Source organism: Rattus rattus, chromosome 3 (assembly GCF_011064425.1).
Source record: "Rattus rattus isolate New Zealand chromosome 3, Rrattus_CSIRO_v1, whole genome shotgun sequence".
Classification (NCBI taxonomy): Eukaryota; Metazoa; Chordata; class Mammalia; order Rodentia; family Muridae; genus Rattus; species Rattus rattus.
Genome location: NC_046156.1, coordinates 47,434,343 through 47,506,431, shown reverse-complemented (window position 1 = coordinate 47,506,431; position 72,089 = coordinate 47,434,343). Strand labels below are relative to the sequence as shown.

Genomic DNA, 72,089 nt, shown 5'->3' with positions numbered 1-72,089 from the left:
TCTTGTTTTCTCCTTCTATGATGATTAAAATTTTTGCTAGATATAGCAGTCTAAGGTCCCTTAGAGTCTATAAGGTATCTGTTCAGGCCCTGAAGGCTTTTATGGTCTGCATTAGGAAGTCAGGTATCATTCTGATAGGTCTGCCATTGTATGTTATTTGTCCTTTTATATTTTCTTACTATCATTTTTCTTTGTTCTGTACATTAATGGTTTGATTATTATTATCCTGGAAGAATTTTTACTTTCTAGTTCATCCTACTTGGTGTTCTTTAAGCTTCATGCATGTTTTATGCATCTCTTTCTTTAGGTTGTGGATTTTTTCTTTTATGTTTTTGTTTAAAAGTACTTTCTGGGCCATGAACCTAGGGAGCCTTCTTTTGTTATCTCTATTATTCTTAGGTCCATCTTCTCATAGTATCTCAGATTTCATGGGTATTTTGTATCAGGAACTTTTTAGATTTAACATTTTCTTTGACTGATATACTAATTTCTTTATTCTAGTGTTTTATGCCTGAGATTCTCTCTTCTATCATTTGTATTTTCTTGCTGATGTTTGTATCTACAGTTCCTGTTCTCTTCCCTAGGTTTTTCATTTCCAGGATATCCTCAGTTTGTATATTCTTTATCGCTTATATTTCCGTTTTCATGTCTTGAATAGTTTTATTCATTTCCTTCACCTGTTTGTTTTTTCTGTATTTCTTTAAGTGCTTAATTCATTTACTCTTTTTTTTTTACTTTTTTTTTTTTATTAACTTGAATATTTCTTATATACATTTGAGTGTTATTCCCTTTCCGGTTTCCGGCAAACATCCCCTCCCCCCCCCCCTTCCTTATGGGTGTTCCCCTCCCCACACTCCCCCCATTGCCGCCCTCCCCCCAAAAGTCTAGTTCACTGGGGGTTCAGTATTAGCAGGACCCAGGGCTTCCCTTCCACTGGTGCTCTTACTAGGATATTCATTGCTACCTATGAGGTCAGAGTCCAGGGTCAGTCCATGTATAGTCTTTTAGGTAGTGGCTTAGTCCTGGAAGCTCTGGTGGCTTGGCATTGTTGTACATATGGGGTCTCGAGCCCCTTCAAGCTCTTCCAGTTCTTTCTCTGATTCCTTCAACGGGGGTCCTATTCTCAGTTCAGTGGTTTGCTGCTGACATTCGCCTCTGTATTTGCTGTATTCTGGCTGTGTCTCTCAGGAGCGATCTACACTTCTGCACTTCTTTACTTCATCCATCTTGTCTAATTGGGTGGCTGTATATATATGGGCCACATGTGGGGCAGGCTCTGAATGGATGTTCCTTCAGTCTCTGTTTTAATCTTTGCCTCTCTCTTCCCTGCCAAGGGTATTCATGTTCCCCTTTTAAAGAAGGAGTGAAGCATTCACATTTTGATCATCCGTCTTGAGTTTCATTTGTTCTAGGCATCTAGGGTAATTCGGGCATTTGGGCTAATAGCCACTTATCAATGAGTGCATACCATGTATGTCTTTCTGTGATTGGGTTAGCTCACTCAGGATGATATTTTCCAGTTCCAACCATTTGCCTACAAATTTCATAAACTCGTTGTTTTTTTGATAGCTGAGTAATATTCCATTGTGTAGATGTACCACATTTTCTGTATCCATTCCTCTGTTGAAGGGCATCTGGGTTCTTTCCAGCTTCTGGCTATTATAAATAAGGCTGCGATGAACATAGTGGAGCACGTGTCTTTTTTTTTTATATGTTGGGGCTTCTTTTGGGTATATGCCCAAGAGAGGTATAGCTGGATCCTCAGGCAGTTCAATGTCCAATTTTCTGAGGAACCTCCAGACTGATTTCCAGAATGGTTGTACCAGTCTGCAACTCCACCAACAATGGAGGAGTGTTCCTCTTTCTCCAAGATCCTCGCCAGCATTTGCTGTCACCTGAGTTTTTGATCTTAGCCATTCTCACTGGTGTGAGGTGAAATCTCAGGGTTGTTTTGATTTGCATTTCCCTGATGACTAAAGATGTTGAACATTTCTTTAGGTGTTTCTCAGCCATTCGGCATTCCTCAGCTGTGAATTCTTTGTTTAGCTCTGAACCCCATTTTTTAATAGGGTTATTTGTCTCCTGCGGTCTAACTTTTGAGTTCTTTGTATATTTTGGATATAAGGCCTCTATCTGTTGTAGGAATGGTAAAGATCTTTTCCCAATCTGTTGGTTGCCGTTTTGTCCTAACCACAGTGTCCTTTGCCTTACAGAAGATTTGCAGTTTTATGAGATCCCATTTGTCGATTCTTGATCTTAGAGCATAAGCCATTGGTGTTTTGTTCAGGAAATTTTTTCCAGTGCCCATGTGTTCCAGATGCTTCCCTAGTTTTTCTTCTATTAGTTTGAGTGTGTCTGATTTGATGTGGAGGTCCTTGATCCACTTGGACTTAAGCTTTGTACAGGGTGATAACCATGGATCGATCTGCATTCTTCTACATGTTGACCTCCAGTTGAACCAGCACCATTTGCTGAAAATGCTATCTTTTTTCCATTGGATGGATTTGGCTCCTTTGTCAAAAATCAAGTGACCATAGGTGTGTGGATTCATTTCTGGGTCTTCAATTCTGTTCCATTGGTCTATCTGTCTGTCTCTGTACCAATACCATGCAGTTTTTATCACTATTGCTCTGTAATACTGCTTGAGTTCAGGGATAGTGATTCCCCCTGAAGTCCTTTTATTGTTGAGGATAGTTTTAGCTATCCTGGTTTTTGTTATTCCAGATGAATTTGCAAATTGTTCTGTCTAACTCTTTGAAGAATTGATTGGTATTTTGATGGGGATTGCATTGAATCTGTAGATCGCTTTTTGGTAAAATGGCCATTTTTACTATATTAATCCTGCCAATCCATGAGCATGGGAGATCTTTCCACCTTCTGAGGTCTTCTTCAATTTCTTTCTTCAGTGTCTTAAAGTTCTTATTGTACAGATCTTTTACTTGCTTGGTTAAAGTCCCACCGAGGTATTTTATATTATTTGGGTCTATTATGAAGGGTGTCATTTCCCTAATTTCTTTTTCGGCTTGTTTCTCTTTTGTGTAGAGGAAGGCTACTGATTTATTTGAGTTAATTTTATACGCAGCCACTTTGCTGAAGTTGTTTATCAGCTTTAGTAGTTCTCTGGTGGAACTTTTGAGATCACTTAAATATACTATCATATCATCTGCAACTAGTGATATTTTGACTTCTTCTTTTTCCGATCTGTATCCCTTGATCTCCTTTTTTTGTCTGATTGCTCTGGCTAGAACTTCAAGAACTATATTGAATAAGTAGGGAGAGAGTGGGCAGCCTTGTCTAGTCCCTGATTTTAGTGGGATTGCTTCAAGTTTCTCTCCATTTAGTTTAATGTTAGCAACTGGTTTGCTGTATATGGCTTTTACTATGTTTAGGTATGGGCCTTGTATTCCTATTCTTTCCAGGACTTTTATCATGAAGGTGTGTTGAATTTTGTCAAATGCTTTCTCAGCATCTAATGAAATGATCATGTGGTTTTGTTCTTTCAGTTTGTTTATATAATGGATCACGTTGATGGTTTTCCGTATATTAAACCATCCCTGCATGCCTGGGATGAAGCCTACTTGATCATGGTGGATGATTGTTTTGATGTGCTCTTGGATTCGGTTTGCCAGAATTTTGTTGAGTATTTTTAGCGCCGATGTTCATAAGGAAATTGGTCTGAAGTTCTCTTTCTTTGTTGGGTCTTTGTGTGGTTTAGGTATAAGAAATTGTGGCTTCATAGAAGGAATTCGGTAGTGCTCCATCTGTTTCAATTTTGTGGAATAGTTTGGATAATATTGGTATGAGGTCTTCTATGAAGGTCTGATAGAATTCTGCAGTAAACCGTCTGGACCTGGGCTCTTTTTTGGTTGGGAGACCTTTAATGACTGCTTCTATTTCCTTAGGAGTTATGGGGTTGTTTAACTGGTTTATCTGTTCCTGATTTAACCGGTACCTGGTATCTGTCTAGGAAATTGTCCATTTCCTGTAGATTTTCAAGTTTTGTTGAATATAGGCTTTTATAGTAAGATCTGATGATTTTTGAATTTCCTCTGAATCTGTAGTTATGTCTCCCTTTTCATTTCTGATTTTGTTAATTTGGACACACTCTCTGTGTCCTCTCGTTAGTCTGACTAGGGGTTTATCTATCTTGTTGATTTTCTCAAAGAACCAACTTTTGGTTCTGTTGATTCTTTCTATGGTCCTTTTTGTTTCTACTTGGTTGATTTCAGCTCTGAGTTTGATTATTTCCTGCCTTCTACTCCTCCTGGGTGTATTTGCTTCTTTTTGTTCTAGAGCTTTTAGGTGTGCTGTCAAGCTGCTGACATATGCTCTTTCCTGTTTCTTTCTGCAGGCACTCAGCGCTATGAGTTTTCCTCTTAGCACAGCTTTCATTGTGTCCCATAAGTTTGGGTATGTTGTACCTTCATTTTCATTAAATTCTAAAAGTTTTAATTTCTTTTCTTTTATTTCTTCCTTGACCAGGTTATCATTGAGTAGAGCATTGTTCAATTTCCCGTATATGTGGGCATTCTTCCCTTATTGTTATTGAAGACCAGCTTTAGCCGTGGTGGTGCGAAAGCACGATGGGATTATTTCTATCTTTCTGTATCTGTTGAGGCCTGTTTTTTGACCAATTATATGGTCAATTTTGGAGAAAGTACCATGAGGAGCTGAGAAGAAGGTATATCCTTTTGCTTTAGGGTAGAACGTTCTATAAATATCCGTTAAGTCCATTTGGCTCATGACTTCTCTTAGTCTGTCTACGTCTCTGTTTAATTTCTGTTTCCATGATCTGTCCATTGATGAGAGTGGGGTGTTGAAATCTCCTACTATTATTGTGTGAGGTGCAATGTGTGTTTTGAGCTTTAGTAAGGTTTCTTTTACGTATGTAGGTGCCCTTATATTTGGGGCATAGATATTTAGGATTGAGAGTTCATCTTGGTGGATTTTTCCTTTGATGAATATAAAGTGTCCTTCCTTATCTTTTTTGATGACTTTTAGTTGGAAATTGATTTTATTTGATATTAGAATGGCTACTCCAGCTTGCTTCTTCTGACCATTTGCTTGGAAAGTTGTTTCCCAGCCTTTCACTCTGAGGTAGTGTCTGTCTTTGTCTCTGAGGTGTGTTTCCTGTAGGCAGCAGAATGCAGGGTCCTTGTTGCAGTATCCAGTTTGTTAATCTATGTCTTTTTTATTGGGGAGTTGAGGCCATTGATGTTGAGAGATATTAAGGAATAGTGATTATTGCTTCCTGTTATATTCATATTTGGATGTGAGGTTGTGTTTTGTGCTTTTCTTCTCTTTGTTTTGTTGCCAAGACGATTAGTTTCTTGCCTCTTCTTGGGTATAGCTTGCCTCCTTATGTTGGGCTTTACCATTTATTATCCTTTGTAGCGCTGGATTTGTAGAAAGATATTGTGTAAATTTGGTTTTGTCATGGAATATCTTGGTTTCTCCATCTATGTTAATTGAGAGTTTTGCAGGATACAGTAGCCTGGGCTGGCATTTGTGTTCTCTTAGGGTCTGTATGACATCAGTCCAGGATCTTCTGGCCTTCATAGTTTCTGGCGAGAAGTCTGGTGTGATTCTGATAGGTCTGCCTTTATATGTTACTTGACCTTTTTCCCTTACTGCTTTTAATATTCTTTCTTTATTTTGTGCGTTTAGTGTTTTGACTATTATGTGACGGGAGGTGTTTCTTTTCTGGTCCAATCTATTTGGAGTTCTGTAGGCTTCTTGTATGCCTATGGGTATCTCTTTTTTTAGGTTAGGAAGTTTTCTTCTATGATTTTGTTGAAGATATTTACTGGTCCTTTGAGCTGGGAGTCTTCACTCTCTTCTATACCTATTATCCTTAGGTTTGATCTTCTCATTGAGTCCTGGATTTCCTGTATGTTTTGGACCAGTAGCTTTTTCCGCTTTACATTATCTTTGACAGTTGAATCAATGATTTCTATGGAATCTTCTGCTCCTGAGATTCTCTCTTCCATCTCTTGTATTCTGTTGGTGAAGCTTGTATCTACAGCTCCTTGTCTCTTCTTTTGGTTTTCTATATGCAGGGTTATTTCCATGTGTTCTTTCTTGATTGCTTCTATTTCCATTTTTAATTCCTTCAACTGTTTGATTGTGTTTTCCTGGAATTCTTTCAGGGATTTTTGCGATTCCTCTCTGTAGGCTTCTACTTGGTCTCTAAGGGAGTTCTTCACGTCTTTCTTGAAGTCCTCCAGCATCATGATCAAATCTGATTTTGAAACTAGATCTTGCTTTTCTGGTGTGTTTGAATATTCCATGTTTGTTTTGGTGGGAGAATTGGGCTCCGATGATGCCATGTAGTCTTGGTTTCTGTTGCTTGTGTTCCTGTGCTTGCCTCTCGCCATCAGATTATCTCTAGTGTTACTTTGTTCTGCTAATTCTGACAGTGGCTAGACTGCCCTGTAAGCCTGTGTGTCAGGAGTGCTGTAGACCTGTTTTACTGTTTTCTTTCAGCCAGTTATGGGGACAGAGTGTTCTGCTTTCGTGTGTGTAGTTTTGTCCCTCTACAGGTCTTCAGCTGTTCCTGTGGGCCTGTGTCTTGAGTTCACCAGGCAGGTCACTTGCAGCAGAAAAGTTGGTCTTACCTGTGGTCCCAAGGCTCAAGTTCGCTCGCGGGGTGCTGCCCACGGGCTCTCTGCGGTGGCAGCAACCGGGAATATCTGTGCTGCCTCTTCCGGGAGCCTCCGTGCACCAGGGTTCCAGATGGAGTTTGGTGTTTTCCTCTGGAATCAGCAATGTGTGCAGAGAGCAGTCTCTTCTGGTTTTGCAGGCGTGTCTGCCTCTCTGAAGGTTTAGCTCTCCCTCCCACGGGATTTGGGTGCAGAGAACTGTTTATCTGGTCTGTTTCCTTCAGGTTCCGGCGGTGTCTCAGGCAGGGCTCCTGCCTCACCTGGGCCCTCTCCCACGGGAGCCCAGAGGCCTTATACAGTTTCCTCTTGGGCCAGGGATGTGGGCAGGGGTGGGCAGTGTTGGTGGTCTCTTCTGCTCTGCAGCCTCAGGGGTGCCCACCTGACCAGGCGGTGAGGTCTCTCTCCCACGAGTTTTGGGAGCGGAGAGCTGCTGCCAATTCATTTACTCTTTAAAGGCCTGTATCATCTTTATTGATTGTCTTTAAGGTAGTTTTATTTGTTCTGACCTTATTTAGACATCCAGGAATTGCTGTGGTACTAGCTGGGCTGGCGGTGTCCTATGGCCTTCTCACTTGTTGGTTGTGTTCTTACAGTGGCCTCTAGCTGGTTGTCCCTGGTGTTGGCTGGACCCTGATGCCAGCAGGACTCCTCAGGGAGGCAGGCAGAACCTTGGACTTGACAATGAATCTCAGGGAACAGGATTCTACTCACCTCTGCTGGCTGTGCCCCAGATGAAACCGACTGTTGCTGGGGTTCAACAGAGCTCCTTAGCAAGGGAGGTAGAGCCATGGGTCTGATGATGGTGATTAGAAGACAGATTGCAGCTTGCCTTTGTGGACTGTACCACAGATGTATCCTAGTAATCCCAGGGGATTATGAAATAGTCTAATTTGGATATTTTGGGGGCAAAATGCCTCCTTGTGTAGGGAGGTAATGGCGCTCAGGAAATTCACAAAGCTCTCTTCTGGTGGCTGAGCCCCAGTTTGTTTGTTGAAGGCAGGTATAGGTGGAGCAGGGTCTAACCTTGGTGTTGCTGGGGGCATGTAGACCTGAATGTTTGTAGGGGATGGTACGTCTTCTAAGGAGGGAAGGTGATAGAGCTGTGCATGGGGGACACAGCTCATCTCTGCTGGCTGCAAATGAACTCAACAGGCAGGGATTATATTAATTTTTAAAATAATATATATTTTTAAATATAAGTTAGAAGTCAGTATCTGTAGTTATATTACTTATGGCAAAAAGGTTAAGTAAGTGCTTTCCTAGGATGTGCATGGCACCAAACTCGACCCAGGTCTGCAAAGCAATAAAAATATGTGGCAAGAATGCTTTGCATGTATGTACAATTATCATTGCTAAAATATGATTTTCAAAATTGTGAAAGTTAGGTTCTTTATGCTAATATACTTCATACATTAATGGTATTTAAACTGCCTATTCTTTTCTACCCTGGTCATATTTTTATGAGATATGGTGTTAGTATTGTTTTTTTAATTTTGGCTATAGATTATAAAATCTTAAGTGAAAACTTAAGTGAAATTATAATTTAACTACATAACCTATTAAATCCACCCACTGATATGTATGGCAAATGTTGAGACTTTGTGGGTAAGAACAAGTTACTATATCTCAGGTATAATTTCATCATATATATCTAAAACAATTTTGTCATTACTGTCGCATATGTTGCATACTATAATATTGATAATATTTAAGCTTGGGTTTTGAGTGGTCTATTTTCTTTATACTTTCTTTCTAAATAATCATGATTCTGCTTTATTGTATGGTCTGGAAAAAAGGTGAGCTTTATATATCAGACTTACTTCCTAACTGGTTTCCTATAATATTCTTTCCATGCAAGGTAAAAAACAAACAAACAAACAAACAAACAAACAAACAAACAAAAAAGCCATGACCACAGGAACTATATGTGATGAGAAGAAGACACAGGATCTTTCTCCCAGGAGCATATTTATAGTAGTATTGATAGTAACAGCCGTTTGGTGGTACAGCTGGAGGGTATTCGTGGGTTCTTATCCAGGAGCAGCAGGTGTCACTTAAGGCACAGCAGCTGAAACAGCTGTAGACCGAAGTAATCTTAGAGCCTTGTACATGAAAAACAGAGATGTAGAATCTTTGTGGTCAGTAATTCTTCTAGTGCCAATGATAACAGAAATGACTGCCTCTCACAGTAGTGCTGTTTTCATTTTATGTTCTGGAGGTGGTAAGACACGTCTGAAGGTATGTATATTGGAGTCACCTCATCTTCTTAAAATCCCATCTTGAAACATTATAATAATTTTAAAAATAATTTTTACAAGTAAATGCTATGTATTTGTCATGCCCAGCAAATATAGTATGGCTGCATAAATCTACTACCTGTGGCCTTTATATTCATTCTGCTGTACAGTCTTCCACAATGACCCCAAGCCTTTGAGACATGGTTTATGACATAGATGTTTTGTTGAGAACTGAATAGTACTACCAGGCCTCTTATTCCAGCAACTTGCTGCTCACTGGTGAGGGCCTCTGTTTTAATACCAATCAACTTCAGAAAGAAGCTTCTCTGATGAGGGTTCAGAGATGCACTAAATTATGAATATAACAATAAGAATTTAGAATTTTTTTTTACTATTTCTATTTAAATATGTAATAGTATTATGCTGTCATCTAGGATGTAGATGCTATCCAGTGACTTATTTGCATAGTGGGTTATATCATGGGTAATTTGTACATTTTGGCTAATATTCACTTATCAGTGAGTATCATACATGTCCTTTAGGCTTTGATTACCTCCCTCAGGACTGTATTTTCTAGTTCTATTCATTTGCCTGCAAAATTCATGATGTCCTTGCTTTTAATAGCAGAATAGTATTCTATTGTTTAAATGAACTACAATTTCTGTATCAATTCTTCAGTTGAAGGACATCTGGATTGCTTCTAGTTTCTAGATATTATAAACCAATTTGCTATGAAAATAGTGGAGTGTGCATCTTTGTGGTATCGTGGAGTATCTTTTGGATATATGGACAAAAGCAGTACAGCTGAGTTTTCAAGTAGAATTACTCCCATTTTTTTTCTGAGAAACGGCAAAATTTCAGAGTGGTTGTACAAATTTACAATCACACCAGCAATGGAGGAGTATTCCCCTTCTCCACATTCTTGCTAGCATGGGCTGGTGCTTGCGCTTTCTATTTTAGTCATTGTGATTGATGTAAGGTAGAATCTCAGGGACATGTGATTTGCATTTCCCTGATGACTAAGGATGCTAAATATTTCTTTTAGTGCCTCTCATACATTTCCATTTACTCTGCTTTGACTTCTCTGTTTAACTCTGTACCCTATTTTTAAACTGGGGTTGTTTGGTGATTTTCTTGTTGTTGTTTGGTTATTTTTTGTTTTTGTTTTTGTTTTGACTTTTGTTTTTTGTCTTGTCTACCTTTTTAAGTTGTTAATTTATTTTGGATATTAGCCCTTTGTCAGATGTAGGGTTGGTGATGATATTTTCCCAATATATAGGCTGCCTATTTGTCCTCTTGACAGTGTCTTTTGCCTTACAAATGCTTTTAAGTTTCATGAGGTCCAGTTATCAGTTGTTGATATTAGAAATTGAGCCCCTGGAGTTTGTGTAAGCAATTTTCTCTTGTACTAATTCTTTTAAGGCCATTTCTCACTTTCTCTTCTATTAGATTCAGTGTATCTGGTTTTATTTTGAGCTCCTTGATCCACTTGGACTTGAGCATCTTGGAGGCAGATATAAGAGGATCTATTTGCATTTTTCTACAGGAAGACAGCCACTTAGACTAGCACTATTTGTTGAAGATGATTTCATTTTTCCATTGTATGGTTTTTGCTTCTGTTTTAAAAGTTCATAGGTTGTATGGGTTTATTTCTTGATCTTTAGTTCTACTTCATAGATCAAACTGTCTGTTATATACCAACACAATGCAGATTTTATGGCCATTACTCTGTTATACAGCTTGGGATCAGGGATGGTGATTCTTCCACATAATTTGGATTATTTTGGCTATCACGTTTTTGTTGTTGTTGCTGTTGTTCTTTCTTGTTTTTTTTTGTTTTGTTTAGTTTTGTTTTGTTTGCCATATGAAGTTTTTATTTGCTCTTTCGAGATATGTAAAAATATGTGTTGGAATTTTGATGGGAATTGAATTGAAACTGTAGATTTCTTTTGGTAAGATGCCCATTTTCACTATATTAATCTTACCAATCCCTAAGTATGGGAGATCTTTCCAACTTCTGAAATCTTCTTCCTTTTCTTTCTTCAGAGACATAAAGTTCTTGTCATGCAGGTCTTTAACATGCTTAGTTAGAGTTACACCAAGATAGTTTATATTATTTGTGGGTATTGTGAACAGCCTTGTTTCTCTGATTGCATTCTCGGCCTGTTTATTATCTCTATAAAGGAAGTCTACTAAATTATTTGAGTTAATTTTATATCAAGACCCTTGGTTGAAGTTGTTTATAAGCTAGGAGTTCTCTGATAAAATTTTGGATGTCACTTCTGTATATACTATCATATCATCTTCAAATAGTGATACTTTTATTTCTTCCTTCTCACTTTGTATGACCTTGATCTTTTCTTGTTGTCTTATTGCTCTAGCTAGAATTTCAAGTACTATATTGAATCAATAGGAAGAGAGTGGGCAGCCTTGTCTTGTGCTTGATTTTAGTAGGATTGCTTCAATCTCCTTCCCATTTAATTTGCTATTGACTATTGGCTTGCTCTATATTGCTTCTATTATATTTTCGTATGTGCCCTAAATACCTTATCTCTCCAAGACTTTTTACATGAAAGAATTTCTTTCATGTAAAATTATGGAATTTTGTCAGAGTTTCCAGCATCTAATGTCATGTCATTTGTCTTACTATTTTTATATTGTGGGTAATGTTGATGGATTTTTAAATGTTAATAAATTTTTGCATAACTCAGATGAAACCTACTTGAACATGCTGAATGATATGATGTGTTCGTGGATTTGGTTAAGAGAATGTGTATTTTTATGTTGCTGTTTATAAGTGAAATTGTTCTAAAGTCCTCTTTGTTGTATCTTCTTGTGGTTTAGGTATCAGGATAAATGTGATCTCATACAATGAATCAGGCAGTGTTACTTTTGTTTACATTTTGGTGACTAGTTTGAGGAATATTTGAATTGTTTCTTCTTTAGGGTAGAATTCTGCCCTAAAATCACATAGCCACAGATTTTTGGTTCATCATTTATTAATGAATGCTTCTATTTCCTTAGGGTTATGTGTCTGTTTGATGGTTTGCCCGATCTTGGTTTCACTTCATTATGTAATATCTATCTATAAAAGCACCCATTTTGTTTAGATTTTCCAGTTTGTTTTGAGCATAGGCTTTTGAAGTAAGACCTGATGATTTTTTGAATTTCCTTTGTTTCTTTTACTATGTTCCCCTTTTCATTTCTGTTTTTGTTAATATGGATGTCATCTCTATGCTTTTTAATAAGTTTGGCTAAGGGTTAGTTTAACTTGTTGATTTTCTCAAAGAGCCATCTCTTCGTTTTGTAGGTTCTTTGACTAGTTCTCTGTTTCTAATTGATTAATTTTGATTGTGAATTTGAATATTTCCTGCCATCTACTCTTTTTGGTTGTGTTTGCTTCTTATTAATCTAGAACATTTAGGTATGATGTTAAATTGCTCATTTGAGATCTCTCCAGATTCACTATGAAGGCACTTCGTGCTATGAATTTTCTTCTCGACACTACTTTCATTGTGTCTCATATATTTGGGTATATTGTACCTTCATTTTCATTCAATATTAGATAGAATTTCATTTCTTTATTTCTTTCCTGTCCAACTTATTGAGTAAAGAGTTGTTCAGTTTCCATGTGTATGTGGGCTGTCTGTTGTCTTTGTTATAGCTAAGTACAGCCTTAATACTTGGTGATCTGATTGAATGCCAGGAAATATTTCAATCCTTTTGTATCTGTTGAGGTATGTTTTTTGTCTGATTATATGATGACATTGGGAGAAGGTCCCATGCAGTGCAGACAAAAATGTATATTTTTTTGTTTGTGGGTAGAAAGTTCTATAGGTATCTTTTAAATTCATTGGGTTCATATCATTTATTAGTTTCATTCTGTCTCTGCTTAGTCTTGGTTTCAATGTCCTAGCGTAGATGAGTATGAGTTATTGGAGTCTCCTATTAGTATCGTGAGAAGTTCAATATGTATTTGAGGTCTAGTAAAGTTTCTTTTATGAAAGAGTGTTCTTGCATTGGGGCACAGATGTTCAGAATGAGACTTCATCTTGGTGTATTTTTCTTTTGATGAGTGTGAGTGTGAAGTGTTCTTTCTCATCTCTTTTGATTAGTTTTGTTTAAAGTCTATTTTATTTGGCATTAGAATGGCTACTCCAGCTTGTTTCCACTCATTAACCCTGAGGTAGTATTTCTTTTTTTAGCTGAGGTATGTTTCTAGTATGTAGCAGAATGAGGGATCTTGTTCACTTTTCCAGTCTGCTAGCCTGTTCTGTTTATTGCTAAATTGAGTCCATTGATGTTGAGAGAGATTAATGACCAATGGCTGTTAGTTCAGTTCCTATTATTTTTAGTTGGAGGTGTTTCTCTCTCTCTCTCTCTCTCTCTCTCTCTCTCTCTCTCTCTCTTCCCCCGCACACCCCCCGTGACTCTGGTTTTGCTGTGAATATGATTAATTTCTTGTTTCCTTGAGTGAAGATACCCTTCTTGTGTTAGAGTTTTTCTTCTGGTACTCTCTGTAGATTTATAGTAGAAGTTTATTGTTTAAATTTGGCTTTGTCATGAAATATCTTTGTTTCTTTATCTACGGTATTTAAGAATCTTTCTGGGAATAGCAGAATTATTTCTTAATTTTTAATGATGATCCAATAAGATTTCCTAAAATTATATTAGTAATTATTAAGTTATTTTATAATAGGACTTCTGTTAATATCCCTTCTGATATCAAACTACACTGAGAACTCTGACAGTCTTCAAGCATTTTGAGTTAATTGCTTCTGAGAAAGCAGGAATGCATCTTCCACTTAGAGAGCACATTATAAGTTGTTATAAAATTATTAACCAAAAATCATAAGAGAAACCTAATAATTTACTACAGGTATAAGGACAGAAGATAAATTATTGACTAAGCTTTTTTATACAAAACTTGACTAATATTTAGTCACAAAACTTATGATTTTTAACTCTCTGTGACCATGTAAAGCTGATAACAGAGGATGAATCTTACACAGATAATTATTTCTAATGGATATGCATGTAAACATTCTCTGTCGTAAACTTCTTATTCAATTTATGATTTGAATTAATGTGCAAACCTGTGGTGAATTTTTCATGCGTTTATGTATTCTGAAAGATGTATAAGTGCTGAGAACAAAGAGAGGAAAGAACCCTTATCTCTCCTTTTCTTAAGGCCTTTTCCCTTTTTCTTAGAGAGCTTTCATAGGGAGCTTTTTAGAACTTAGAAATAAAAGCTAAAACCACTTTCCTACCTGTCCCTTTTTCTTCCTAGAACTTCAACTAGCAGGCTAAGGGTTAGAGCTGCTTAGTTCCTGCAGAGATAGATGAAGTGCTAAACGGTTTCTCCCCTAAGAGGAACTCAGAAGGCAGGTCAGCTACTGAAGTAAACCAGGTATTAGCTGGTTTCTGAACAGCAACTCTAAATATCTAGTAAGATAACGTCTTACTTCCATGGATGCTCTTCCCTGTCCACTGCCTCAAGATGAGTCATCAAGAAAGAACCACCTGGGCTAGCTGCACTGTTCTGAGTTAGGAACTTTTTTATATTATACATTTTCTTTGATTAATGTATCAATTTCTTCTATGGTAGCTTCTGTGGCTGAGATTTTCTTCTTCTTTCTTTTGTATTCTTCTGTTGGTGATGTTTGGCTCTGTGGTCCCTGTTCTCTTTCCTAGGTTCACCATCTCCAAAGTCGCCTTAGTTTTTTTTTTTTCTATTTTCATTTTTATGTCTTGGACCAACTTGCTCATTTTCTTCCCCTGTTTGTTTATATTTTCCTGTACTACTTTAAGGGATTTATGTGTTTATTCTTTAAGGGATTCTATATGACAACTATTTATATTCTCTGTAAAGGCCACTGTCATCTTCATGGGATGGGTTTTAAGGCCACAGTCTTGTTCTTCAGTTATGTTAGGAAACTCAGGATTGCTGTAGAAGGGAAACTGGGTTCTGAAGCTGCCATGTTGCATTGGCTTCTTTTGCTTATGTTCCTGTGCATGCCTTTTTCCATCTGGTTGTTTTTGATTTTGGCTGGCTTGAGAGTCCTTGGTTATGGCAGGCCTCCCAGGAGTCAGGCCAAGTCTTGTGGTCAGAGGGTGTGTGTGTGTGTGACTTGCAGATCTGAGAACGCAGGTGGAAATGCAGACGGGAAGGGAGATGGAGCAGAGTTCAGGTCTGCTGGACTGTGTGGGGCCACAACAGGCAGGAAATCAGGTTGGGGTCTCATCTGTGATCTTGTTAGAACAGGAACACTTGTCCTCTCATTACCTTGCCTACGCTGACCTTGACCTCAATCTATATCACAGACTAGCCTTAAAATCGAGGTTCCTCTGCCTCCCAAAACAATGTATATTGAGTTGTAGTTGTTTTTCTAATATGTTATTAAACTTTCTATCAATTTGGCTTTCTAAATTATCCACATAAATCCAGTCAATAGTACAAATATTTGGAGCATGATATTAGACAAACTTATGTGTGGTAGAGTCTAGATAAATGATAGCATTAGTTTCTGCAAATATTACATAATTAATTGACTTTTTGCTATTCCCAGAGCTTTACTACACGTGAGTGTATCCACAGTGACACACATAAAACAGTGTGAGAAGTTAGCGATCAGTCTCTTCCTAAGTATTGATTCACATGGAATTAGGTGGAGGACAAAGCATGTGATTTACAAAATTTAATCTTAATATAAACTATGAAAAAATTAAACTGCCAGGCACATACACATTTGTAGATACGCGATTTTATTTCCACCTGTGAACATGTGGCATTGACTGGATGGTTCACCTTCATAAATTATTAAAGAGATTGTTTTATTTGTTAGAAGGTAGCTTGTTAAACAGGATGTCATTTATCACTGTACAGTACTCTCTGTTATGATGTCTTCAAACTGCATGTAATTTGGGAACCTCTGTTCTAATGTAAAAGATAAACAAACGATCATCCAAGACATGTAATGTTTTACATAAGCAGCATCAATCTTTTGTGTTCATCCCTAAATAATATTTTTTGACTGAATCTTGGGTTTCCTAGTACGAAATACTGTGTATAATTGATTCTTCTACTCCAACATCATTAATCAAGCAAGTTTATGAGCAATATAAGAAATGTTCATTGATATTTTCTCTAGCCTTGCAAATGAGAAACAGAAATTAATAAACAGAATTGCTGGATGACCTTGAGAGCAGCGTTTTCTTTTCATTTTTAGTTTACCAACTGATCAAAAACTTAAGCTTGTCTATTGCCAATAACTCTCCTTCCAAGACTGGAAAAATATACATTTGAAAAAACTATTTGTAAAATGTATATACAATAGTTTCATGCAAAAACAAAGAGGAATAGCATGCTGAGGGAACACACAGCTGTGGACGTCTATTCCTATTGTAAGATCATGCCAGCCACTCACTGCTCTTACACCTTGATTTCAGTGATGCATATTTATAAAGAGAGAGAATATATGTGTGTGTGTGAGTGTGTGTGTGTGTGTGTGTGTGTGTGTGTGTGTGTATGTATGTATAGGTATATCAGTTTCCCAGAATCATATTACATACAAAATAAAATAATTCACAAAATATCGTAAATGTTGTACCTTGACTGAAATACATGCCACCAATTTTTAGTTTTTATCACCATAGCACAGGAAAGTTTTTGTAAATTACACATGAATTCTACTTAGCTGCTTCAATATTTTGAGTGTCAGAGCTGTGATACATTATTTGGGGCAATTGTTAAAACAGGAGAATTCAAAATGCAAAGTAAAATGAGTGAATAAATTATTTTCTGAAGATAAGAAATTAAAGATTCTATAACCAAATTCTACAACCTTCAAAACTATAATTTAAAATGGAGTATGAATCAAAGAGTGGAAAATAAAATCAGATATCAGGAACATTATTCAAAATGTTAATAACTCTACTTTTAGTAATGAAAGTAATAAATTATTACATGTAACCAAAAAAGCGTGAAAAATTTAATTTCTCTCTCTCTCTCTCTCATACACATACACTCAAAAGTGCACACATATACAAAATACACACCATATACACAAACATACATAAACATATGTATTCATACATGTAAATACAGATACATGATATACTTCTTAAAATTTAAACTTTTTGATACACAAACATAATTATGAGAATAAAAATAAGAAAGATTTACAAATAAGAATTATTTTTCACCAAATACATGGTAAAAAAAAAAACAACTGTTCCCTACTGTACACTCTTAAAACTCAACAACAACAAAAAGCCATGGAAAAAGTATTTGCCAATATCTGAACAGATATCCCAACATGAGAAATTTTCAGCATATTACATGAGAAACTGACAATGAAAATCATTCTAAGGTTATACTGTAAATCTAATTGTTTCTCTATGAAGAACTTCAAAAAATCCAATGTTTCAAGGACAAAGCAGAGCATGAGCTATGCATCATTACTTATCTTAATGAAAACTTTAAAATCTTTTAGAATTATCTTTCTTATAACACTGTACACACTTATAACTAATCCGTCAACTGTGTTCTTTGATGTATACTCATGAGTTTAAAACTTACATCAACCTAAAGCTAGGCACACAGATGTTTACTCAATCTTTGTTAAACAAATGGTCAAATTTAGAAATGTGCAATGCATTTCAAAAGGGAAAATAAAAGACTGAGTTGGATAGATGAGTTAGCAGTTAAGAGCACTGTTGGTCTTACAGAAGATACAGGCTCAGTACCCAACATCCACATGGTATCTTGCAACCATCTGTCCTTTCAATTCCAGTGCAAATGAAGACCGCTTCTGTCCTTCTCAAGAGCTAAGCATATATGATAGATGCGTGGGAGAAACTCATACATACAATTTAAAGAAACAAATCATCCCAAATGGCACATCTACATTATACTCCTATGCCTATGCCTCTGGGAACATTGTAGAAGAGAAGTTGGAAAGATTATAAAGGTCTGAGAACCAGAAAATTTGTTATATTTTGTCTCTTAGTATCAACAGGTGCAATGTCCATACAATATTACAAATATGCCTGCTTAACATGATCCAAATAAGCATGACACCAGCAGACATATTAATGTACAGTGGAGAAGCTCATGAGACTCAACCTCAAAGAACTGGAGGCAACTGAAGAAAAACGTGAACGAGAGACGTGATGATCCTTGTCCAGAAACATGTCAAATAGTTGTCCAGTACCAAAAGATCAGCCCTGAAAACACACATATATGTATCAAGTAACACTGTATGGACTGAGCAGGATGTAAGCAGTATGTATGTAGAAAGTGTGTGTGTGTGTGTGTGTGTGTGTATGTTTGTATTTAATGACATTAAAAAAGAAATAATAACATTGAAAACTAGAAAATATAGCCATATTTTAGGGTTTAGAGAGCAGAAGGGTAAGGGAAATTGTGATTATATTTTAGTCTCAAACATTAATGAATAAATAAACTGATATATAGCCAGAGTAAATAATATTCATGAATAATAAAAATAAGTCAACATATTATAAGCGACAACAAAACTTTATAGTAGATGTTTTGTTTTTCTATTTATTAATAGGGCAAATCTTTAAATTACCTTAAACTAAAAACAGGGTAAAGTTATGGAGACACTTTAAAAAGCTAAGAATTAATGTTTTACATAAAATAACTTAATGGTCTGAATGAAAAAAATAGATGATTAGCTAAAGTCAAACAAGAAAGATACATGAGTAGACAGAACATGGGACTATAGGTCATGAATGCCTATGTGATTAAAGAGAAAAGGATGTGTATCATTATATATTTATTACTCTATAATGTGCACAAGATAAAATGTTTTTACTTATTGGTAAAAATATATTCAAGTTATGTATTCTGAGCAGATTAATTTAATGTTTGAACCACTATATTTGGACATGATATAAGAGAGTTGAAAATTTATTAACCTTCACCTTTGCCATAATCTGACAAAGGAATCATCCCTACTATTACCAAAAACAGAACACTAGAAAGAGAAGAGTTGTTAAAGGGGATTGCTGAGATGTGAAATCAAGAATGTTTAAATCAAGATTGTATCAAGAAAAGAAGCAGAACAGACAAAAATGTAAAAGTATTTAGAGCAAACAAAAATGTAAAAAACAAACAGAAAATAGTCTGCTAATAAACATTAGTACATCAAGATTTTTCTTCAATGATGCAGAAAATAATATCTTAATTGTTTGGAAATAAATTAACCTGAAATTTGATCATACCAAACATGATAAAATTTGAATATATTAAAATGATATTTCCTTTTGAAAAATAATGAGATTAGCCTTCAATTTCTGCTTCTCATTGAAAATAATTTTTCATACAATATATTTATTTAATCAGGGTTTCTACTCACCTATCTTCTCTCAGAACCTTTCCACTTATATCCATTAAATTCCATATCTTCTTTTCTCTTTCTTTAGAAAATAAATAGAAGTAACAACCAAACAAGGACAAACAACACAGAATAAAAACAGAAATTATCAACAAGCAAAAATAATGGGAAAGATACACAGGTCCAGTGTTCATTATCAGCACTGGGACCCCATCTGACATGATCATGACCCTGGGAAGGCACAATGCATGAATCCACTACCTCTGTGAGTTCATATTTGTATCAAAACACTGTCTCCTTGGGGTGATTCATCCCCTCTGGATTTTACAAATTTTGCCTTTCTCTCTGCAGGGTTCTGGGTGCTCTGATGGAAAGGAATTGATGGAAATATTCCATTTAGGACATCTGTGTTAGTTGCCATCTAGAGCAGGAGAAATTTTCTCTGAAGATGACTGAGTAAGACACTGAATTATGACCATAGCAGAAGGTTATAAGGAGAAATTTTATTTTTATGTTCCTTTAGGAGAACAATAGTATTTGTTTTTCTTCTAGGTCCACGATCTATGCAGTAGTCTCAGATCCTTGGTTACCTAAAACGTATCAGGTATAGCTTTTAAATTATGGAGTGGACACTAACTTCAAAAGGGAGGGGTGGTTACTCCACAACTCTGTGCCACTACTGCCCCTAAGTATCCTTATAGGTAGGTCACCCTTATAGATTGCAGTGTTTGTATTTGCTTTTTTTTTTTCTTTTTTTTCGGAGCTGGGGACCGAACCCAGGGCCTTGCACTTGCTAGTCAAGGGCTCTACCACTGAGCTAAATCCCCAACCCCGTTGTATTTGCTTTTGAGTTTATCTCTCTCCTCAAAAGCAGGCAGAGAACTTTCCAAAACCATGAACACTAGATAGTAGGTGAAAACATTCTAGGTAGGTAGAAGTTTGACTCGTTTGTACCTAATGAAATAAGGAAGTGTTGTCATCAGCCATGATACTTATCATCAGGTTTTGAAGAATATGTAAGTACCATGAGTAGTTTTAGAGTTGACATGGGACCCTTTTGTACAACAGGTCAGTTACATGTAACCAATTCCTAATACTGACGGTTTCATTTGGCGGTAAAAATATTTAGTTGGGGAATTGTTTCCTCATTATTTGGTGATTCCATTTACATTTCTTTAACATATGTATGTGCTTTATGAATTTTCTACTGTAGTAGGTTTTCATATAATCCTTTAATTGATCTTTAGTCTTAATTGCCTATAACTTTATCCCTACTTTTACACCACTCTTCCTTCCCTATCTCTGGTTAGTCCTTCAGTTAAAGTCTTTCACTATCTCTCCATAAATGTCCAGGTTATAACCAGCACTAATAAAGGTAAAATGATAGAAAATTTGCAAGAAATATATTTTCAATAAAAATTCAGACATTTGAAAAATGTATGAAGTTGGTGAGTCCTACAACTTAGGAAAGTTGTGATGAAATGAAATGGAATGAAATGAATGGAAGCATATAGGCTATAAGTGGCATAACATAGACTTTTTAAACCAAAATATTCTAGAAATTCATTGCTTTGGTTTTGCCAGTTGAAATGCCTACCTATTTATTGGATTGAATTTGTAAAAATCCAAGAAAGTTGTATTTAAATTAAGTTCAAATCTGCTCATGTTTAATAAACCGAGAGTTTTAACAGTCAGGAGTCTTTAAGTACTTCCCATTGCAGACGTCGCTGTAACAAGACATTCCCTGTTAACAGTGGTAGGCTGTGTCATTTCAGGTGAACATTCCTTCCCAATAATAAGAATACTTCACTAAAAAAGCATTTAAAAAATTACATATTTGGCATTTTCTCAGTCTTCCTTGAAAGCTAATTTACAGTAGCAGTTGTGTCCCCTTTCATTATCCTTACTCTTCTTTTCCAAGTTCTTTTCTTCCCCCTCATGCATATTTCAACCAGACTAAAATTTGCATTATGCCCCTGGGCTGTTCAGCCTTGCCATATTATCAGATAGTGACCCTTCATAGCTCTCTCCTGGCTAACCTACATCTACTGTGGCTTGCTTTCGTCAATGCCTGTAAATCAGTTCTTCTGTCCTTAGAAAACTGTAGAAATCAAGCATGTCACCTGCTTTTTCAACTGATAGTTTTGGAATACCATCTCTCAGCACGAGTCCCAGACCTTGCTTCCATCGCTCCACACAGGCTGCAGAGCACGTCTTGTCATAGCAGCACAGGCAGACAATTCATTAGCAATTGATAGTCTGCAAACTGCAGGTGTGCTGTCTAAGAAGCAAATACATTTTTAGTGGATATGGGAAACAGGGAATGGCTGCTGGGAACAGATGTTTTACATAGTTTTGTAGTATCATGTTAAGATGAGGTACATCTTTAAGAACATAAGCTCTAATAAATAAAGATTAACCAGTAACATATGACATATATCTTGTTTAGCCCCCCTCCACCCCCTCTCTCCATATATATATATATATATATATATATATATATATATATATATATATATATATGACATGCTTTGTTTTATTGTAGTGAAGTTGGTCACTAATATATTTAAATGGCTTGGAACCCATATTATATAGGGGTTCTCCTCATTCCAAAGACTTCTCTACTTTCCCTATTGTTATCCTATAAGAATGTATTTATTTACCATTTTGGGATCTAGTAGCTTTACTGTTGAATTTATAATAATATTCTAACTTCATTAGAGAAAAATCAAGGGTAAGATTCAGGCTAGTGTTGAATTTCATAGGAATCTTGCTGCTTATTTTCTCTCCTATTAGTTACTTCCTATTTATTCATTTATGTTTTATTCCCTAAAACCCCTTTCTCCCAGAAATGAGTACACACTGCTTATCCTAAAGAAGTTCTCTAACACACCGGTCTTCCTAAGGAAAATGTCCACTTCCCCTATTTCTCACTTTTTTTCTTAGAATATAATTTGGTTATTTGCCATTTATAGGTAGAGTTTCTCTTCTTTAGTAAAAGTTGATTTGGTTCTCCCTTATGCATTTCAACTTCACTTAGATAGCATACTTCACGGAGATGTTCAGTTTTACAGACAGGATCTGACCAAGTAACTCTTTCAGCTTAGCCACACCTGCAGTTCGTTGTAAGCTTGGCACACATAGACTTCCTCTGCCTTTTGTCAGAAAACTGAATGAAACATAAACCCCGTGGTTTTACTTATAGTTATTTTTCTTTCTTTTCATCAAAGAAAAAAATCCACCAATGTTTTTATTATTTAAATGTATTAAATATATTGAATTTAAATATATTTTGATCACATGTTTTCCTTTCCCAAATTCATCCAATTTCTCTCCTCCCTAACCAACCTACTTTAAGTTCTTTTATGAAAACCAAAGCAAGCCCAACATGCTCAAAAACCAGAAAACAAAATGCAACATTACCTAGAAGGAAAACACACAAGCTAACATCAGCAACAACAAAACCCAAAAACTGACCAAATAACAACACACCCCCCACAAAACTGTCATGTCTATTATATGTCGGTTATCTACTCCTGAGCATGAGATCTGCCAGGGAGTTGTTGACATACTCAGTATCACTTCATTGGAGAAAACTCTTTTTCTCTCCCAGAAGGCATAAATGGCATTTTTGTTGTAAATCTTTACCCTAGTGGCTAGGTTTTCATTCATTCATACATTTGGATCTTCTTTTATCATTCATTCATTTTGAAAAATAACAAAATAAAATAAGATAAAAATTGTTACATGAAACTTTGACAAGACAGACCAAAGAGTTCAAGAAAGGACATGAGTACCAGAGACTCACTATCTTGCACTGTCAGAAATCTCATAAGGGCAAGGGCTCATAAGGGCTGTTATATAAGGGCAAGGGATCTGGCACACATCTGTATAGGTCCTGTGCACATTGGTTCATTCCCTGCGTTCATAGTTTTGCTCATGTTCGTTTACAGGGTTTTGTTTGCTTGGTTCTTCCATCTCTGTGGGTCTTAGAGCCACTCTGCCTCCACTTCTGCAGAGCTCTGGGTCTACGTAGAGCAATTTGATGGAAACATCACAGTTAGGGCTGAATTTTCTAAGAACTCTAAATCTCTCAATAATGTTTGGCTGAATATCTCTCTGTGTGTCTGTTCCCATATGCTAACGGAGGAATTTTCTCTGATGAGGACTGAACGAGGCACTGATTTAATCATATTTTAATATCAATAAAAGCGTCTTGACAAACTGATCATTTCTACCTGAGATAAATAAAAACAATGCAGACTAGAGCTATAGCTCTTATTTTAATAACTGATCAACCACAAAGGACAGAGTACTAAAACTCATTGTAGAAATATCTTGATGTTTAAGTAATGTTTTTACTAAATCACTGAGAGTTTCATACAATGTATTTTGATCTTATCTGCCTCACACTACACCCTACTTAGCTCCCTTCAGTTTACATCATCCCTTCCCCTTTTTATAAGGAGACAGTATCTTATAGTAGGCATCTTAATCTTCTGCTTCCTACAACCTCTAGTATATTTTCTGTTGTGTTGCTAGAACGATAGGTATAGGGGTTGTGTTGTAAACATATCAGTTGGGGAGCAGCACCACATCATCCTTTGTTCTCCAAGTTTTGGTCACTGTATCTTTCTGTGATTATCTCCAATGATGCAAACAGTAGTTTTTTTGGTGAGGTGTGAGAGACACAATTTTTCTGTGGGCATAAGGATAAATATCAGCAATGTATTTAGAGATGATACTGGCTTAGGAAAGAGACAGGAACCTTTTATCTAAATTGTGTCATCCCATCAGATATGTATAACAGTCTATGTTTACAGTATCAGGCACAAGTTTCTTCCTACTGAGTGGGCCTTGAGTCCAATTACGTTGCTGTTGGCTCTCCCAAGTATATAAGTACCACTATTGAGTTATTTGGAATACCTTTCTATTCTGGTTATTGTTGTGGTTAAAAGGATTTACACTTGATTAAGGCAACTGACTTATTTTTTTCTCCCCAAACATCTTGTACTATAACTTTGAAAAACATGAGATATAGTCCTCAATAAGGAGGCTTCTACATCAGATATAGTTTGACTCCTCCGATTACTGTACCAGAAATGTGTGGGGTCTTCAGCAACCAGTAGCAACAACAACAGCTTAAATTTGGGTGTATGTAGTGCTAGTGTCTCTTGGAATCCACAGACCAACAACTCAAAAAGAAGTTTCTAATGTCTGGAAATTGGCATTTTTAAATAGGGGTTTGCAACTAATAGGAAGAACAACAATATCAACAACCAGACACCCCAGAGTGCTCAGGATCTGAACCTCCAACCAAAGAGTACACATGGAGGGTTCCATGGCTCCAGCTGCATATGTAGCAGAGGGTAGCCTTAAACAGGCATCAAGGAAGGAAAGGCCCTTGGTCCAGTGAAGACTCGATGCCCCAGTGTATCAGAATTCTAGGGCAGTGATGTGGGAGTGGGTGGTTGGAGGGGAGAGCACCCTATAGAAGCAGGGGGAGGGGAGATGGGATAGGGGGTTTCCATATGGGAAAGCAGGGAAGGGAATAACATTGAATGTAAATTGATGAAATATCCAATAAAAAAAGAAAGTTGTGTTTTGTAGGAGGAAGTTGTCTTCTCAAATAACTTAGCATTAAATGAATGTGCATTCATGTGTGCGCATGCATATACATATGTGTGTCACGTATCTATACACACACATGTGTATGTTAAATATAATTTTAAGGGAACATTCATGTGCATACATTGACATAGTAGTATTAGAGAACATTATTCAACTATAACAAAAAGTGAATTTCTAAAATTGCAGGTAAATGGGTGAAAATATACTTAGTAAGGTCACCCAGACCGAGAATAATGAAAGGTAAATGTTTCCTCTTCTTGGTGAATGTGTGTGTGTGTGTGTGTGTGTGTGTGTGTGTGTGTGTGTGTGTTTTCCTCCTCTAAATCTTTATATGGTATCAAATAGCCAGGATTAATTATGATACCAGAAATGTAAAATGAGAGCATGGTTGGGCAAAGGAGAGCATAAAGAGCTCTAGAGGACATAATAGCAAGACATCGTAGCTACAGAGGAGAAAATGAGGGATACAGGTAGGGAGACTGATCTGGAGAAGGAGATTTGAGGCAAACATAGAGAGAAGAGGCAAAGTGAGAAGAATAAAGATGTTTGAAAACCTATGGGGCTGTCTTACACGTTTGACCTTGTCACACTTGTATTTTTGCTGGTTTGGACTTCTACAGGTCTTCGGTATGTTTTCAGAGTCTTTGTTAGTTCATATGTTCAGTTTTTTGTCTTAGAGGACTTTTGTTTTTTTTTAAATCTTCCCTTGCTCTTGGTTCTTTCAAGCTGATCTCATCTTTCACATAGATACCATAGTCTTGAGGGGAAGGAGTTTGATAAAATCTTCCCATTCATTTAGAACCGAAGACTCTGAAATCTTTCACTTTATTCTTGCTGTCAAGTATTGGGTTCCTGTATTAATTACTATATACTGAAAGATGTAACTTCTCTGATGACAGATGAACACTTATTTATGGCTACATCTATATGCCTTTGGGAGTTATTTTATTGCTATGTTACCTTAGCAGGATAGTAATCTATGTTCCCCTATGGTCTGTGATCTATCTAGTTTCAGGTTAGTAGTCCAATCCCTAAACTTTTAAACCATTTGCAATTGATAGCTGTTGAGAAAGAAAAAAAGTTTTCCCAATGCAATTTCACTGAATGTATAAACCATATTCAAAGACATGAAATGTCATCCAGAATTCTTGGCTTTACTAAATGGATCCCATTTTTATATTTATTTATTGATTTATTTATTGATTTATTGATTTATTTATTGTAGTTTTGCCAAGAGTTCATGGAGCCAGTGCAGGTAAATAAACCACAGAAAAAACAATCAAAAAAGACACGCAAAAAAGACGAGACTGGGCATTTCCTTCTCCACAACTGTTCTAGCCAAAGCAAATTCTGCCTGTTCTGGAAAAGGATTCAGTTACTAGACTGCAAGCTAAACTTCACAGTAAGTTCCAGAGTCTTAAATTTAATTTTAAATAGACTTTTCTTTCCTTTTTCATTTTTATTGGTTATTTTATTTACTGACATTTCAAATGTTTTCCCCTTCTCAGTTTCTCCTCCACAAGCCCCTATCTTCCCCTCCTTCCCCCTGCCTCCATGAGGGTGCTCCCCCACTTGCCCACCCACTTCTGTCTCAGCACCCTAACATTCCCTTAACCTGGGTCATTGAGCCTCCATGGGACCAAGGGCTTTCCCTCCCAGTGATGCCTACTAAGGCCATCCTCTGTTACATATCCAACTGGCCACCTACCCATATGAAACAGACATTTCATTATCCTAAAATGCTAGTCAGACTGACATCTCCAGTTTTAGGTTAGTACCATCCCAACAAAATATTTATAATTCACAACTGGAAAGGAGTAAAGGAAAAGAAAATCGAAATTGGTTTACTCCAATGGAACATCAGTCAGTATATAAACCCCACTCCGGAGAATGAAACATGGCTTAGAATACTTGGCTAATTCTAAATGAACTCTATGATTTTTGTGAGTTGTTTGTTTGTGTGTGTGTGTGTGTGTGTGTGTGTGTGTGTGTGACTTTTGTTTCATTTTAATTTTTTTCCTAATTTTAAATTATTATTATTATTATTACTCCTTAATCATTTTTAAAGTCCAGTCATTATTCCCTTCATGGTCCTCCCACCTACAGTTTATCATCCCATTCCTCCTCCCCTATTTCCAAGAGGATGTCCTCACCCCTCTTGGAAATAGGTGGAATTTGGGGGGCTGGCTTGGGAGTTGATGGGTCCTGAGTTTGCTCGGCTCCTTGGAGATTTTAGCTATTGTAGTTGTTTGGGAGGGTCTCTTACATATTGACCTGTGTACAGCAAAACCCCTGGGAGATCTTCAGACTGTTGGGTCTTAAGAGGCACAGGCCAGTCTAGTTTTATATTTCATCTTGTTGTACTGCTGGTATTTTCTTTCTTTCTTTCTTTCTTTCTTTCTTTCTTTCTTTCTTTCTTTCTTTCTTTCTTCCTTTCTTTCTTTCTTTCATCCTTTCTTTCTTTCTTTCTTTCTTTCTTTCATTTTTTTCTTTCTTTCTTTCTCTTGATAATGAAATTGGATATATAGAGAGTAACAAAGAATCTGGGAAGAATTGGGTGGCAGGAAAACATAAATATATTGTTTTATTTTAAGAATAAAATTAAGGGGTTGGGGATTTAGCTCAGTGGTAAGCGCTTGCCTAGCAAGCTCAAAGGCCCTGGGTTGGTCCCCAGCTCGGAAAAAAACCCAAACAAACAAAAAAAGAATAAAATTAAAGAGAGAGGGAGCTTCTTGGACCAATATTGAGTTAAGGTAAATAAATAATCCACTGTGCATATAATCAGAAAAGGACTCAAGACAAGAAGACAAGACAGGGCAGGGGTGTTTCCTACTCTTCTAATTCTATTTATGTCAAAGCTAGTTCTGTCTGTTCTGGAAAGTGTTCAATCACTAGGCTATAAATTAAACTTCAGAGTAACCCAACAGTCTTAATTTAAGTAGTAACCTTTTCATTGTCTTAAAATGTCAGTTAAAGGATGGCCTTGTCAGACATCAAGGGGAGGAGAGGCCCTTGGTCCTGTGAAGGCTTGATGCTCCAGTGTAGGTGAACGCCAGGTGGGGAGGAGGGAGGGAATGGGTGTCTGGTGGAGGAGCACCATCATAGAAGCAGGAGGGCAGTGGGATTGGGGTTGCCAAAGGGGAAACCAGGAAAGGGAATAACATTTGAAACATAAATAAAGAAAATATCCAATAAAAGAAAAAAATATCATTCAGGCTACAGGACAGATAAACCTTCAGTTACACAATGATTGCCCTTAAGTGGAGAAGGCCCTAGACTCAGGAAAGCAAACTTGAAAACTGGGAGATCAGGTATGAAGGTCTGAATTTCTAATAAGAATATGTTGTCTAATTTTTCTTTTTGTTCATTTTTGGAACATGTATCTTAATTCTTCGCTATTTTACCTGCTAAACTGCCAATGGATTAAGCGTTTTGTGTGGTGAAAAGAAAAAGGAAATCAATCGTATAATTTGTTGGGTTGGTGTGGCTTCATGTGGCCCACAGAGTTACATATACAGAAATTAGGGAAAATACTTTGAAAATATTTATATTTATTAATACTTTTTGAAATTTACAGTAGCCTTTTATCTTTGAGTTTTTTTCTCAAACTACACAAAATGAAGAGAGAATACTTTTTTTGCCTGATGTTAATATTTAAAAACTTTCCAAATTACATATTCTAATCTGAAATTTAAGGAATATTTATAGTGACTACATTCATGGTAGTTTTAGTTAAACTTAAGAGCGTAATTCACACTTGACACTAGGAAAACAATTCTTTTTTTACTCTTTGTTATACTGTATTTTGAAAAAATGTACCATAGAATTTTTATTTCTTTTCACCTACATTCAGTAAAATAGCCCAATGAAAAGTACTAGCTCTTTGTGGCTGTTTCTTTGTAATACTTTATTTTGTGTAAATATCTGGTGTTCTATTTGACTCGGCTTGAAGCATTTCTGTCTTGTCATAATGTGAAGGAATTGATTATCTAAGTGTCATGTCCCTAAGGTTTGCCCCGGTTTTGACATCCAAATACTTGACTTTTAAGTGAGTTCTAATGCAGGCAGCATGCACTCTATCCCTGGGCATCACGTTTCTTTCAATAGTGGTCACATTAACAATTACTGCAGGGCATCTAAATGGATGCTGTGAAGTAAATAGAAAAAGGATGGACCACAGCTAGGAAGCTTGAAAAGGAAATTGAATCAGAACACTTTGACAAGCCACTTGTAAAAAGTGAGACATTGTCATTCTTAAAAGCCTGGACATCATTGAAGCCCACTGACTGTCTCAAGTTCTAATGGTAGCAGATAGGATGACTAATTTGTCTGAAAATATTGGGAAAGAAATTGTGTCAGCATCAAATACCTTTTGCTCAAAACTTTAACCATTTCCTTTGAAAGAAATATATTTATGCGCCCTATAATTTTGTCTCTAGTAACTCTGTTTACCCATTGTGAGGTGCCAGATTTAATGAGTGTGTGTGTGTGTGTGTGTGTATGTGTATGTGTGTGTGTGTGTGTGTGTGTTTGTGTGTAAATATGTGATTTTCATTGGGGGATGTATTTTAAGATATTGTATACTATCTCATGGTATCTGACATAAGCAATATTTTATTGATTCATCATGCCATGTATTTTTGTTTTGATGAAATGAAATTTCACTATGAGGGTCAGGCCGACTCCACATTCATTTCAAACCTTCGATGTTTCCTTCCACATGCTGGAAATACAGAAATTCACCACCACATTTAGTCTTTGAATTTCCAACTGTAAGGAGTTCACAAACAGATTGAGAAAATAAGATTTCTTTTGAAGTATCGCTAGTTACATTTCACTCATATACTAGGAAGTAACTAAAATAAGTTATCTAATATCTCACATTTAGAAATGAGTGTGAATAATTTTTCACAGTGTTTCAATAAAAGAAATATAAAACTTTCATATTTTATCAGAAATGCAAAGCATAATCTCAAATGCATTCTTCTATTTGTTTTAATATTCCTAAAGTTTTTGTTTATACAGGGAAGCATTTTGTTAGAAATATTTTCCATGTAAAAGTTAAAATGTATAGTTCCTTGAAATTTAAGCATGTTGATTTATCTGTATCTGTTAAAATAATATTTAACATTATTATTTTAAAATATTAGAAAGTATAATACAATAAGTGATTCATTGAAGTATTATTTCAAGATGCAGGTATTGCCTTGAATTATCTGGTAACCTATTCTGACTATCTATCTATCTATCTATCTATCTATCTATCTATCTATCTACCTATCTACCTATCTTCCCTCTCTCTCTTTCCATTTTACCAGAATTTATAAATGTCAATGAGATGTAATATTTTGAGAAAATTGTCTCAAAATTGTTAAATCAAAATTACAAAATTTATCTTTTATTTGGGTTGCTAATGTGATTCAAACATATTTATCATTATAAAGAAGTGGCTACACAATAGATAATATCCTAGAGTGATGACATATAAGGTAGGTGTAGCTTAGAATACAGACACAAAGAAATTTTTTATTGAAAATTACTATGACCTAGAAGAATGTCAAAGTGCACACAGGTGGGCAACCTGACATGATCAGAAAGCCAAAGTGTGTTAGAAATTCTGGTTGCTGAGCTTAGAGATTGTCCTTTCTAGCCAGCTGTTTGGACACTCAATACATTATCTCTTTATAGATGGCACAAAGTAAACACCTTGCTATTTAAACACAGACGCAGAAGTGCCTGGTTAGCTGTGTTAAAATCTAGACTGTATTAGTGTTGAGTTATATACAATAAGAAAAAGAGAAGGGAGCAATATTTCCCATGTCAAGAGATCAAATCAATTTCTCTTCTGAGGATTTTTAACTAGAGATGACAGTCACACTTATATAGACAACAGAACACAGGGCAAAATCAGTAAGTCTAAAGGCTTGTAAAGCAATGTCCAAAAGAAATAATGTATTTATTATTGTTGTTATTATTATTAAATTAACATTTATTTATTAACAAATAAGCAATATTAGACTCTTTAACATTTGTTGAAACAATTTATTTTCATCCCTTCTAAGGAAAACACATATGAAATGTTCTTATCCAAGAAAATTGATAATCTGTTCTGGGGGATTTCATTGGGCTAATTCCTACAAGTATCGTCAGCTAGTCCACAAATAAAAACAAATACACACACACACACACACACACACACACACACACACAAAGACAGAGAGAGAGAAGAGAGAGAGAGAGAGAGAGAGAGAGAGAAGCCCTTTCTGTGAATTGCAAAGCTCATTCTGCAGTGATATTATCCAAGTTTTTTCATATATTGACAAGACCAATATATGTCTCTGTATCTTCTCAGTTTTTAAACTCTCATAGCTCAAAATTCAATATAGGGCCACACATATGATAGCAGACACTCTATACTTCTCTGCTCTACCCCATGCTTTGACTCTTGAAGTCTTGGTTTTTCCAGGTAACTCAGAATGACCTGGACTTCTGACAGTAACTTAATTGATCTTCCAAGTGTAACTTCCTTGACTTCCTGGTATAACCTCCCCTAAATCCTGAAATTCCAGATGTGTATCACTACAATTATTAGCTCTTTTCTTCATGTACCTTTAGTAGAAATTATACTTCTAGTACTGTACATCTAATTGCCTTGACATTTCCTTAAAATAAATAAAAAATGAAGAATACTAGTTTTGAATATACATCAGTGTAAAATACTGGTTGTTTAGAAACAATGGGACTGATAGCCCTTCCCCTAATGCATTGATTTCTCAAATTTCTTCAGTTTACACCACAGTGGCACATTCCAGATCCATTGTGTCTCACTAGGGATATATTCTGGCTGGAAGAATATACTGATTTTGATTAAAAAGTGATCACATTGGAAACAAGTTATTCATAACTTCATTTTTAATATTGAAAGTATGGGATGTTTTAACATCTATAAGCTGGGGAATGAATCAATTTATAACATTAATGCATTGCAACATAATCTCAGGAATGACCAAAAGGAACATCCTGGAAGAAGAATAAATTTTACTCATATAATGGTGGATGAAAGTTATTAGTTTATTGTTATTCTAGTTACATCTATAAGCCTTCAAATATCACAGTGTAATTATTATCTACTTGTACAAGAGAAGTTGAAAATATCCATATGAAACGTGAAGACCAAACCCAGAGACCTATTCTCTTTACAAAGAGAGTGCAAAGAATTGAGAAAGGGATATCATATTTTCAGCCACATTTTTTTCTTTGAAGAAAATATGAAGCAATCATGAAAAACTGCTAACACACACACACACAGCGAGACAGAGAGAGAGAGAGAGAACCAAATATATATGCATTGTATTTTTCCATCTAAAGCAGATGTCTAACAATTTTTTTAAAAAAATGAGTTCAACATAAATTTTAATACTCATAAATCTACTTAGGTTGAAAATATTTATCCTCTCAGAAATGATAACTTACTACAAGACTTTAGTAATAGTGTTCTATTCAAAACTAATCATATTTCTAAGCATCAAGACAATAACTTTATACCTTACTTTCCTGTAGTCTGAAACACATTTATCCCTAAGCATTTACACCTTTTCCTTTCAGAAAAGTCACGTCTGAAAATTTTGCTAACACATAGTTTTTATTTGTTTGCTTATATTGCTTTATCTCTCTGTCTGTCTGTCTCTCACTGTATGCATGTGTGTTTGTAAGGGTATGTGTGTGAGTGTGTGTTTATGTGTGTATAAATCTTAAAATATATTTTATAAAGACTAGAGTTTATTGTTCAACATTATATTTTAGAGCCTAAAACAGTATCTGTCCAGTAACAATGACTTGATTATTATCTAAATTGATAGTCATATGAAGAATATATTTAATAATCTCAATTTTATGTAACAAGAAAAAGGATAGGAATATTAAAGATGTGTAAAAACTTGAAAAATTAGCAAATGGAAGATCCAAGATTTAACCCAAATAGCCAACACATGTGACAGTTTCCTCTGAGAAGAAAATTGTTCATAGAATTTTTTTACCCTGGGCTCCAGAATTTTAAAACACAAAATTTAAGCATACATTCTACTGGAGTAAAAAATCACAAGGTATCTGGTAGCACTTATATCTAACACTCTAAATTCTATGTTTAATTCTTAAAACTCCTTCTTTATAATGGGGTCTTTAATTCTTGAAACGTGGAACGGACATAAGGCTTGAAATGTATTCAAAGTATCACTATTCCAACAAAGAAACAAGACTATCACCAAAAAAACAAAAGGGGGGTTAAAAAGGTAGGGAGGGAAGGAAGAAAGAAGGAAGGTTAAGTATATCTGAAAAACATGCAATTTCCACCCCACATCAGTCCAGAGTAGAAATAAATGTGTGCACACATCTTAAGCCTTCTTGAACATTTCATATTCAAGAAGGCCTTCTTTCTGTGCTAATTCCTTGGTTACCTGAAGCCCCAGAGCAATGCATGCAGAGAATTTGAAGTAGAAAAACTAAGACATCTAAGGAACTAAGAAAAACTCATGCCTCCCATCTGTCATGCCTGTTATGCATTGGCCTTGGATTAAACCGACCTGAGAAAAACTCATCAAGAACTATGGAGCTCCTCCTGGTGGTAAGCTTCAGCCACTGAAACATCTTCTTCAAGCTTAGAACAAAAAGAACATTAAACAGATGCATAGTTTAAATTGTCTATAAGTTACATAACTGTGTTCTTAGGAAACTATGGGTCGCCTAAGTTGAAATTGTACAATTCAAAGTTGAAACTTGTTATCTTAACTATTAGCAGGATCTGATTTAAGTTTTGCTTGAGGATCAAGACCAATGTAATAATCACAGGAATTCCAGATTCATACAATCAAATCACAGTCTTTGATACCTCAGTGACAGTGCCTTTTCAACTTTAAACATTATTTCTGATTTTTAACACAATAAAAATATTTCATGGTATTGCAGCAGAGAAACTGAGACCTAAAAGGCTTCCACTCTGAAGGTGACTAAACCTGTTTAATGGTCAAGCCAGGATTTACACCATGGCTTATCTGCTTTTAAAGTCTTCGGCTGTGTTCTCTTGTATCACATGACTTCCACTAAATTATAATAAATGTCCAGACGCTGAGAAAATTAAAAATATATCATCGATACTTCACATCTCTGCTCAGTTACTATGTTTGATGCTCTTGTTATTTATGTGAGGATGGCTGAAAGGAGAAATATATGAGTCACTGTATACATAGTGCTAATGTAGTCACTGTCTCCAGAGCCTGTCACCATGCACAGCTCTGCCACTTTCCTCAGCCAGCTGTCCAGAGTCTTTGCGGGAAACGAGCCCTCCCATAACTGATAGCTCAATTCCCCAGTGAGTTGGCTGCTCCTGCCTTTCAGGATCCCAGGGGTACCTCAGTGCTTCAGCTCTTAGGTTACTTCCCAGTATGCACTGGCCGGCTTTGCATAGCCAGACCTATGAAACACACACTGTTTGACCCATACGTGCAGCAATTTCAGGAGGCAGAATCAGGGCCATTCATTGATCTGATACTCATCCAAAGGTGCCTGATACGATTTGCTGAAAAGAATTGCCTGCTTCTGAAAGAAATCAATCCATGTATTAAAATACAGACATAAGCGCTTTAAGTATTTAAATTTACTATCTAATTTTTAAAATATATTTTCTCGAAAATTATTTGAAAAATAAAAACAGTATAACATACACCATACGTATGGTATAACAATTTGATGCTCTTTGTGTTGGTAGCTTTAAGAGATTAAATGTGGTGTGGTGCTCCCTTTGAGTCTCCAAAAGGTGACAGGATAGGTCATGTGCCCCTGAGATAGTCTGGGAGCTTGGAAGACGATTGTCCCCCTCAAATGTCTTAGCAATGTGATTTTTTTTTAATTCTGCGAAACAAATGCCAGAGAATTGGTTCATTTGCCTCCCTGCACAGAGCCTCAGTAGACACTTGCTTATCCTCTTGTTCGCAGGAGTGCACATGGTAGAGTTCACCTGTTGTGCATTTCTCCCACACACTCTGAGCTCAAGTGAGGTTGCAAGAAGCTAGGCGAAGCAATACCAGAGAGCTTGGCACGGAGGCAGTACCTGTGCCTCTGGTGGCAGCTGGTGTTTGTCTGATGCATCTGAGCTGGAAAGGTATTAAAGCAGTATGCTTGCTGAGGTGGGTCTATATGAAATTATTGCCTTGAATGCCACAGAACATTTTAATTCCACTGTGGTTGTTAAGGCTGTGTTTTACCTGTTATAAAAGAAGGTTCATATTGAGCCCTTTCAAACGCAGCCTTCTTTGTGGAGCTCGTTGCTTCAGGATTTTGTTGAGTTGATCACAGAGTCCATGAAATGCTTTCTGTTTGGGACTTTCGCTGTCCAATGCTAAGTGGCAAGGTGTGAAGATTAAATTAACTGTAATGAAAATTAGCTGTGCTGTTTGGTTTCACATTGGGACTGCCGTCCTGGAGGTCAGTACTAATGATATGTCAGGCTTTTCCTGACAGTTTGCATACAGCAAGGTTTACTCAGAGCTCAGCAAAGTCAGGAGCACAAGATGAGCAGGTATTGAACTGTCAAGTGGAGACAACGTGGTGACAGCTGATGCCTTGGAGATCACCCCCATAGCAGTGTAAACAGCCTCTGCCAACTTTCCTGTCCCTTATAATAAAATAAAGTTTGGTCAAAGTAACAAGTGTATTTATAGGAGTCGTTGGGATTTTAGACACTTGAAATCCTTAGAAAGAGAAATACAATGAAATTTCTGTGGAATTCAAAAAAGTTATTGAACAGCTAAAAGAAGGTGCTTGTTATTTTGTTGTACCTCATGATTGCAATTCTCTTTGGGGGCCTGCAGAAAATATAATAATGGTAGGATGCACATTTGAGTATGAAAATTTACATCTATGGGCTGTATAGTTTTTGTGTGTGTGTTCATAAGTTCATTTCTCACTTTGAAGGTTTCAATAATATAAAACAAAATGTTTTATGTTAACATTTGCCTCAGATCACCAAGAGATTTCATATAAAAGAGTTCAGAGACTGATAAAACTCTTTCCCTTTCTACATACCTTTTTAACCTTTGAACATATATTTCTCCAAAACATGTATGAGTGGCAATCTTTGGTTGTGTCATGTAGTGCTATCCTGTAGCAGGTTCATGTGAAGTTGTGCTGAGGTAGAGCCATCTGTGGAAATGTGATGTTTGGAGAGAATGGAAGTAGGACCCAATACACAGTCATGGCATGCTAGAAGTGCTAGCTGTGCAATGCTTCATTGGTCTCAGGTCTTCACTGGTTTTCACTTCCTTGAAAGAGGCACTGAAGAGATCTCCTGGTGTTCTGGCTGGTTCTGATGGCGCCACCTGACTCGAGCTGATGAGGCAGAGGCCTGCCGGTTTCTACTGGATTATGTTGCAGCTGTGGTTGATCTGTGTCTGTTGACTCCTTTTATTTATTTATTTATTTATTTATTTATTTATTTATTTATTTGTTTATTTGTTTGTTTGTTTTTAATGTTATTGGATATTTTATGTATTTACATTTGAAATGTTATTCCCTTCCCAGGTTCCCTCTTTCTGCATCCTACCTCCCTCAGCTTCTATGAGGATGGTCTCCCTGTCACCTACCCACTCCTACCTCAACATCCTGGCCTTCCCAGAAGGAGCCTTCCCAGGATCAAGGGCTTCTCCTCCTATTGATGCCAGACAAGAGCATCCTCTGCCACATACAAAGCTGGAGCGATGGGTCTCTCCATGTGTGTTCTTAGGTTGGTAGTTCTGGGGGAGGTCAGGTTGGTTGATACTGTTATTGTTGCAAAACCCTTCAGCTCCTTCAGTCCTTTCTCTAACTCCTCCATTAGGGTCCCTGCAATTCATTTAAAACTGGACTTTTGTTATTCACACACTACTGAATTAGACTGGTGGTATCCTGACAACGGACATTGGAATCCCCCACAGAGCTACTTTTTTTTTTTAATTAAATGACTTTACTTATATGTTTAAACAAAAGATTCAATATTTACAATTTTCTGAGGGTCCAATTGTCCAAGTTAGCTTTAACTGTCAACTTGATACAGCCTAGAGTCATCTGATAAGGCAATTAAGTGGAGGTAATTCCCAGATAATATTAGGCTTCGTACCTTGACTTAAACAGTATTTTCCTGTGGCCAGCTGCACCAGGCTGACCCAGTGTTTCAGGGATCTGCTGATCTCAAAGAGCTACTTCTAAACAGGGCCGCCTCCCCTTGTCCTATTTACCATCTTCGCTCCCTTACCTTTGGACAATTCCCTACAACTGGGGGGGTACATGCATTTGAGAACCTTTATTAAAATAGCTTTGGAAAAATCTAAGGCTACGTTGGAGATAGAAGCTGTTCTAAAATGGATTTCTATGGGAGATATCATTTTAAAAAATCCTGGAAATCTAAAAAATTATGGAAAAATTGTATTACATAAAACTTTTAATAGTGATACTATATTAGAACATATTTTACATCTTATTCATAATGCAAAATATTATCTTTTATAGTAGCTTAATATTACATCTTTTTATTTGTACAAATATATATTTGAAATTCTGTGATCAATTTCTGAAATGAATGATTATTCATCTATTCATTTACCAAGCTCTTTGACTTTTTAGAAATACATCAATAATTCTACAAAGTACATCAAGTAAATTAGGCTAGACAATAACTTCTATTTGGCTGTAAAATATTCATATATTTATGCTGATTTCTCTACTTAATTGTTGTGCTTTTTCCTTCGATATATCAGTAAAACATGTTCCTAGGGATGATTGACACTTGCCTAAACTCTCTCTCCCTTCTTTATGAGATTTCGGCTACTATTGGAAAATAAAGATGTTTAAAATAGCACAGCATTGTGGGCTGTGCTTCTCGGAGGGCTCACAGCAAAATCAGGCAATCAAATTACACAGTGAAGCACATCAGTTCAGATAGGCCCTGGGTAGGTGAAAGTGCCTGCTCCCTGCTCCATGAGGATCACTCCCTATAAGCAGAATTCTCTTGTTCCTGATTTTACCCAGTTATTGTGGTATTAGTCGGATCATTTGGCATATATAAGTATATATGTATATATTATATCTATATATATGCTGATAAAGAAGTAACATTTTAAAATGTTGTCTAAATGTCTCTGAAAGAAAATAACACTTTTGCCAAAGAAAGAACACAATGTAGCATATAGTGAAGAAAGTTCTATGTAACTGTGAAAACAAAGTGTGTGCATATGTACTCTGTGCATGATGCTGCAGTTATGTTCTTTCCAATGCAATCAGGAAGTAACCTTGGGGCTTCTAAGTTTGCTCAGTGGGTAGAAGCACTTACCAACTAGCCTGATGATCTGTGCTTCATCCCCAGGAGTCACATGATGGAGAGGAAAAGAGCAGCTCACACAAGTTGTCCTTTGATTTATACAGAGTCATGGTGAAAACCTAATCAAGTAGAAACACACACACACACACACACACACACACACACACACACACATTTTTCTCCCTCTCCCTCTCCCTCTCCCTCTCCCTCTCCCTCTCCATCTCCCTCTCCATCTCCCTCTCCCTCTCCCTCTTCCTCTCCCCCTCTCATAAATATAAGTCTGTCCCATATAGGATCTTTGGTTGGTGGTACAGTCTCTGAGAGCTTCTAAGGGCCCATGTTAGTTGAAATATCATTCTAAGTAAGGTACTCCTGACTCAGAAAGACAAACTTGTTGTGAACTTACATGTAAGTGGATATTAGCCAAAATGTACAGGATAACCATGCCACAGTCCACAGAACCAAAGATGCTAAGTAGCAAGGAGGAGCCTAGGAAGGATGATTGAATAACACTGAGAAAGGGAAATAAAATAGAGATGGGGGGAGGTGATGGAGGGAGGGAATTAGATGGGAGAGGGTAGGGGAAGGAAGGGAACCAGAGGGATCAAGTGTAAGAAGGACAGAGGGAGAGAGAACTGGGATTGGTGAGGACAGGGATGAATCTCTGAGATGAACTAGAAATCTAGGACAAGAGAAACTCCCAGGAATCTATGAGGGTGATCCTAGCTAAGACTCCTAGCAATAGGATACATGGAATGAAATGGCCACCTCCTGTAACCAGGCATGACTTCCTCCTATGAAAGGATGGGACTGATAATATTATCTGCAAAACCTTAAACCCACAATTTGTTCTGAATACAAAATGTGCAGGGAGAAAAAAGGAAGCAGACATTGAGGGAATAACTATTCAATGACTAGCCCATCTAGAGAAGAATGAGAGAACATACCCGTGCCAATATTAGTGATATTCTCCTTTACTTGCAGACACAAGCTGACAAGTTATTTCTCCACTGGTGAAATGAACCAATTCAAGCCAAATTTTATACATATATATATATATATATATATATTAGGAAACAGCTCTCAGGTAATGAAATTCACTGGCTCAAAGGGAGAGACTGATTGGAAACAGACAGACTTACACAGTCAAACACTAGCCAAACCTTGGGTAATATTGTAGAAAATGGGGAGGAAGAGGTCAATGATGCCACAAAAAAGGTTTTAAAAAGTAAAAAAGAAAAAAAAAGTGTTTTGCCAAGCACATGATTCATCCAAATAAATATATGCATAAATGTATTTAAAAGGTTTACAGAAACATAACAATAATGTGTAACGAAAGCTTAGTTAGTGAAGTTCTTGGATTGTGTGTCTGGTTAATTCCCAGACCTGAGGCATAAGAAAAGTCAGGAGAACTGGCAGAAAACTCTAATTCTAACACTGAAGTGGAGGCAGGTGGATCCCTAGAGTTCTCTGTCCAGCCTGACCTTATCAGAGTTTAACTCCAGTGGGTGAACCTTTTTTAAAAAGTGAGTTAGCCTATTGATTTGAAATAAATGCTACTGTGGTATTGGAAAAAATAATAATAAGCACAATAACATAAATGTTGTGTTCAATATCCAGTGAAAAGCCCTGGGGTATTACTGGGTACGATTAAATAAATTACTTTAAATTTTCTCCTCTATTTCTGTTTCTTCTCTTTACCAGAAAACACTATAAAAACTTGCTGCCTCCTATCAGATTTGGAACTATATTTACATTTCCGTTACATCTTAACCTTAGCTGCATAACACCTAGAGTTGTAGCGTCACCAATTATATTGCTAGTAAGTTATATAATCTCCCAATTACAACCAAAAATAAATGCCAGGTGTTTGAATCTGGAGTCATTAGTATGTGCAGGAAGGGTTGCAGATGACCTCAGTCTGTCTTGCTCAAATATAACATACAACTCACAAGAGGAAAGTAGCAAAAATTAGCACATGAATCCAGCTGCATGCATCCCAGAAACCAGGATGGAGACATTTTTGAAGGAGAAAAAAATGTCCTACATATGTAGTTGACGCTTGTTCCCTGCCTCTCTGTGACTTTTTTGGTTAGATTAGATGGATTTTTTTTCTTCTTTTTCTCATAGTTATAATATATGTTGCAAATATATATGCAAATTAAAATCGTAAATTGTTTCTTCTTTAAAATGTGGGCACATGGGGTTGCACTAGCTATTTGAATGTTTTTGCCTAAGAGAGGAAAATAGAGTGTAGAAAACAATTGATTTATCAGTTCATATTTGAAAAAGAAAAGTAATTTGAACCCATATGCTGTAAAGGTAAAGTTACAGATTTTTTATCCTTAATTATATTTTATCAACAATAGAGAAATATTTGCTTAATTTCCTTTTTGGACTACTTAAGTTCTGTTAATTTTATAATGATGCTGAGCTAAACAATTGCTGATAATAGATGGTGAAATTGTGATGGTTGTGTGGCATATTCAAATATACATTTCTGAAGCTATGTAATCTGCCTGGCCTGAACTGTCCTGACTTCAGCCTGAGCAGGACCCTCCTTTTGAACATGCCTACCCACTCACATTTAGCACTTCTGCTGTTGTGGCCACTGACTCTTGTGTCTTTACTATTCCATATTTGGTTTTTTTTGTGTGTTTTTTTTGTTTTTTTTTTGGTGATCATATTAACATTTTTCTCATTTTAACTTCCTTCTATTTATATTTTTAGTATGTGTGAGTGTATGGTGTCTATATGTGTTTGTGTGTAGGTAAACATATCCCAGCATATAATGAGGCCAAAGAAAGAAATCTAGTGTCATGCTGTGTCTCTCCCTTTCCTCTTCTTTTGAGACTGATTCACTGAATCTTTATGTAGAGTGGTGGGCACGAATCTCCAATGGTTCTCCTGTTCCTGCTGCTTGAACCTGGGGATACAAGTTCACAAATCCAAGCATGTACTTTTACATATGGTCTGGAGATCCGAGCTCAGTTCACTGTGTTTGAGCAGCAAGTGTTCTTACCAATGACTCATCCCCCAATGTTATTTATTTTACATAAATTGACCACAGATTTTATTCTTATTATTCGGTCATTTCCATGTTTTCATGCTCATATCAGTCAATTGTTTATTTTCATCCTCATTTCCTGAATTGCCCCAAAATTTCATGCTACACTTCTGGACTTTTATCCTTGTCGTGCACTCTTCTCCCATCAGCTGCTATCATTGTGGACTGAACATTGAGGTGACATTACCTGGAACCTCACACTGGCCCTATAGATGTTTTCTTCTTTGCACCATTTCCAGATTCTTGTCGGTGTTTATTCCATTATTTTAAATATCAGATCAGATGACATAGCTATTTTGTTGAGAATAATAAAACAATCCCTTTATCATTTAGAGACTCCAGTAAATTTTGAGTTTTAATTTCTACTCGGGGTATTTCTTTGGGAATTCTCTGGAGACCAACTCTGGGGAGTGTATTGGTTCTCTCCCTACACTTTTACGGGGCTTCTAGGGATCAAAGTCAATTCTTCAGACTCGGGTGGTGAGCACTTTTAATGTGGAGTCATCTCACTATTCCCAGTTGTTCCTTTCCCCCCGAGTTATTTCTTTTACAAAGATATTTACTGCAATATCTTATTAGAAAATGGTTCTTTAGTTCTATTAACAGTTCTTTATTCATCGTTAAAGCAAGTCTTAAGTCCCATTCATTAAGCTTCCATTTGTTTATAGATTTTTTTCTTCTTCTTGAAAACACGCCATTGTTCAGTACTGACGGATCTCTGCAGTTCCTTCCATTGCTCTGTTTCCAGTGGATGCTTCACAATAATGTTATTCATAGTTGTATGTTTGACCTATAAATAAGTAAAATGGAAATAATTGGAGCTTTGGTACAGCCAAATACATATTAAGTAGTTTTATAATTATGTGTTTTGAAGTAAAAGACTTTAACAAAGAGCATAGAAATGCAATACGATTTCCACAAATTCCCATTTCTATATAAGGTATTGAAATTTGAGTGAGTGAGTGTGTGTGTGTTTGTGTGTGTGTGTGTGTGTGTGTGTGTATTCATAGAGGTTGATGTTTTAGCTAATATTTGTGCTACATTTGCTTTGTTGCACTACAATACATTGTGGTAGAACATGTTACATAACATGGTTGTCAGCAAATAGAAAAAAACTAGTGTTATAAAATCTAATTTCTCTTCAATCACATAATTTCATAGACATTCTTCATATTCATATGAAACATTGGGGTATGAAACTTCATCATATCCCATATCCTAAAGTTTTCCTATCCCCCTATAGCGCCACATGAGAGCCTTAAATGAACATTATAAATTCAAAGCATGTCACATCAACTGAAAGAAGGAGAGATTCATGAGTTTGACGTTTCAGTCCTTGGATATCCCAATTGTTTTTTCTTTTATTACAAACAAAACAAAACATTATAGTGCTGGAGGGTTGACAGTGGGGAAAGATGTTATGATATGGCAGGGAGGATGTTAAATAAGCTCTCTTGCTTGCTTAGCAGTACATATAATTTGGAATAATACAGAGAAGCTGAGCATGGACCCTGTGAAGATGTATTAAAATGTGTGAAGAATTTTGTATTTTAAAATAATATCAGTGTGTAATACCTTCTTTTAATACCTATTAGATTATAAATAACCATAGACCATTAATAAAGTCAATAATATTATCATTCAATCATTTTCCAAGTATCCTACCTCTGACAGTCAATCAGAACATGAGCAGTTGAGTAATGTTCAAGATACAAACCATAGCAGTTTACACAGGACTCCAAAACCAAATGCATCCAGTCCGTCTGCACATTGGGATGAATGACTTAAAGGAGGAATGGTTGTCTTGTGTTTGTCTAAGTTTGCTCTCTGGGATAAAGAATTGTATATCCTGGAGAGAAAATTTGGAAGGAAAAAAAATGAGATTGATGGGTAAAGACATGTGGCTGCCTCTGTAGGAATGTGGGAGCAGCCATGAATGAGAGATGAAACAAGAGATACCCAGAGACTGAGGGGAGCAGATGCTAAGGACTCACAATGCTACAGCCACAGACAGAGGCATAGTAACAACAGCAAACTTGATTCAAGCAAACAGCTCCCCCTGGGATTGTGGGAGACACATCCTCAGAAGCAGGACTTTACCCATGTTCTCTGGGTCCGATTTTTATGACTTAACTATCACAACTTCATTCACTGCCCTTGCAAGGGCTACTCTAGGTATGGCAATCTGGCTATGCAAGGTCCAGTTTCTTAGGTTTCCTTTAAATTTTCAATGGAAACTCCCATGATTCATAACTCTTGTTTGCTGTCCACAACACAGCCAGCATAACACAGTAGATCCCAATGTCTTCTGCTATGGCAAACCCTGTGTAAGCCATTGCCTAGTAGCCTTTAAGTACCAACAGAGGCGAATAATGCAGAAACATCCTGAGTAAATCCCTCTTTGAGCAGGCTATCCCTGTGTACTTCTCAAATGTAACTCTGCAAGAAACAGTTTTTACCTTCACATATTTTTGCTCCGGATGGAAAAATTTTGCTTATTCTTGAGATTCCCCCAGGAAGTCTTTCCTGTTGTTCCGTTTCAAAGCACCTGGCTTTTTTTTTTTTAATAGTGCTGATTTCTTCAGCACGCAGAACCTCCACGTCTGAAACCCTGCACGTTTCTTTTTTGGCTTTCTGTTTCTCTCTTGAAATCTGTTTAAAAAGCAGCCAGTGCAGTCCAGGCTGCTATCAGAATAATGTGCTGTCATGAAATTTATTGGTCTGGCTTAACTAGACTGTCGATTTTAAACATAGCTTTCATAAATATTAGGACGCAAACAGAGTGAGGTGGTGCACTGTTGTTCCAGAATGTTGCATGACTGAGCCAATTTGGAATGGTTCCTCCTTTCGGTCTGTAATCGCATGCACTGAGCCTACCTACCTTTATGAGCAGTCAGTCCTCTGTGACCTCAAAAGACCTACCCACTGAGCTTCTTTTGGGCAAGTCTAGTATCTTTTAAATCAATTTATTTAAATATCCCCACATTCCTTCAGTGAGATATTTTCTAGCCTTCTAGTACATGTCATGAGGCTCAGTCACATGATTTAACAACTTACTACCAATTGTATGGGAGTAAGTTCCTTTACTGTGACAGAATGCTTGAGACAATCTGAAGAAGGAAAGGCTTATTTTGAGTGATTCACAGTTTTAAGAGATTCTCTTGATTTTTTTCATTTGTTTTTTTTTCTTTTACTTTATAGATTTGAGGTCTGTGGCAGTACATCACATGTAGGTGAGAGTAGATCGTAGGTGAGGCAACTTACCCATGATGGCCTAGAAGTAAAACAAGATAAAACAGCATCATAATACTCCCTTCTGAGGCATACCTCTGAAATTCCACCTTCTTCACTAGTATCAAATAGTAAAGTTTCCAATATACACCCAGTGGAGTCACGCACTTGTGATCAAATCTTAAGCATAGGGGCCATTTAAGGACATCTTATAGACAAACTACAGAAATGGATATATATATATATATATATATATATATATATATATATATATATCAATCCAGTTGTTGTTTCCCCCCCCCTTACTGGTCCACCCTCTCCGCCCTTCCCCACTTCCCATCACATTCCTTTTCCCCTCATCCCTGTCTTCAAGAGGATGCCCCTCCACATCAGGCCCCACAAACATGGAAAGAACAATTCTCAATTTCGTATGGAAAAACAAAAAAACCCAGGATAGAAAAAACAACTCTTAACAATAAAAAACTTCTGAGGAAATCGTCAACCATGACCTCAAGTTGTGCAAAAGAACAATATTGTATTGGTACACAGAAAAGACTACATTGTATTGGTACAGAGAAAAGAATAGAATGGAATAGAATCAAAGACCTAGAAATAAATTCACATAAATATGGAAACTTGATCTTTGACAAAGATGCCAAACAATGGGGAAAAGGAAAAGAAAGGAAAGCATCTTCATTAAATGGTGCCAGTCTAACTGGTAGTCAGTTTATAGAAAAAGGAAAGTAGATCCAAATTTGTCCCCTTGAACAAAGCTTAGGTCCAAGTGGATCATGAACCTCAACATAAAGCCAGATACACTGAAATGTGGTTCATTTACACAATGGAATACTATTCAGCTATTAAGAATGAAGAAATGGCCTAATATATTTATTTCAAATTTTTAAATGATCTATTTCCAAAAATGTCCCTTGTAATATTTATTATTCCATATTTGACCTTGCTATGTATGATCTGTTTTTTTCAAATTTCTAGCTACCCTTTCTTAATCCTGATCATCCTTCATAAAATGAGAGTGGTTATGTAACAAACACTGTAAAAAGTCAAGATCCTTTATCAAATATTGGCTTTCAATTATGTTGATGTAAATTGACTCATTAATTCCTGATATTGAAATTCTTAACCCATCCCTCTAAGCCTACTGATTCTTACAATCATTATTACATGCTTGTGTATTTTTAATGATTTTTAAATTTCTTCTTATGAGTATTATGTTTATATAAATATACACCCCATGTGTTCAGGTACTTTCAAACCCTGGAAAAGATGATGGATCTCCTGGAATTTGAGTTATTCAATATCTTGGGGTACGTGAGGTGGTTGATAAGAACTAAGCTAGATACTTTGAATATAACCACTAAGTGCTCTTAACTGTGGGTCATTTTTCCCACTTCACATTTTGTAAGGATGTAACACTAACTTATTTGCATGGGTGAATGAGTGTGTGTGTGTGTGTGTGTGTGTGTGTGTGTGTGTGTGTGATCATGCAGTAGTTATAAGTCAGAGTAGAACTTGTAAGAGACAGTTTGCACTTTCCAATAGACAGTTAACATGATAGACACTCAGGACCTCAGGTTGGTATTAAATACCTTTACCCACTGTACCATCTTGCCAGGCAAATTCTTGCAGTTTTTAAGGCAAGTGTGATCATTTGCCTCTAAGTGGTATATTAGATGTCTAATATCGTGTGTCTTATTTCATGATTGATGTATAGAAAAGAACACTTCTAAAAAACAGGCACATTCATGATCTAGTTCATAACATTGCCTTCCTTTCTGGAGCTTAGAAGATCCTACTTAGGATATGGCAAAACTTTAGTTCCAACAATGTCCATCATATTGAAGAGGGCATTTATTTCCCCAAAAGCTCAGTATTGTTTTTATCTATCATTTGGTAAAATTATAGTTTGTATAGGAATAAAATAGTCTGTATCTCATTTCCAAAGTGTGATTGATCAAATTGAAAATCCAGTGCTATTTCTCTGCAGTATCAAGCTTTTTCAGTAGACCTAAGTGGAATCCAGAGGTTAATTTTGGCAAGTATCTACACCCATAACAATAAAAATTTAATAACCCTTATGAAATTAATTTTACTTAGAAGTTGGTGTAAAATCCAGTTTGTAATTTATAGTTTGAAAATAGAGATACTAGATTTTGCACATTTTAAAAATCCAACATTTAATGTCTTTGAGTTCTGATTGTTGAGAGTGATCTATTTTCTAGTTTGTGTTACTGTCACAATGGTATATCAAAGGTCCCACCTGTCTGTTACAAGAAGCTTTAGAAAAATTTTAATTCCAGATTTCCAGATTGCAGAAGCTAAAACTTAAAGCCAGGTTTGATGTCTCAAGCATTCTTAAGGAATAAAGAACATCATGAGTTTGAGGACAGCATAAATTACATAGAAGAAAGTCTCAAAAATATTCATACTAACAAACAAAAAAAGCAGAAACCAAAGATTTATAAAGTTTTAGGAACATTTATAACAATAATATCCAGGTACGTGGTAATATAACCTATAGCTGGTCCAATTGATTAGTAAATAGTGGGTCAGAATGTCTTTCTTAAATTATCTTCAAGCTATAATGAAAATGTAAACCAAATATGAAATTAATACTTCATTTAAAGAAAGAAACATGACAAATCCTGATATTAAAAAGTAATTCCAAATTCTATGAATCTCTATAAAACTTTAAGTGTAACAATTAGAAACCCAACACATTTTTTAAAGTTTTCTCCTTCTTTACCACTTCTTTTTTCTTATCATATTTTAAAAATTATATTTATTTACCCAGTTGAGTGAAGTGATGTGTGTTTCCATGGTAAGCAATAGAAGTCGAAGGACTACCAGTTCCTTGTTCCTTGTGTTTCAGGGATTAAACAAAGCTGTCAGGTTAGGCAGCAAGCACCTCCACCTCCCTGAATTCACCTTTATTGTGAAATAGAAGAGAACACAATGGTCATCAAACAGTAGCACTTCCCTGCTTTTCCTATACCTTAACTTTAGTTACATATCCCATAGCTTTTCCCAGAAACAAGAGCTAGGTTATTAGTGATTTGTGAAGAATTAAAAAGTGATGTGATTACTGATTATCCCACTTCTTAGGGTGCACATGAAATTATCATAGCAGAAATCTATGTAACTATGGTTCCATTAACTACATTGAGAACTAATTTTTTAAAGCATCAATATGTCTCACTGAATATTTTTCTGCTTATTGGTGAGATTGCATTTTGAAATATTGTTCTATTTTCATTTGATGGCAATGATGGAAAATCTATGTAATTAAGCCTTTTGAAATTTCACAGGGAATGAAAAATGTCTGTTTACCAGCTAGTAGAATTCCTACTAAATAATGAATGCTTTGTACTTTCTCATGTTTTTTATTTGTGCTTGCAACTCCAAAAAATGCAAAATTAACTTCAGTCCTTAACAGCATTAATTTTATTTATTATACATTTTCCTGTAATATTATTTTTCTTTCAAAAGACACTATTTAAAATAAGAATTGTTTTAGGATAAAATTCCTAAATATGTGGGATAGAAATTGATATAAATTTAAGCAGTTTCTTTCTTGACAATGTGCTGAAGTAGATAGACAATATTTTCTTGGTTTTGTCCATGGTACACTTGGAAATATTTTTCCTATTAACACATTTTCCTTTAATATTCTTTGTCTAAATGGTTGAGTATGAAGAAGTATCACATTTAAAGACATAATGTGTTTTTTTTTTGTTAAAATAGACTAGGTGATGGACATTCTTGGTAGATCTTAATTATGACTTACTCTGATTGTATGAAATATTTAATTCTGCAAGTGGCTTTGTAGCATATAGAGAAAACATTTATTACACAGAGAGAAATATTTTAAAATATTAAGGAAATGTAAGAAATAATTTTGACTGAAGGAAGATAAGAAATTGTAGTGTATTACAGAAAGTATTTGAACCATCAAGTAAGTATAAATTAGATTATTCTAAAATTTTAGATACTGTTCTAGTGAAAGTGATCTTATTGTCTTTAATATTGGATGTCCATTTGAAAGGGACTAGAATCATCTTGTAGAGTATACAATCTACAATTCTTTACCTGTACTGGATACTTGAAACCTACATGATTGAAGGAGAAGACTAACTCCCTATTGTTTCTCACTGATCCCCAGTCTGGTACATGGCCTGCCACACCCCCAATTAGGTAAATGGAATTATTTATTATCTTTAAGTATTCAAACCAAATCTATACATGTAAAAAAATTTAACAATCATACCTGCTTATTAAACTCAGAAATTGACAAGCTATATTTAGATAAGATCTACACACACATATATATTAATACTAGCTAACATTATTTATGATAATGAAAACTAGAAACTAGCAAATACACATCATAGCAGATGGTTAATCTTCTCCTGCCCGATGTCGTAGCATAGATATGACACTATCCAGCAGTTGGGAGGATTGAGATACTGATCTCGGTGGCAGTCTTGGTGCCTCTCAAGAGTACACTCCTTTTTAGAAAAAGAAAGCCTGCATGGTTCACTCGCTCTATAATTAATCATAGAAATGATAGATTGGTGCTTGTCAGCAGGCATGGCTGGAGAATGAGTGAGAGGACATAAATATTAAGATACAACACACGATATATTTGTGGAGTTTTCTTTCATATGACAAGTTGGTTGAGCCTCAGAAATGCTAGGTATTGATTTGAAATCATTTGGGCTAAGAAGCATTTTGTTCATGGCTTCATGTGAGTTTGTATAAGATGATTATTTAATGGTAAACTGAGTAAAATATATTCTTCCTCATTGTGGGCAGCTGTCTTCCAATTTATAAAATTAGCTTAAAGCCACCACAGAAAAAAAGAGTATGTCTTCCCTCACATACTCACTTTAGAATAGCAGTGTTTTAGTCTAACTTTGGATTGAAGTATGAAAGACTTCCTTGGTCATTACCTGTTGGCATCAAAGGGAATTGTGCTTCCAGATATCAAAGCATATAAGCTTTTGGACTCATATAGAGGCAGAATTATCATTTCTCTTTTGTATCTGTTGTATCAGCTCATCTTAAAGTTCTTGGGGCCTTTCTATATCCACTGTTAGAAGAACTAGTGACACGCACAATATAAGGTATTCTCTCATAAACACACACTCAGTTGCATAGAATTACACATGGGTATTTATATGCTTACTTTAACGCATGTGAAACATACACATTATGTTGAAACTGAATATAAACTGAGTATAAAACTGAGTATACACAAGGTTTTCATAGCATTTGTTGTCTTAATATAAATATCTTATTTCTGATACTGTAGTCAAGGAACTTGGGACCTTCTTACTAAGTCAGACTAATGTTCCAGAGTGACAAAACATTTTTGTAGTTTACTACTGCAAAATGGAAAAAGTTGACAATAGATTTTTGGAAAAGTATGAGTGAAGATTACTTAACTGCGGTAAGGAAAACTTGCCAGTTTTATACTACTAGAGAAAATGGCACCCTTTTCAATAGTTGTCAGTTAATAAACAGGAATGGGGGAGGGGATGATGGAATATTCCCTATTAATGATGCAAAATTGAGGAAGAAGCAAGGCATATGGGAGTCAGAAAAATGACTAAAATCAATTATATAATAAAATAAAATTGCCCAAATTTTTTTAAAAAATTAAATGCTAGAAGACAAACAAGAGGAAAAAGAAAATTCTAAACAGCACAGTTTTTCTTAGTGTTATAGGCTCATTAACGTCCCTGCAGTTGGAGACTGAACTGCTCTGTGGGTAATGCTATAAATTTCAGTAGATTAGAGGAACTATGTAGAAGGAACATTTCTGCAGATGTTTGTTCAGGGGTCATCTGGTAATTGTGATAATCCTAACAACTTGGAGCAGTCTTTATAATACAGAAGCTATTTATTACATCAACAGAGTTTGTTGGTATTAAATCTCTTTATGCCATTGATTTTTTTCATCAAAAATGGTAATAAAAATATGAATGTATTGTAGATTCAGACGTTAAAAACTCGTGCTGAGAAAATAAGTAATGTCATAAAGTCATTTAGCTGACTGTGCAATCCAAAGCTAGCAATTGGATGTGACTATATTGAATTCGGCATTATTTTCTCAATTTTTCTAAAGACACATAAACAGTAAGTAATATTTCTGCAGACACTAAAAACTATAAAGTTTGTTTTAAACACACAATTTCTCATATATACCAGAGCTTATGGGAACTGTCACATTAAATATTTGGAAATGTGTGTCAAATATAAGCATTTGGTTGCTTTATGGATTTTCTGTTTTTGTGTATGGGTAATGAGAATGCAGTGATCTATAGAGAGAAATAAAATCTTTCACATTATTTAAATAATCATTTTCTCCTCCATATTTCCTTTTTCTAACCCTTCTTATGTCAGGCACCCCCTGATCTCTCTCTCTCATATTCACAGCCTCCATTTATTAAAATGTGTGTGTGTGTGTGTGTGTGTGTGTGTGTGTGTGTGTGTGTGTGTGTACTGAGCAGGTTTTCTATGTATATTTAAGCATATTTTATATATGTATAATAAATATTTATTATACATAATATACTTATATAATATGTTCATGTGTGTGTGTGTGTGTGTGTGTGTGTGTGTACCTGTGTATTCTACTCTGTCCATATAGTTGTACTTGTAGAGATATGATTTCTCTGATGACAAGTGGGTATTAGATATCAATTTATAGGCCCTTTCTTGAGGAAGATTATTTCTCTGCCTTCCAGAAAGTCTTAGTTGCCCATAGTGTTTCAATTAGGTTTAAATCCCCATGAAAAATCCTTTTTCTACTGGTGTCTTTCTTCTTCAGGTCATGTTTATAAATTCATATTGATGAGACCAAGAGTTTAGCTTCTCTGACACTTGTAGAAGAAAAAATATTCCTGTGGCTCTGGCTTTTACATTTTCACCCCTCCTTTGCCATGATCCCTGTGCCTTACATTCAGAAGATATGTTGTTATTACATATATTTTGCATACATTACATCCTCCATCAAAGAAATGCCGCTTTATACCAGAGCTCTCTACAGAAAACAAAACTGATCAAACTTTAGAGAACAAGTGACTATGTTGTGCCTAGCCCCAAATTACATAGTTTTGAAATGCTTGACCCCACTGCCTTCTTTTCATTGCTCACATTATGTAATCTCATGTTTCCTAATCTTCACAAGTAAACAGGGATCCCTGTCAAAATTACCACATAAAATAGCAGTACAATTTTTTATTCTCTCAGGTATTTTTAATTTTTGTAGACTTTGGTTTTTAACATTGTATATGTGTACATGGATTAGCTATATATATATATATATATATATATATATATATATATCTCATATGCTTACATTAAATATCACTATGTTCTGTGTCTTGCTATGCCACCTTATTTTTCATGTCAGAAAATTAGATATTAAGACTGTTTTAAAGATGACAATTTATATGTAATCCTGTTTACTTTAATACTTTGTGATCATGATTTTTATAGCTTTACAGAAAAGCCAGTCCTTTTTTCTTAACCTATTCTATATCATGAGCAAAATGAATATCTACTGATATAATATAACTTTCAGGTATATAGGAATTTAAGGAAGGTTTCATTGATAAGAAATAACTGCAAGCATTCATAGCAATAAAAATACAAGGTAAGCACAAACAGTGAGTGAGACTGAAGGAAATTTGGACAGAGGTTGCGATATGTCACTCATTTGTGCAAAGGAGATCAAAAGCAAAAGTTAGTGACACATTGAGCAGATGAGATAACCTCAAGTGAAGTGTACTTTGTTTTATACCATGTCTATTTGAAAAGGGAAAATATTGTTATAGCTTAGGTCCAATAGAAGCTACTTACATATTAAAAAGGAACAACTCTGTATGTGATTTACCAAGGTCAATTGCAATTCATTTTAAGCTGACTAAAACTTTTTATACTATATTTATTTTCCTGCCATAGTAGCTTTAAAATAGTGACTGGTGACTAGGCTTACTTACCCAGTTCTAGTACATGTACACTCTTAGGTAGACCATTCTTTTATTTACATAGTCCAGATTACATAAACATTTCTCAGTAAAGACACAAGGAAATTTTCCTACTGAGGTTAGAATGTGATGTACTGGAATCTCCTAACTACTTTCACTTTAGGTTTTCTAATTATCCTGCATTACCTGATTTTACAGAATTCTGGAACGGATCAATCTTCTGTATTTAAGTTCATGAAAGTTTTCAGGTCAGCTTCTTCTGTGGAACATTTTTAGGCTGCAATTTAGAGTTTCAAATTTAGACAGGTTATCAGAAAAAAAACAAAAATAAAATGTTATCACATTTAAAAAACTTCATGTGTTTATGTATATATTTGGCATTCATTTAAGAAATTCATATGGATCCCTTAGGAAACTTGGCCTCTTGGTACATACCGAGGGTCTCACTAGCTTTTATTTTAGCTAATCTCCAGTCTTTGGTGACATTACTAACTGACAACTTCTTCCAACCAGGGATCCACAGCTTACATACAAGGCTGAGACATAGGGAGTAGCCTTCATCCATCTTGTACACTGATGCTAGGACACATTCATCCCAAGTACCACAGTGGAAGGTTATAGCTAAAGCTAACAGTTTCCAGTGTCAAACTAAAAAGAAAAAAAAACTGGTTTGGAACAGCAATATATACTGAAGTCGTTGCAGATGGAGAAATAAAGAAAACAGCAAAATCCAGTAATTCTTCTAATCCAAAATGGGATGAGCAAAGGATTGTAAATGTAACCCCACAGACCACCAACACACAACAGAAAATTAGAAAAAGTGACAGAACAATTAAAACTTCCATTAATATAGAAAATTGGATTAATACAGTAAAAAATGGCAATTTTAACAAAAACGATCTACAGATTCAATGCAATCCCCATCAAACTTCCAATCCAATTCTTCAAAGAGTTAGACAGAACAATTTGCAAATTCCTCTGGAATAACAAAAAACCCAGGATAGCTAAAACTATCCTCAACAATGAAAGGACTTCTGCGGGAATCACTATCCCTGACCTCAAGCAGCATTACAGAACAATAGTGATAAAAACAGTATTGTATTTGTACAGAGACAGATAGATAGACCAATGGAATAGAATGGAAGACCAAGAAATGAACCCATACACCTATGGTCACTTGATCTTTGACAAAGGAGCCAAAACCATCCAATGGAAAAAAGATAGCATTTTCAGCAAATGGTGCTGGTTCAAGTGGAGGTCAGCATGTAGAAGAATGTAGATCGATCCATGCCTATCACCATGTACAAAGCTAAAGTCCAAGTGGATCAAGGACCTCAATATCAAACAAGATACACTCAAACTAATAGAAGAAAAAGTGGGGAAGAATCTTGAACACATGGGCACTGGGAAAATTTCCTGAACAAAACACTAATGGCTTATGCTCTAACATCAAGAATCCACAAATAGGATCTCATAACACTACAAAGCTTCTGTAAGGCAAAGGACACTGTTGTTAGGACAAAATGGCAACCAACAGATTAGGAAAAGATCTTTACCAATCCTACAACTGAGAGGGCTTATATACAAAATATACAAAGAACTCAAGAAGTTAGACTGCAGGGAGACAAATAACCCTATTAAAAATGGGGTTCAGAGCTAAACAAAGAATTCACAGCTGAGGAATATCGAATGGCTAAGAAGCACCTAAAGAAATGTTCAACATATTTAGTCATAAGGGAAATGCAAATCATATCAACCCTGAGATTCTACCTCACACCAGTGAGAATGGCTAAGATCAAAATCTCCGGCGACAGCAGATGCTGGCAAGGATGTGGAGAAAGACGAACAATTGGTGTGATTGCAGACTGGTACAACCATTCTGGAAATCAATCTGGAAGTCCCTCAGAAAATTGGACATTGCACTACCTGAGGACCCAGCTATACCTCTCTTGGGCATATACCCAAAAGCTTCTCCAACATATAACAAAGACACATGCTCTACTATGTTCATAGGGCCTTATGATAGTCAGAAGCTGGAAAGAAGCCAGATGCCCTTCAACAGAGGAATGGATACAGAAAATGTGGTACATCTACACAATGGAATATTACTCATCTATCAAAAACAATGACTTTATGAAATTCATAGACAAATGGATGGAACTGGAAAATATCCTGAGTGAGGTAACCCAATCACAGAAAAACACAAATGGTATACACTCATTGATAAGTGGATATTAGCCCAAATGCTCGAATTACCCTAAATGCACAGAACAAGAATGGAATAGTGCAAACTGGTAAAACTCAAGAAGGATGACCAAAATGTGAATGCTTTATTTCTTCTTTAAAAGGGGAACAAGAATACCCTTGGGAGGGAATAGGGAGGCAAAGTTTAGAACAGAGGCTAAAGGAACGCCCGCCCATTCAGAGCCTGCCCCACATGTGGCTAATACATACACAGCTACCAAACTAGATAAGATGGATGAAGCAAAGAAGTGCAGGCTGACAGGAACTGGCTGTTTATCTCTCCTGAGAGGCACAGCCAGAATATGGCAAATACGTAGGCAAATGCCAGCAGCAAAACACTGAACTGAGTATGGGACCCCTGTTGAAGGAATCAGAGAAAGGACTGAAAGAGCTGAAGGAACTTGAGACCCCATATGAACAACAATGCAAACCATTCAGAGCTTCCAGGTACTAAGCCACTACCCAAAGACAATACATGGACTGACCCTGGGCTCCAACTGCATATGTAGCAATCAATAGCCTAGTAAGGGCACCAGTGGAAGGAGAAGCCTTTGGTCCTGCCAAGGCTGGACTCCCAGTGAATGGGATTCTTGGGAGGAGAGTTTTAATGGGGGGAGAATGGGGAGGGGAACACCCATATAGAAGGGAAGAGAGAGGGGCTAGAGGGATGTTGGCCTGGAAACCGGGAAAGGGAATAACATTTGAAATGTAAATAAGAAATACCCAATTTAATAAAGATGGGAGAAAAAAATTTCTTTGGAAAACAAGAATGAAATAGTGCAAACTGGTGAACTGACAGTTGTCCTTGACGGATTAGTGATTGAGCAAGAAACTGTAACAAACAACAGTTCCTCACCACCCATTGAAATTCAGTGAAATGAGGATGGAGACCCTTCAACAAGGGCAACTCTCATGTTGGCTGTTGAAGGTACTATTGGAATTGGTAATCATGTATCAAGAAATACTGTAGATCCCAACTCATGCTGGTCACATATAGTTAAACATATCTTCATCCCTGTCTCAGGTTGTTGCCAGACCCAAAAATACTCCAGCTCCAAAACCACTCACATCTGAGCCCACCCGTGATACAGTTAATGGAGAATCATCTGCCCTAGCTGATAACACTTGAACCATGGGTACTTCATTACTATCTGAAGATACCACCTCGACTTCCAATTGTATTAGCACTATCATATGAGAAACCCCAACATCCCCGGAACACAGTGAATGTATTCCCTAATCCAGTGCAGAAGTAGGACCAGAAGCTCACAATCTCATAGACCCTGACTCTGATTCTAGAAATAATTCTGCTTTTGACAAACTGAGGCAGCCAGAAGGGTGCGTAGAACCTCTGCAGTCACACTTGGAAACACTGACCAGAATCTTTGCCATCAGGGTGGGGACAGAGAAAAGATCCTCATGGTAAAACCTAATATGTGGATCATGATACTCGCACTACTACATAGGAAAGACCTTTGCTTCCAGGTTGGAGAGAAGAGTTGATGATCATGGAAGAGATTATTATGTATATCATAACACCAGAACAACAACCTGGCAGTGACCTAACATGGGATCTCTTCAAAATTTCGAACAGTGGCAGTCTCAGAGGAATCAATTTCAGGGGCTATGCAACAATTCAACCAACGATACCTCTATTTGGCTTCAGTGTTAGCTGCAGAAAATGACCCATACATACCCTTACCAGGCTGGCAAGAGAGAGTGGACTCAACAGACAGAGTTTACTCTGTGAATCATAATACAAAAAAAAAAAAAAAAAACAACCCAGTGGCAAGAGCCAAGAACTCAAGGCTTACCAAATGAAGAAACCCTGCCAGAAGGCTGGGAAATTAGGTCTACTCGGGAAGATTTCGCATTCTCTGTTGATCATAACACAAGAACAACAACATTCAAAGAGCCTCGCAATGGGAAATCATTGGTAACTAAAGTGGCACACAGATTGCTTATGAACCCAGCTTTAGGTGGAAGCTGGCTCATTTCCATTACTTGTGCCAATCTAACGCACTACCCAGTCACGTAAAGATCAACGTATCCCGAAAGAATTTATTTGAAGATTCCTTCCAACAGAGTATCGCATTAAAACCATATAACTTGAGGAGGTGATTATATGTACTATTTCGAGGAGAATGAGGCCTTGGTTATGGTGACCTTGCAAGAGAATGTTTTTTTCCTGGTTTCCCATGAAGTTTTGAACCCAATGTACTGTTTATTTGAGTATGCAGGCAAGAATAACTATTGCTTACAGATAAATCCAGCATCAACTATAAATCTTGATCATTTTCATACTTCTGTTTTATTGGTCGTTTTACTGCAATGGCACTATTCCATTGAAAATTTATTAGTACTGGTTTCTCTTTACAATTCAACCAGCATATGCTAAGTAAAATACTATTAAAGTTTTGGACTCTATTGATGCTGAATTTTACAGTTCTCTTATCTGGCTAAGAGATAAAAACATTGAAGAATGTGACTTCGAATTGTACTTTTCTGTACACATGGAGATTCTGGGAAAAGTTACTTCACGTGATTTAAAGTTGGGAGGTTCCTATTTCCTGGTGACTGAAGAAAACAAAGATGAATATATTGGTTTAATGACAGAATGGTGTTTTCCTCGAGTAGTACAAGAACAGACCAACGCTTTTCTTCATGGCTTTAATGAAGTTGTTCCCCTTCAATGGCTATAGTACTTTGATAAAAAAGAATTGGAGGTTATGCTGTGTGGCATGTAAGAGGTTGACTTGGCAGACAGGCAGAGAAAGACTGTTTATCGACATTATACAAGAAACAGCCAGCAAATTATTTGGTTTTGGCAGTTTGTGAAAGAGACTGATAATGAAGCACACATGCGACTATTGCTGTTTGTCCCTGGAACCTGTCGCTTGCCTCTAGGAAGATATGCTGAGCTCATGGGGAGCAATGGGCCTCAAAAGTTTTGTATTGAAAAAGTTTGCAAAGACACCAGGTTTCCAAGAAGCCATACATGTTTTGATCGCTTGGATCTACCATAGTAGAAGAGTTGTGAACAACTAAAGGAAAAACTTTGCAATAGAAGAGACAGAGGGATTTGGACAAGAATGAATGTGACTTGTCTTGGAGTAGCGCTTGCATTCAAATACCCCAGCCAAGAAAAATTGCACAGACAGTGTATATAAGCTGTTCACTCTGTACAGTTAATTTTATGAACCTCTCAATGTGTAAATGTTTTCTGTTCTTCCACAGAAATATGCAAAACATTTCATCATTTTCTACTTTATAATTTATTGTTCCCTTGAAATGACTGACCAGGGGAAAAAAATCAACCTTAAATTTTGATGCAAGCATGATAATTTATTAAAAAGAATATATCTATATAACCATACATGACAGTGGCTCTCCTTTTTGCAGAGTGCCAGGTGTATTAAACAGGGCAGCTGCTCATTCGCAAGACTCTGAATTTGCTTTGCTTTGTTTCTGTTATCCTGGGAAAAGGTGCCCATGTTCCATGTTCTTATCCCCAGGTGGCATGGATTGTGTTTAGCTGCACGGCTGTTCAGGAAGGTATTTAGGGCTTAAGCCAACTCTTACTTTACGTGTATTTTTTAAAATGCTGCTGGCTTTTCTGAAGACAAGTACTTCGACTTACTAAATTGTACTAAATGAATAGTTTAAAAAAAAAATCTCCCGCCATTGTTATATTGGTAAACACAGAGGTTGTGTAATAGATCCAGTAGTGTCTATGAGCAGCTGGAATTGATTTGCTGAACATCAGAGGTCTGTTTACCTGTTACTTTAGATGTTGGGTATTTGTCCATGTTTAACGAATCAGGCATTTCTATACCTAACAGTTTTAAACTTGTAATGTTCTTCAAATTTAATTAAGGATAAACTGATAGTTTAGTACTTAGGGATACATAAAAGGTCCAGAACTTGGCTACATTTGTGCACATGGCTTACTTTTATGAAATCAGATGTTATAAATAAATGGAAAAGTTTAAGTACTGCAGAAGAATTTAAACACTCACACTAAATACTTTTTATTAGTGTTTGAATGTCCCCACTCCTTCCTTTCAAAATCAAAATTTTTTCTAAATTCAGTAGGTATCTTAAAAAACCTTTGTGCCCTGATTTTGTATAGAGCAAGTTTTCTCCAAATATCACAGCCTTTTTTTTTTCAGTATAACGGCATTCAAGACATATGAAAAAAATTAAAATCTAATGTGAATGATATTCTTACTTTTAGCAAACTGGACTTCCTAATTAATATAAAATATTAATTTCCATTTTTATCCTTTCAACATGCATGATGAAATTCATTCACTTAAAATATTTGTAACTATGAAGTTGACTTAGAATTATAACTTCTATCCACTAGTTTCATTTTGTTAAGATTTTATTTTCTACTTTAGATTATGTTGTTCACTTTTATTCAGAATTCAAAAATAAATGTAATAGTCTACTTAGTTGAATAAAGTATAGAAAAATCTGGTTATTTTCAAGCTTAAAAGATAATTTTAATTCTAATATATGACAAGTTATATAGTAAAAATGATGGCCAGTCTTCAAAAGTCTTGCACAAATTATTCTGTAAAATAATAAACTTGCTATGACAGAAAAAAAAACAAATGGACAAGAAATAAAACACCTCTATGACAATTAATAATTAAAACTATAAATGTTCAGAACAAAGACTGGCTATTAAAAGGTGAAGAGGAAAAAGACAACTTACATGTAAAGATAGACTCATTAGAATGAGTCTCTGAAAGCCAGAAGGGCTGAGGTAATGTTTTCATCTGCACTGCTTTCCAGCTTCTTCTCAACCAAAGGCACTTCCCTTGTGACCGCAATTAACAGGAAGCACTCTGCTCTCTTATTATGCTCTGGGCTCAGGGAATTATGCAGACCATTCTGCTTCAAATCACAGTGGTCATATTTGATACCTTCATTCTCTCTAAATCCCACATTGACTCTCTACCCATGCTCGAATTAGCACCCTAAAATGAAACTTATTTACTATCTGAATTCCAAGTGTCTTTATTGTTTCCTATACTTTTTTGCTTTACTTGCCACTTATATTTGAATTTTGGCTCTAAAAATAGGAAGAGAATTCTCTTCACTTCATTCATCTTTTCATTTGCTGTCTCCACAGTTTTGTTTGCCCCATAAAGTCTACAGTTTCGTGATTATTGCTTCTAAGACAAACCACCTTTCTTTCAATAGCTATTGAACATTAATGTCATAAAATTCCTAATGGGCGATGGTTGCTATCAGGAACTGGGTTTATGGTTGGTTGCACAACCTCTCCGAACCCAGCGATGATGGTGATGTCACCCACAGGGAAATGCGCATCTGTTGCCATTGCAATCTCCATACATTGCACATGGCAATCACCATACATGTTTTACCTCCCACCTTTATCTGTGAGCAATTACATCACAGCCTAAATAAAAGGCAGATCCTTCCAGACCTTTGTCTTTGTCCCTTAGTCCTCATTCTCTTTTCCCCCTTTGTCTCCATGCCCCTTTTTGTCCCCTTCCCCCACAATAAACCTTTCTCAAGTGGAACTGCATTGGCCCGGTGTAGTCTGTCTGGATGCCAGCCGTGATTCTATCACAACAGTTGTAAATTTAGAAATAAGTGTTTATTTATCTAGTGTCACACATTATGTTAAATAAAATATAAAATAAGAAAACTCTACCTGGTTTTGCTAAAGCAAATTTACTAATATAATCTTTAAATCAATAATGGTGAAAAGTTCAAATGTTTTTGCTTGAATGACAGGACTACATCTTATCTTGTGAATGAAATCACATACATGAAAAGAATTAGACTTGGGTTTTCCCCTAGCTGAGCATGTTTAGTTTCTCAAAGGAAATGGAGAAAGGATAGAGATCATTCCTCAATACTATAAGTGATGAGAGTATTTTATAAAGAGGAGGATGGCTGAGAAAGCTAAGACTAAGAGGAAAATGAGAATATACACACAGCCATACCAATTCAGGTGATTAACATGTTACCTAGATGTAATCACTACTGAGAAAGGTATCCATCATTTGATGTGTCTCACGTAGAACAGAATAAGAAAATGTAGGAAATAGAGCTGGGGTAGTGCAGCTGCACTCCAGCATGTTTTCCTTTTTGTGATTGGTTATTTTATTTATTTACATTTCTAGTAAATAAATACTTCCCTTCCCAGTTTCCCTTCCACAAACCCCCTAACCCCTCCTCCCTTACCCTGCCTCTATGAGGGCACTCTCCCACCTGCCCACCCACTCCTTCCTCAGGACCCTACCATTTCCCTACCCTGGGTCATCGAGCCACCACAGGACCAAGGGGCTCCCCTCCCACTGATGCCCTCCAAGGCCATCCTCTGCTCCATATCCAGCTGAGCCATGGGTCTCTCTATGTGTATTCTTTCATTGGCTGTTTAGTCCCTGGGAGCTTTGGGGGATCTGGTTGGTTGATATTGTTGTTCTTCCTATTTGGTTGGAAATCCATTCAACAACTACAGTCCTTGCCCTAATGTCTCCATTTTGTTCCCGGAGCTCAGTCCTATGTTTGGCTGCATATATCTGCATCTATATTGGTCATGCTCTGGCAGAGCCTCTCAGGAGACAGCTATATCAGGCTCCTGTCAGCAAGCAGTTCTTGGCATCAGCAATAGTGTCTGAGTTTGGTGTCTGCATGTGGGATGGATCCCTAGGTGGGGCAGTCTCTGGATGGCCTTTCCTTCAGTCTGTCTTCCACTCTTTATCCCTGCATTTCCTTTTGACAGGAGGAATTCTGGATTAATATTTTTGAGGTGGGTGGGTGGCCCCACCCCTTAACCAGAAGCTGTGATGGGGGAGAAATACAAAAGTCAGAAAAATATACTGCTGTGTATACTAAATATATCATTGGATTTTAACCATTTAACTAATACTAAATATTGACAGATGTTTTCATTTGATTCTTCTGGTCAATTCACAGTCTTTTAGAGATACAAATGGAGGGGAAGAGAAAAAAATCTAATTCTCAGAACTACTTATTAAAGATAGAATTTTGACCACCTAGCAAGGAAATGTTGATGTATTAGAGAAAAATAAGATTGAAAGAGACTTGGAAATTATATTATTATCCTTAAAATTTATCAATGAATTATCAAAACAGGTATATCCCTTAAATAATACTATCACTTACAAAGAAATGTTTATATCTGAATTTCTTAACACCTTCAGCTATTATATTTAAATAAGAGTTGGTTAATTTTATAAACATTACAGACATATATCATTCCAGAGAGAGACCTTTTCAATCCTATTCTTCTCTGTTAGGTTATCAATATGATATTAGTTGTAGAAAATTGAAAGTATACTCAAGATGATTAATTCTGCCTAAGCTTTTTCATCTTCTAAAAATAATGAATCCATAACATATCTTGCCTGCCATCTCTTATTTACCATTTGGAACTCATGAGCTCATTGCTTTTTATTAACGTTCTTCAAAGATTCAGTAACTAACAATCTTAGTAACATAATGCACACATTATGCTCTGGTTATACCATTTCTATCTATCATTTTTTAGTTATGTGGACTGAATTGTTCCTCTCCAGTAACAGAGTCACATTCAAAAGCCTCATTTATAACTTATTTTGTTGTCTTTAATTTTTGTCAAGATTATTTTGCATATCCAAGTAATTATTGAATGCCAGGAAAAAAATCTAACTTCTCTACTCTTTATTTTATAGAACCCACTATCTTGTCTTAAGAGTCCTATATGGTCAGATGTTTCCTTAGCTAAAGGACCTTCCACAACTCAGCATTGTGATAAGGATTTAGGCATCTAATAAGGTTCTTTACCATTGGTGTAATATTTGACTGAGAAAGCAGCAGCTCTAATTAAAGATAACTATTAAAATAGGCCTCATAATGTGTAGTTGAACATTGTGAAGAACATTTGTATCAATGACACTTTAAAATAGTCATATATATGTCACCTGAGTGTAGACTCTATCTGTTAAACCGATTGCCTCACAATAACACCTATGATGTGCATTCGAACAGAAGCCATTTTTCTCAATGTAGTTGAGGTCTTTCCTTCCTACTTCATGTTTAAAAAGGGAAAACGTGTATTTCAAAATACTGAGCTGGTATACGGATATCTCTTTCTTCCTCATTTTATCCTTACTGATGATTCTTACGACTATCTCAAGTCTTCATTCTTCAAATATCCTCTGAATTCCATGAGTGTTGGGTTCTTCAAGGAACTTGGCTTGATATCTTCCCTTCTTCTGTGGTTGAAACTCCTTTTATGTTTTTGCTTTTGGCATCCTTGTCGAGTTCCTTTTTATTAAACACCTAATCAAAAGTTAAAAATAACCTCATATTATTGCTCCTGCAAACTACTTCTGGTCCTCTTTGACTCCACTCTTGTATTTATTTATTATGATTCATTACACATTTTGAAGGATGTATCTGAGATTTTGCTTCTGATTTCATAGATAATGAGATAATAAGATTCCTTATAGTTTCTACACTCATTTCCCTTCAATAGGAATTGATAGTGAGCGACCAAAAGTCTTAGCAAAAACCTGGGTTGTTTTGCAGATCTTTAGGCCCTGGATAATTACTGACTCATAGGAAAACATATCATTCCTGGTACTGTTATTTTTGCTTAAAAAACCCTACGTCTTCTGGGAACAGCATTGTCCATCCATGTACAGTATTTCTCCCTCAATCTCTCTATCACTCTGTCTCTCTGTCTCTCTGTCTCTGTTTCTGTTTCTCTCTGTGTAGGATGTGGGGGTTGCGGGGCTGCATTTCTCTAGAAAGCATTGGAGAATTTTGATCAACCCCTTCTTTTGATATACATCTCATTTGTGTTCAATTATAGCAATGCCACCTTGTAACCCCCTTCACTTTCTTGTTCCTTTGTTTCTATGTCAATCATTAATATTTTCCTTATTTCCAAAAGTAGCACCACAGAGGTGATTTTTCCCTTTTATTTTATCAGTTCTTTTTCCATCCTTCTCCAACACCCATCTTCCCAGTGAATTTACCTTTACCTTATGGGAATTAAGTTCTATGCACACAGTGGTGAAAGCCAAGTATAGACATTTAGATTTTTTTTCTCTCCCTGACTTCCAGCTTTTCACGTTCATTTGTCTGCCTGTTAATTAGAGTATAATACATTTGAAGAGGAGTACTTTCTTCACACTTCCAAATCAGGAGTCCATAACCATTTTGGCAATCTCAGGAAATGCCGACCACATAAGTGTTCACATTCACTTACCTTTCACAATCAGGAGGTGCTTCTAGAAAATGCCTCTTGTGCTCCTAAAAAGGTTCAGCCACAAGCCTGCATTCACCTACCCTCACATTTGCCCTGGATAGACTCAAAATGCAGCTTTGAATCGTGGTTTGTGCTCAAAGTAACACACAGAGACTCTTGAGCTTAACTGTCTCTCTTGTATTTAGTCCACGACACTTCTGAAAGCATCCTAAACACTAAGGAATATATAAAAAATAGCAGATTCTTTTCTTATAAAAAGTCATAAATGTTGTACTCAAAGAGCTATTAGTAAAAAGTCTAGTTTAATTGAGAGCTGATTAATTATCTTAGGAAATTCTGGGGCAGGGGTTGTTAGGGAGCTCATTCAGTCAGCAAATGGCTTGCCTTGCAAATATGAATGTCTGAAACAATCTCCAAAATTCATCTAAAAAATAAAGTAAACCAAACAAAAAATGGAAAAGCCTGGTACTGTTTTTATTTGTTCACAATCCCAGTGCTTTAGAGTTAAAGGTAGTGGAAATTTCACAATTGTTGGCCAGCCAATATGCTCTATGTAGTAAGAGTTCTAAGCCAGCATGAGTCTCTTTCTTGAAAGATCAGTGATTTTGTACTATGTATGTATCCTCACAAATACAATCGTGCTCCCACACAGATAGGGAACAATCTTATAGATATATAAGGACACACACACACACACACACACACACACACACACACACACATCAAAATATTGAGAAAAGGGCAAATAGATTAATCCCTTGAGTTCACTGGTTTTTAAATAATTTGTAATCCATTCTCTTGATAAGCCTTCACTGAATTTCCATTACATATTAGAAAAAAAATTACTTCTTGACAACAAACAGATTTGAAAGCAATTGATTAAGAAACCAGTCATTTCCTAGGGAAGACAGGCCATTACATCAGGCTGGGGTTGGTGGTATTTAGTATGTGACTCAGTCTATTGTTTCATTTCCTAAATAGAGATGTGCTGGCTTGGTGAGGGGGAAATTCCACCTCCTGGAGGGTATTGGGACTCAGCAAAAGAATATCTTTTACCCACAGAATTTTACAAAGACCCCCTAGAAATATGTATGGAATGGTAGTACCTTTTGTGAGTCAGATTATAAATTTTACTTTCTGAACCCTAGATACAGTGTACTATGCTCTCAGCATTATCTTGGAATACTTTTTAATAGTTACATAACAATGACGAAGCATCCCCGTACACACAGTAGTTTCTGTGCTCCATAAAGATCAGCTGTCTGTGGGCTTGCATAAGCAGTTATTTACACAGTCTGGAAGCAACCGATCACAGCAGTCCTTGGCAAGACTGCCCATAACTAAGCTCTTGTGAAATGCACAAACAAAAAAAAATTAGAAAACAGGTAGGAAGTTAATAGGAAGGAAAAGTTAGGGAGGAAAAAATCAGAGAAAACAGGATTTTTGATTGTAATAAAACAGATATATTAAACTGAATTATCGTATTGAATTGCAATGGTCAAAAAAGGTTGTGATTTATTGCAGCAGGGTTAATTTTTTTTTTTTATAACGAAAGGTAGGAAGAAGCAATGAGTGATTTTGAGATCAGGGTTCTTTGTTTAAATTTAGTGATATTTCATGTCTTAAAATTTGCAAGTCTGAATTAGAAACTCCCACACAACTTTGATTGTGTGACTATAAAACTGATTTATTAATGGTTGTAAGAATCAATAACTCCATTTTATATAAGAACGGATAAATGTATGTAAGTTGCTGAGTGCTATAATTTGTTTGGCAGTCTATCTGCAAACAGCCATACATCCTGTGCTGCTAAGTGCTTGCATTTGCCATTACACTATAGAATTAGTTATAAAAATGATCAAAGATGAAAAAGAATTCTCAACTGAAAATAAAACTGAGCCTTCTGTGTTTTTATACACCAAAGAATATGAAGTACAGAAGACTTCAAAATGTTTCACTTCGTTTTTTTTTTTTTTAATGGTAATTTTTTTTCTGGGACACACAAGACTACACAGGGGCTAAAAGTATTTTCTGGGAAGTATGAGCATCTGAGTGAAATTGAACTACATAAAGGTCAAAAGAAAGACCCCAATTGTAACTACCCTTTTCCCCCTCCATATGCTCTATGGAATATGCATGCCTCGCGCCCCACATCACACATGTACTCACTCAATAATAAGCGTGAGAAATTAGCCATGGATGTCACTGATGTACTCAACATCAAGATTTTCCATTTTATTAAATTATATTTAAAAATATTTCTATCTACCCTTATTAAAGCTTTACTTGTTTTTTATCTCTCTTTTTCCTATCATTCTCGATAATACTTTGACATTCACATAATAAACAACTGAATTCAGCATCCTTATTCTATATATCTATATAAGAGTTCTGTGCTAGATAGTTTTATGTCAAGTTGACACAAGCTAAAGCTGTCTGAGAGGAACCTCAATTACGGAAATGCCTCCATAAGACCTGGATAGAAACAAGCCACTAGGGATTTTCTTAATTATTGATTGATTGATCAGCCATGGCCCAGCACATTTGGGGTGGTATGTTTCCTATGGTGGTAGTCCTGGGTTTTATAAGAAAACTTGTTGGGTAAGCCATGAGGAGAATGCCAGTAAGCAGCGCTCCTCCAGGATCAAAGTGCCCACCCTGCTTGAGTTTCTGGTTTAACTTTCTTCAGTGATGTAAAACTGTAAGTCGAATACTCTTTCCCACAGGTATTCTTGGTCATGGTGTTTCGTCCATTAATAATAATTCTAGACCATACAGTTACTAAGATGTTTTCTCATAAAACCGTAGTGAAGACATTTAAAGACATTAGTTTGGTTGTAAATTTGGCAACAAAATTTAAGAGCTGAGGTTGGTTTTTAGAGTCAAAAATATTCAAACATGAAGTATCTATAATTAACCTTGAATTGCTGAAGACAACATTGGGATTATAGACAAGTGACATTTCAGAACAGAGTTCAGTCTAAATAGTGTCCACTTAAATTGCACACGTTGAAACTTTGACTGTTAAGTAGAGAAAAACCCCTTTTCCTTCAAAAACATAGGAACTGAACTTTTTTCCTAAGTGACTAAGTACATGAAGATGCAGGGTTATTAGGCACAACAAAGGAGGAAGCAGAGTCCCTGAGAGAAGCAGAGAGAGTGTCTGAATCCTCAGAGTTAAGCACGTTTTGCCTGTGATCTGTCCCTCATCTCCAGGGGGTGTAGTGCTATCTCCATTTAAATGTAAGCCACATTGAGATTTCCTTCCAAGCAAATCTTAATTAATGCGATTTGTGTTCTAAATCCCAAGATCTCGTTACCACACCACAGAAACAAGCCTGCATGGGGAGCAGAGAAAGAAAACCTCCTTGTTTTGTGATTCTGATTCTGTATTCATTCACCAAATGATCTTCCCCTGCCTTTCAGCTTTGGGCTGATGTGGCTTTTTAAAGAAACATCAGAGAGAGCAGTGGAATCACTTTGAGAGTAACTGGAACTGGCATCCCAATAACAAATTCAGGGCAGTAAATCAATACTACAGATCATTTTACTTTTTCTTAGGGATAAGAAATGCTCACAATGTCTTCCTCATTTCCCACTTGAAGTAAGCCTTTGTTAACTGCTATAGTAAATTGTTTAAAAATATTAATAATAGAAATGTATCTCTAATATTCTATCCAAATTTAAGTCCCATATTCAAATCCAATCTCTGTGTTATTGGGGCATGACTTTGAATTCAGATTTCGTAATTTTTTTACTTGAAGTGGAGGTTATCAGAGTTGCTAGTTTTAGTCCTTCCTTACCCTCTTCTCAATATTTTTTTGCTTAATTTCATCTCATTTACTTTGTCATTTAAAAAGGGCTTCTGGCATACCTCCTTTTAAGGCTTTTCAAGGCTGTAGCTTTCATTCAGGATTTCTAAATAGTATTCAAGCATTTTGCCAACCTAGTCCCTTGTCTCAAATATTAAAACTCACTACTTCTTTTTAAAAATTATCTATATAGTCAATTTAAGCATTCAAAAAATTAATTTGAATATTTGAAATTAAATAAGAAAATTGTTAAAAGAATTAGGAAGACAATAATGAAGGTCTTTACATAGTTGAAACAATAGGAAGTTAAAGAGGCAAATAGAAAAGGTTAGCTAGGTCTAGGTGTACAGATCAGTGGTTAAGTACTTGCTTAATATTCAAAGGAGGATGTAAAGATTGATAAAAATATTCAACTAATACAAAAATAATGTGCTCTTATAGAATCCAGGTTCTCTGAAGACAATCAGACCCCAAATGGAAAGTGATAATTTACAAAAACTAGCTTTAAACTGTAATGAGTTATTTCTAAAATCTGATACCAAATTAAGGCCAGATCACATACAAGATATATATTTCAATGAACCATAGGGTGAAAGAAGCATTGTTTCTTCATTCTTCCTACTTGTAACTCTTGAGGACCTATATTCAGCAGAAACAACTAAGAACAAATTCTAATGGTACCTGTGAAGAATAGTTATTGGTATTAATGGAAAAATCCAACAGAGTGCAAGTGATACTGGCCAGAGCAAACCATGCTGTAGCAGCCATCAAACACATCCAGACTATGGGAGTATACTTAATGGAAGAGTTCAGTTTCTCCACCGTAAAATGTTCCACCATAATTCCATTGAGATGACACAATTCACATGAGCTGCTTTGAGCAACAGAAGTATGTAGTATGGAGTTCCATTCCTGTGAAATGAGTACTTCTTCTAATAGTTAACATTAGCTTCTGAACATCCCATTAGTTTTGACAAGATATTCATACAGCTGCTTTATAGTCAATAATCAATCAAAGTCTTTAGACTATAAACTTGGATTGAGTGTATTGGATTCAGAACACAGAAAGATCAACCTGTGCTAATATGAAAGTCCAAGTATATGTTTTATATCTGCTTCTTTGAGGTTAAATATATATATATATATATATATATATATATATATATATATTCATGTAATACATGTATACTGAGAAATAAAAAAAAAAAACTCATATTTCCCCAGTTTAATTCCCTCCACATCCATGTAAATATTTCCTCTTTCAAATTTCACGTTTTGAATCTTTAACCCACTAAGTCCAGTTAGGTCTGTCCTTATGTGTGTGGTATAGAATTATCCACTGGATTATGGACAATGAAACAGACACTCAATAAGGGAATGGTTTTCTTGTCATCAGTAACTATTCCCTGCCAACACTCTTTAATGTCTGAAGGAGCCTGCAAAATCAAGTATGATTTCTATGCTAGGATTTGGATATGCCTTACCTTGTGTATGTAGATTTCCTGTAGGTAACCAGTTACCATGAGTTCACAGCCATTTGCAGCCTTCCTCCCTACCCTGTCTTGTTTAATTTCTCTCTGTTTCCCTTTCAGTGTTGGAGTAATGGGTGTGGGTGCCTAACACAAATACCCCACATAGGGCTAAGCACTCAACCTCTTATTTTCAGTGTTTTGATAACTTACATATTTCTTCATTGAACACTTTTCAGTACACAAAGAAGTTTCTCTGGACTAAGATAAGAGTAGTTCACACTCATGGGTACATCATAAATATTGAGGAGACAGTTTTACGGTATGAAGAGTTAGCAAAACACCAAAACCAGGTTCTTCCTTAGAGCCTATAAACTCCCCAGCATTGGCTTTTGACCATGGTTTTAGTACGAGGCTTGAAATTTCATTGAGGTTGGCCACGCATCTAATCAGAAATTGTTTAGGTACCCATAATAGTCATGTCACTAATGTAACAGTAGACATTTTATCTGGTATGGAAAAGTTCATTCCCAAATATTTTTCTTTTGAGGACATTGTGATAAAGATTACTTTTCTGATTTCTCCTCCAGTCTGAATGCTTTGGGGTACAGATAGACAATTCAGTTGTAGTTAATTCTTCTTCCTGATACTTAGGTAAAATTGTGAGACTAATAATTTTTGGTGGATGCCTCAGAATTTCTTATGTGCATAAATAATCTTCTACAAATAGGGTAATGTTAAGTGGTTCTTTTTCTGTTTATATTCTTTTATTACTTCCTCTTGTCCTATCTCTTCCTAAGATTTCAATAGCTATATTTAGTAAGAGTGGAAAAAGGAGATAAATAGATACGCTTACCTTATTGATGCTTTTAGTGAGAACTCTGAGTTATTCTATAATTAGTATAATGTTGTTTATATGATTTTCATGTATAGCCTTTATTATGTTATAATATCCTGACTTCATTGCTAGCCTCTGCAAAGTCTTTATCATAAAAGAATGGTAAAAAAATTATTTGTATGTGTTCAATGAGACAATTATATAATTTCTGTGTTTGAGTCTGTGCAATGGATAACTACAGGTCTTCCTTCATCCAACACTTTCGTGCTGTTATAACAGGTAAGTGTTAACATTTTCAGCATCTTAGGCTATTAAAACTGAAGATTCTATTTCAATTTTAAAAAGAGAACCTCATTACTAGGGGTCCTACTCACTAATATTAGATTTCAAGAAGAAAGAAGGACCATGAACCAAATGAAATAATCTTTCAGATTTTTGTCAATCAAAAAATGTCTCCAAAATGTCAAAAAGGAATTGAACTGAACTCAGCCAATACTTTTTTGGTCAAATATATTTATTGTCAGTCATTCATATCTATCTATCTATCTATCTATCTATCTATCTATCTATCTATCTATCTATCTATCTATGTGTATGTGAATGTGTGTGTGTGAATGTGTATGTGTTTGTGTGTGTGTACTAAAATTTGTGCTGATTAAGCTACAAATACATATAATTTTTTATGGTAGTAATTACAAGTAAAAGTGACAATATTTCAAGATGAATTTTTATTATGTCTCCATTTCAGTTATTCTTTTGTGCTCATACTTTCTTTAGGTCTCATTAATTTGAAACTGAGCACCTGCAGGAAGGCTCTGTTCCTGGCGCAATTGTGCCCTAGCTCACTATCTGGTTCTTTGCCTTGTATCTTAAAGCAGTCAAATAATTCTGATGTTTAAACTTCACATTTTGGAACATTCTATCAGGAGGGAGTCAAATGGGAAAATGCCCTAGATTTAAAAATGGAACACGGCCCAGATGGATTCATCGAAAGGTTGCTGTTCTCCGCTTAGAGCACAGACACAGATTGTTAACTAGATGTGAGGGAGCCATTCAATTGAAGTTCAAAAATGCAAAAAAATAACACTTTTAGTCTAATTCTCCTGTGAGCAGGAAATTGTTCTTTAAGTAACCGAAATAACATGAGCCTAGGGATGGAAAGTTAATTGTGCAGCTGCATTTGGTGTAATGTAACACAAAAAAAGAGCAGAAACGGATAGAAGACGACCTTATATTATTTTCAGATCTGAAGATGGAAGGCTGGCTACAGAGTGATGTAGGTTAAAGAATCTTGTAAAATGAATTAATTAGATGAAACAGGAAAAAAAATTAGCAAAAGATGAAAGATAAAGCTTAACCTCCACAGTGTGAATGTTGAAATGAAAGACTTTTACATGTGATTGTCATAATGATAAAAATAGAGAGACTGTCTCCATCTTCACATGTATCCCGAGCAGCCAAAAACAAAACTGAGGTATCATACGCTATAATTATCAGTGAGGAAAAGAGGCAGCATGGGTATGAATATATGGGTATGACATATTCGTAACATTGAATTTTTTTTCAATTCTCTTTAAACCTGTAATCCTCATTAGTATGTCAGCCACTGCTTGTTTAGGCAGTTGGTGGGATATTACGGGTGTAGCTTTTGATATTTCACATCCACACAGGAGGCCTCAATCACTCACAAAACCTGCAAGCAGTAAAGAAAGGCTGCAAGCAAGAGAAATAGTCTTTCCAAATATAGAACATGACAATTGGTTCCCTAAGAGTAAATGATATGTCCTGAAGATCCATATAAAACCCTTACAAAAACTGAGAGGTTTGTATTTTTTTTATCTTGGAATATATATGTAGATCCCCATACATACATGTATGTAACAACATTTAATGCAATTAAAATCGAGAAAGG

The 72,089-nt window shown here is 36.0% G+C and overlaps 2 pseudogenes; both read left to right on the top strand.

Annotated features, from left to right (window-relative positions):
- The first annotated feature begins 42,757 nt into the window (after positions 1-42,757).
- On the top strand, positions 42,758-42,856 carry LOC116897453 (annotated as a pseudogene).
- Positions 42,857-55,925: 13,069 nt separating this feature from the next.
- On the top strand, positions 55,926-57,889 carry LOC116895769 (annotated as a pseudogene).
- Positions 57,890-72,089: the final 14,200 nt, after the last annotated feature.